The sequence below is a fragment of the Triplophysa rosa genome, linkage group LG17 (assembly GCF_024868665.1).
Source record: "Triplophysa rosa linkage group LG17, Trosa_1v2, whole genome shotgun sequence".
Lineage (NCBI taxonomy): Eukaryota > Metazoa > Chordata > Actinopteri > Cypriniformes > Nemacheilidae > Triplophysa > Triplophysa rosa.
Window position 1 is genome coordinate 4,908,287 of NC_079906.1, and position 63,927 is coordinate 4,972,213.

General features: G+C 37.8%; 1 protein-coding gene across 1 annotated transcript; it reads left to right on the top strand.

The window, feature by feature from the left end:
- Positions 1 to 32,488: 32,488 nt before the first annotated feature.
- On the top strand, positions 32,489 to 57,467 carry nr6a1a (nuclear receptor subfamily 6, group A, member 1a). Its single transcript, XM_057355770.1, has 9 exons — positions 32,489 to 32,727; positions 44,089 to 44,319; positions 46,997 to 47,052; positions 47,925 to 48,091; positions 48,273 to 48,482; positions 49,169 to 49,423; positions 51,939 to 52,060; positions 53,427 to 53,579; positions 54,120 to 57,467. Exons 1-9 carry the CDS (start codon positions 32,712 to 32,714, stop codon positions 54,254 to 54,256), a joined length of 1,347 nt encoding a protein of 448 aa, XP_057211753.1. The 5' UTR covers positions 32,489 to 32,711; the 3' UTR covers positions 54,257 to 57,467.
- Positions 57,468 to 63,927: the final 6,460 nt, after the last annotated feature.

Here is a 63,927-nt window from a genome sequence, read left to right on the forward strand (position 1 = left end):
AACCACATAACATGAAGAATGAAGGAGTATCAATGCACATTTCCCGCCATCAACTAACTTTAAACTCGTTTTTCTCCAAATTACGTTCCTGAAAATCATAGCGCTCAGCCGATTTCATATAGCCATAACTTTTGTTACATACAAGGTATGAGCAAAATAAAAACGGATTTGTAAAGGGCTTGAACCCAAACGTAATCAAAAACGTAATATGTAAATTTTCACTGTGCGTTGGGTTTTCCCAGATCGCATCACATTTATTTACTTGATGGCAAATATGGCTAGACAATACATGTGTGACCGCAACTAGCACTCCATCAGAGCGCAATGCAGCTTGCAACATTGTTACTCTGCAACGAAACCTTCTGTTAGCAAAAAAAGTAAATGATTGCTGCAAATCAATGGTATTATTCGGAACGCAGTTGTGTTTAAGGGCACTTATTGAGCTTGAAAATCCAGGGCAGAACAACAGGATCTATTAACATGCAATAGTATGCCGTCTCCCCTGCAAACATGGATTTAGCACACACGTTCCCAAATTGATGCATTTTTACTGCTTTCTCCTTCAATCCAATTCCTTGGTGATTCATTACTGACTCCAGAAAAGGAGGCCAATGAACAAAATGGCGGCCGTTTCCTCGTTCTGCATCTCTTTGAAGTGTTAATGAGCGGCTGCTGTGTGATTTAAGTCGAGATGGTTATCTGAGGCAGCATACATTTGTCTCGCGTTATGCGTGACAGCACGGCCACGGTGTTCGACCCGAGTCTGGCTCCATCTTTCTCTCCCTCTTCTTGTGGCGCCTAAATTATTTATCTGGTTTGGGGAAGCCCAAGTCGCTGAACAGGAAGAGAGTATTTTTAGGCTGAAGTCGGGGGTGTGGAGGTCTGTGAGAGAAAGAGACTTCCTCCCGGGACGCTCTCCTACTCCGTTTCCTTCTTTTTCTCTCCATCTCCCTTCTCGCTTTCTTGCGTGAGAAAGATCTGAGTAAGGATGAGGGAGTGTGTTACTGGGTTACCCAGTTCTGTCACTTAGCGTGGGGATGCTTCTGCCTCAAGAACTTCTAAAACGGTGTGTCATCATGGAACAAGGACTTTGGGAGGACATTTTGTTTACGATTGCACTTTCGGTCTTTCGCTGTTAGGATGCATTTGGAATAGTTCACTTAGAATGAAAGTTTTGATATATTTACTCACCCCCATGTTGTTCCAAACCTGTGTGCTGCTGTTGTTTCTGCGCAGCACAAATGGAGAAATTTTAAAGAATGTATTGCAAATGATAGCTTAGAAGAAGAGAAATATACTTACAGAAGGTTATTTACACTGTAAAATGTGTAATTTTACTGTTTTATTTTACAGAATTTTCACACGTTTTTGAAATGCTTTAGAAAATTGACAAATTGCAAAACTAGACTCAAAGTTAACAAGTTTGGTGTAAAATAAATGAAAACATGCAATTTTACTTCACAAATAATGTTATTAAACGCTTTTTTCTGATGTCCCAGCTACTGGAATATTACAGTTTTTAATGTATTTTACAGCGTACACAGCATTTTAAAATCATTCTCCATCCTCCATTGGCTCTTCAAACTTGCGTGCCACATTTGGTTATGAAACACACAAGAATCAGTGTGGGGATCAGTGACTTAAAACCTTTAGACCATATTTTAAATGATACTGACTTCTGTCTGTGCGTCATACAAATATATTGTATGGTTTCAGAAGACGAGAAATACAGTGGCTAAAAGTGAATTACATTCATTTTTATAGTACTTTGTATTCATTTCTGAACTTGGACGGCAGCTTGCACTTGTCGTTGAGTGTGGATATTGTTGAATGGAAAATATAACTTCATGCATGTCGTGCGGGTGAAAATAATGACAAAATTCTTGTTTTCAGAATCAGAATCAGAATCAGAATCAGAAGAGCTTTATTGCCAAGTGTGCTTGCACACACAAGGAATTTTCTTTGGTGTTGGAAGCTTCTAGTACAGACATTCAACACAATGACAATACAATATAATACGATTTACAGTCTAAAAGATTCTAAATTGTGCATATATAAAATAAAGACTATTTTACAGAAAATGGGGGATAATAACATATAAGAGACATTGTACAGGGTTTTTTTGGGGTCACATTTTCCTTTAAAAGCCAACGAAAGCAATAGGGGCCATGGGTTCTTTTCTTTTTGCTTGGTCACTTTTTCGAAGGCATGTTAAAGAACAATAAGCGGTTATTATAGACCAGCTGTTGTGACAGTAGAAGGGCAATTCCAGTATTATGGATGTGACATTTTCAGTCAAAACTTGAAATATAAATTCACAGAGAATGTTTTTTTTATTACCAATATTGAATCATGTTTACATTCTTCTAAACCCCCGATGATAGTGTCCATACATGAGAAAAACATCAGTCTGTACACAAGTTTTCTATTTTAAAAAAGAATAAAATTAATGCGTTATGGATGTGACAAAAAAGGACGCGAGTTTCTGAGAGACAACATACTTTTAGGATTTCTGTGAATTAAAATATATGAAACAGAAGCAATAATACCAAACAAATGAAGAATGGATGTTATTTTATTATCATGTGTCCATTATGGATGTGACAATTCTGTTATGGAGGTGACAATGCACTTACATGACTATGAAAAACTATGCTTTCAAGAGAACTTCAAGAGAAACCTTACATAGGTATTTTAAACCACCAAATATAACTGACCTATCGGTATGGTGAAAACCGGTAAAAACTTCCATTTGCATGGAATTGCCCATAAGCTCTTGTTTACTGTCAAACGTATGTTTACAAAACCTGCAAAAGAAAATATTGTATGTGTATGTGTATGTTGGCTTGAAATAGGTTTTAATAAGAAGTTGAAATAATTCCAGTTTAAATTGATAGTTTTCCAGTTGGTGCTCATTCTGTTCTGTGTTCGTATGCCAACCATGCAAATACGTGAACGCTAGCTAGCTCTGTTTCCCAATTCCCTCAGAGGTACACTCACACTGTACAAAAACATTGACAGCCAGTCTGTTTTTTACTTTTTAAACCTTACATCTAACATTGTAAACTATGACCCAGTTTCTTTCCGAATGTGTTGATCATTTTTGGTAGCTGAAAAACACTACTGCTTTATCAGAACGACAGTATTTTGTTGCAATAGATTCATTATGATTGCTAAAGCTGTAATTGCCTAGCGCTGATGTGTGTCTCGGCACAGGACGATAACGCAATAAGGCACTGCGAATAATGCCATCATCACTTCTAGCTTCCTTGTATCATCGAGCGAGGCAAGCACAGCACGATACGTTTAAATTGTAATTCCTCTTTTCCCAGCTATCCATCATTCCCACTCCTATCTCATCTTTTCTTTCCAATTAGCATAAAATTCACAGATTAAAAAAAGAGGCTGTGCAAACAAGCACAGAATGGGTTGTGAGAACAACGCTGTTGCGTTCCGAATATATACGGGACGGTGAGCGGCCATCCCTTTATTTGATGTAATATTCCATGACATATTGAGAGTAATTTTTTGCCTACAGACCTAAACAGCTGTGGCCTAATTCCGTTTTAGCTTTTTTTCTCCCTTCACTCAACGTTTTGCCTTGTAAGGCTGAGTTATTCCTGGCATATGAGGTTCGACAGTGTGCTGTGTTGTCATAGGCTATGACCACCCAGCGGACGGGACAGTAGCCTTGGGGTTAATATATGGAAGGGGGTCAAGCTGTGCCCACAGGCTGGGCTCTGATGACAGTGAGGGGAAGAGGAAATGAAGGGGGGGGGTGTGTGGTGATCCAACTGTGTTTACATATCCTCTCTCTCCCGTGCCGCCCCGGCATGCTAATCGGCGTGCCAAGTTAAATGAGCATTCGCTCATAAAATCTGTGTGTGTGTTTGTATTTCTCTGGGGAACAAATAATGGGGTCAGCATCAGGGTCATGTCACGCGCGGCTAATGAGCGTTGTAGAGATTCTGCAAGTCCCATTTATATGTACGTCATCCGATTAAGTGTTGTGTTTGTTTTTCATTTCTCACAGAGCGCACGCAAGGGATTATTTATTAAATGCTAAAATATACAAACGTCGACAGTAGCTTGTATTACCATCGCTCATGTGAACAGGGGCAACTCACGACCAGTATCATGTTTTAATGTTGTTTCTACAGGCCTAAATGGGGATGGCTCACAATTGTCAATTACTTTATTTAAATCTCACCTAATTTATTTATTAACCCTCTTTGGATATGTTATATGACTTCTTTCTTCAGCTGAACACAACGATTTTTATAAAAAATATATCCAGTCGCTTTATATCATACCTGCAAACTCGCCGCCTATCGGCGAAATTCTTCGTTTTGAATCCAAATATGCCATTCTTGTGAATCGTATAGATCCGAAGAGTTTTTACCCAGAGTGGGGGGGGGTTCTTGGTGATTTATAAAATGTACTGTAAGTCCTCGGTGCCATATTTTTGAACATTCAATACACAGATGCAGGCAACATCATAGCATCAGGTGTGGATGCGGCAGGAAAAGGGTGTTCTAAACGTCATTTTTGCACCCGTAAAAAATAATTGCTGAAAGGGATGAATGCAAAGTGTTGTCTCGGATAAAGAGAAATTGGCGTTGATATTTATTATTCAGTTCGCCCGTGTGATTGAAACAGCTATATTATGAGTAGTGCTGTCAATCGCTTAAAAAAATGAATCTGATTAATCACACATTTTTTCTGTGATTAATCACGATTAATCGCACATAACATTAATGTTTTTAAATATACTTTTACATTCTAATAATTTCACATTTAATCTCCAAATTAATGTAGAAACAAGATTTCTTAAACAACATAATTTAATGAATGAAAGGCAACATTCTGATATTAGTACTGCAACTGATGTCTCCATTAAATTATTATTTCTTTAACAATTATAACCATTAATTATAGCCATTTAACATTTAAGAACAGAATAACTGCGTGCTCTCATGTCTAACAGGTAGGAAATACAAAAATTGAATTAAGTTCTCAAACACTTTACAGTCTTTAATGCTAAATTCTAAATTAAATACAGAATACGGTATATGCACACGGGACGATGACGTACTTCCGCTAAAATCTCAGCCAGCTAGGTCACTTCCGCTCTCATAGCACTAAGGGGATTTTCACCAAGTGATAACGATGTGTTTAGTAAGAAAACGTTCAAATTTCGGCAAACCGACAGCACTACGGGTGAGCATTGTTAAGTGCCTCATGCCTCTAGTAAGTGCAAAAGTTCACTTTGCTTTTTTTCGTATTTGTTGATGTAGCTTTAAACGGATAGCCTGAAGTGCTTCTCCTTTTTGGTTGTCGATGTATGGCAAAGTGTTTGAATAATTAGACTCACGTTATTGATCGTAATCCTGTGTGCATCCTGAAGCGAAATGTCATTGTTCCCTATGGCACCGGATGTAACAGAGCTGGCAGAGATTTTAGCCGAAGGACATCATCGCTTTGTGTGTATATACCCCATTAAAGCTACAAAACACATTGAAGTCCTCGTTTCTTTTGTTCTTTGATATTAGGCTACCTCTTTCCACGGTGTTCACATTATTTTTCCAAACCCCCTCATGTTCTTATATGGGACTCAACATGTTGAAGGTCCAAAAAGTACATCCATAAGTAATCCAAATGATTCCAATGAGTTATATTAAGAAAATGCTTAATATTTTCAGCTAATCATGCTTTGTTTACACACACCTACTGTTTTTCTTCAAAAGATTTTTATTATACTTGGGTGAGTAAATTATGAGGGAATTATTCAATTAAAGTGTCAAATCTATATGCAGGCACATTAGAGGAATAGTGTACTCTAAAAATGTTAATTCTGTTATTATTTACATGTTGTTTACTCATGTTATTCTGAACCCTTGTTTTCCATGCAATTGTTGTGAATGAGGAATAAAGCAAAAGCACCATAATGGTATCAAAAAACTGTCCATCCAAGGGATGAGTATAAATAACCGCTTAAATTGAAAAATCATATTTTGTATGGAATATTTTAGTGGGTTTTTTTTATAAGTGACTTATCTGTACACCAATTGTTTTTATTCATGTGCCCTCATAATCTTTAATCAAAAACGTTAACCGTCTCCCCCCTCAAAACGACCTCTCTTCACTTCTGGTCACGAAGAATTACCATTAGTAAAAATAGTAAAAATTTTAGTAAAAATTTTGTAAAAATTTTGATTGATTTATACTATTAATTGGTTTAATAAAATAGTTAAGATAAGCTATTGCTGCTCAAGTGTTCCAGTACATTTGTTAAATTAAGCGTGTTATGCTGGCTGCTCTTGCTAGGGGTCAGTAGTAAAACTCAGGGGGATAAAGAGAGCTGGAGAAGAAGATTAGAGTCCATTTGTTGTTGTTCTTTGCTCCTTTTTGTAGTTGCATCTTTATCAGGAGATAATCGCCGCATAGAGCAGATGCTTGAATGAAGCGTGTTTGGCACTATACACCGTTTCATCGGACGCGCGTGCACCTCTGACCCCTAGTTAACTTTCGGTTTGTGCTTGGCTAGTGTCTAATAATATAACTATTCCTATTTAATTTAATTTATGTTAATATTAATTTTGTATTATTATTTTACTGTATAATAATTGTATTAAATAAACGGTTTGTTGAATTTTGTTGCATGTTCATTTTATGAAATGTACTGGGTCCTGTAGTTTAGACGCATTTAAACAAACCGTATATGGTACATTGACAACTAGCAGTTGAGCTTGGTATCGGAGTCTAAATTTAAAACATTGGAGACAAGTTTAGCCAAGTAACGATTCTTCTCAGTTTCTTTTGACCGTTATCAGAAATAATCTACAGGCACTCTATTGTTTGTGAATGTGTGCCGGAAGTTAAGTTGGGGTTACAAAAGTGCTCATGCGCAGTAACGTTTGTTTATGTTGTTACTATGAAACAGTCTATATAAAAATATTGGAGGATATAACACCGAAATATCCTCACCATAAATGTCCCTGAGCGTGTGCTGTGCCACCCCGTTGTGTTGGTGCGCTGCTCATTTTAAACTGTAGAAATTGTTGTTGTTTATGCTGTTGTTTTGGATGTAAAACATACTATGTAAAAATAATAAAAAAATAAAAATTAACATTCCTATGCTCAACCCTTGTTTTCATGCAACTGTTGTGAATGGGCACTGAAGCAAAAGCACCATAATGGCATCATAAAAGCCGTTTATACAGCTAGTTTGTTCCATTCCTTCAGAAGCCAAATGATACCTTGGTGTGAAAAACAAACCAAACTTTCTATCATTTTTCACTCATCTTCCCTTCTACCAAGCTTGTCATTTGAGAACCGCTGCGACTGGATCGAGTCAGCAAATTGATACTTTTACAGTGCTTTTGTGTCGTTTCTGAAGCTTGAAAGCTGCAGTCCCCATTCATTGTGAGATACACGTGTGAATGGGTTCAGTCTAATTGTACAGGTCTTACTTAAGACTTATTAGTCAACTTCTCATTCAGGCCACCCACCGAGTGACTGATCTTGGCTGAATCATGTGTCAGTTTCAATACAAAGATGCGTAAGTGTTTTGTTCATGTTTACAGATCCAGTCAGATCTGGTTGTCTGGTATCACTCATTTGCCAAGAGAGCGGATACTGTTCCGTTTCATTTTTATTGCTTTTGAAGATTGTGCATACCTGTTCGAAACAAATACCTGTGTGGAGAGCCGCATACCAGGGCTGTCACATAGAACAGGTCACAACACGTCTGGTGAAGTCCGCCGAGCACGTCATCGGTGTACCGACCGAGCACACGCAGTACAGTACCTGAATATAAGATAGGGATGCAATTGGTAAACAGATGTCAGCCTTTGTTAGTTAGTTGAGTCATTCTGTTGTGCACCAGTCCCTGTGGGTTTGAGCACAACCCAAACATTGGAGACATGCAGAATGTTGTTTGTTTTTTAACAATTGAGGTAATCATTTCGAAAGGAGAGGCTGCTTCTGGTGAGCCTAAAAGAGCCAGGTGTGACTCTCGACTTGACACACATTTCTCGGTCCAGACTGGCAGGAATCTGCCTGGAAAGGTGCATGTGAGCTGTATGATTAACACCGTGGTTTTAAGTTGAAGACATTGAGAATAAAGGTTCGGCCACATTCCTTGCGGTGTACGTGCTACAGGGAGGAATGAGAGATTAAACATGCCAGACTTACACTGAGTGCGTCAGCATGGCTGCCGTTCAACACCCCAGTGATTATCACTTGACACAAAACTCCTGAAAATCCCTCGAATACAAATCTGCGCTGCCTCATTTTTACCTCTTTGGAGTGCAGTGAGCTTGAGCAAAGTTTATTTTTTTAAAGAGCTTTTTTTTAAAGAGCTTTAGTCTCTTGACTCATGAATAGGGTTGGGATTCATGAGAAATGTAACAATTTTAAACAAAATACTGAGAGCATAACTATTTCTGGCCATGCATTTTTTACGTATTCTAAAAAGAGTCTGGGCAATATCTACCACTAATACAAATAAAGGTGCCAAACGATATCATAAAAGAAACACTTTTGACTGTACCTTTAAAGTGGCCATAACTCAACAGTTTCTGCATATCTCATGTTAATCTTGAGTACTTACAGAATAGTATCGCACCCTTCAAATATCCGTACACGTCATATTTTTTTGGAAATAATCATACAGCTATATCTGTCTTTTATAAATGTGATCAAACTACATTTATAAAAGACAGATATAGCTGTAGGATTATTTCCGAAAAAATATGATGCGTACGGGAGAGCAGAACTAAAGCACGTGCGCACCCATTGCCAACAAAACACAGACATATGACTCAGTTTCACTTACTGCGTGTGTCCGGCATCGTTTAGCGCTAGGACCGCTCCATCTATCAGTTTCAAACGATCTCCAAATCCAGCGCTATATCCACCGTTTATGTAACATCCATCACTAAAATGCCGTGAACATACAAACACACCTCAACTTCTCTCACTATCGCAAGAGTAACGAGCTGCAGCTGCAGGCCCACAGCGCAGCCAATCTTTACGCAGCGCAGCCAATCTTGATGGTAAGCGGGTCTTGCTATCGCTCCTCGGTTGACGCGTGGGTGGGCTATTTCATTCACCTTGCCGTGGGCGTGCATTTCCGGGAGAATTGCCCAGTGGTTTTGTGTCTACAGTGTAAGTCAATGGGGACAAATGTTGTTTGGTTACCAACGTTCTTCAAAAAACATCATGATGGTGAGTAAATGATGAAAGAATTTTCATTTTTTGGTGAATCACTTTAAAGTCCTGGTACAGAGAATTCTGAGAATTTTTTCTTAACACATTATAGATGTTAGAAATGTATTGCTGGAAAACATTACATAGACACAGAAGTATGTAGTACTGAATTGTGGAGTTAAACCGTTAAACAGTTTTTCACCCATTCTCTGTTCAGGATTTTTTGGGCGGGGCTAAAATGGAGGATCGATGACGCAATGGAGCGTCCAAGCATGGATGGCCCCTCCCCTATCACTAGAGCGCCTAGCATCAGGCGTCTGCTCAATAATGAGCTCAGGGGTTGTAAGCTCTCAATCACATGCATTCAGGCTCTCTCACTCTGCCCAACTAAACAAATCTCACGGTAAATAACAACCAAACGGTAACGCAGACGCTAATGGATGGATGGGAATAATGCCAATGGAAGGAGGATCACTGCGCGTGAATGATGTTTAATTAACAAAGTTTGTTTTCACCCGCAGACAACGGGGGAGCGCTCTGGGTTCGGGCTAATACGGGGCCTGGAGCCCTCTCCCCGAGCAGGGGAGAGTAGGCCCTACTCCGAGTTTGGAAGAAACTGACGGGCTCTGAGCCCTCTCCCCAGACATCACGCCAAATACGCATACCATTTAACCTGCACTATTATCTGCATAGGCGAACTCGTGAATTATATATTAATGAATATAGCGCGCATTGACTCGCGCGTGTTTGAATTAAAATCCTCCCATAAAAATCTTCACTACTGGGGACTCAGGTTGAGTGACGCGAGTGAGGGTGGCTTCAGTGCCCCAGCGTTTTGAGAGCAGAGAGTCCTGCTTATTTTTCCAAAATTCTGATAACTTATTTGTGACCCTGGACAACAAAACCAGTCTTATGGGTCAATTTTTCGAAATTGAGATTTTTACATAATCTGAAATCTGAATAAATAAACTTTCTATAGATATATGAGTTGTTAAAATAGGACAATATCTGGCTGAGATACAACCGTTTAAAACTCAGGAATCTGAGAGTGCAAAAAAATCAAAATACTGAGAAAATTGCCTTTGAAGTTGTTAATCAGCGGCACTGTGGCAGACCATCCACTCACAAAAATAAAGTTTTTATATATTTAAGGTAGGAAATTTACAAAATATCTTCATGGAACATGATCTTTACTTAATATCCTAATGATTTTTGGCATAAAAGAAAAATCGATAATTTTGACACACACAATGTATTTTTGTCTTTTACAAAAAATGTTCCCGTGCTACATAAGATCCAGGGTCACATTTTATTTACTTCAATGTTTTTTCTCCATTCAAATTTGGCTGGGTGGTTAATAACACACTTTTCTGTTGTGTGACAAACTCGGAACACATATTTCAATGTCACTTTACTCGGACTTTAACATCCGTAGAAGGTGTACAGATGATTCTTTGTAGTGGAAAAGGTTCCAAAGACCATAAAAGATAAATAAATCGTACCTTTGACTGAATGGTTCTTTATAGAACCAAAAATGGTTCTTCCATGTCAGGGTTTCCCAAACGGGGGTGCACGAACCCGTGGTGCTTCTCGAGGAAACTGTAGGGGGTTTGTGAGTTGGTACACTTTGGGGCAGTTTCCCGGACACTGATTATATTAAGCCAGGACTAGGCCTTAGTTAAATTAGAATATTTAAGTAGTTTTCACAAACATGACTTACCAAAAACACTGTCACTGATGTTGACGATGATGATGATGAAGTTATGTCAGTGCAAGCTGTTTTCAGTTTAGACGGCTCTAATGCTGTTCACGGCAAGCGTGAACTAAGCGATTTGTGTGAGTAAATTACTTAGTCGATGCAAAGACGCGAATAGACGCAAACTCGCGACGGGTGACTAAGTGATATGTCAATCGCGTCTTCCGTGCAAATTGAATTGAGAAGTTTGCGCAAAGAGCTCATTGACACGTACTGTTTGACACATCCGGAGGCGTGGAGACACTCCCCGTCGCGTGATGTTTTTTGCATCAGTCGAAAATACCGAACCAACCCTGCGAGTAATAAAGAGCGAGGAACGTGATGCTTCGCATTTGGTGTGAACACAGCATAACATTTATTTTAGACTAGGACTAGTCTCAAACCCTGTGGGGCGGTTTCCCGTACAAGGATTATCTTAAATCAGGACTAGGCCTTAGTTAAATTAGGATATTTAAATCAATTTAAAAAACTTATTTTACAAACAACATTACAGGCTTGCATCTTGAGACAAAACAATCGCACTCATATATTTTAAGTTATGTCAGTGCAAGTTGTTTTCGACCAAGACACCTCTAACATTTAAATTAGTCTAGGACTAGGCTTAAGCCCTGTCCGGGAAACCGCTACTGTATAAGAAATCACCCCTTTATGTCTTGAAGTTAAATTGCAAAGAAATGTTACAGGTTTAAACTTAGTTATGTAAAGTACTACTGATGAAGTGTCAAAACAAAAAGAAATGTTTTCAGTTAAACATGCAGATGTGCCAATAAGTTATTGAAATATTGACTTCGAGTGTACTTCAAGTAAATACCCTTTGTAGAGCCTTTGTTCCAACATGGTTCCAAAAGGTTTTTCGTGGTGGACAAGGGTCCTGTAGACTAAAAAGATTAAAAGAAATGGCCCTTTTAAGAACCTTTGACTGAATGGTTCTTTTGGGAACCAAACATGGCATCTTTAACACATCACCAGTTTTTGTGTCATTTTGATTTGAATTACTGAAAATAATGGTTTAGTGAACGATGACAATTCAGTATCCAACTGATTCATTGAGCAAGTAAACTGTTTTATGTGTAAGTTTGTATGTCATTCATTTGTGAGTCATTTTGACTGATTCATTGAAAAGAACCTCGGGAATCATTTATGCATGACTCGGATTACTCTGTATGTTTGTTGTTTTGTGTCTACAATGCAATGTAAAAATACTTTTTGAATATTGTTTTGCTTTTTTCAGCATATTAATGTGTTTTATCTACATTGGCAGAAAAATGTTGAAGAACCAAATAACATAACTTAATGTCATGATTCAGTTTCTTGTATTTTTTTATGCACGTTCTGAAAAGAACGAGAACTGGTTCTCGATTCCAAACGTTACTCATTAAAATTTATATTGAATGCATCATTTTCCGTAATTGTCGCCTCCATTGTCTACTGTTGTTCATGTTAAAAGCATCCGATCTGAGGTCAGCCGTAAAGTAACACGCCTAACAGACAGCTCAATGACCAGGCCTTTTATGATTACAGGACGTCCCAGTGCTAATAACAGGCTCTGTCTCTTTTCAGTTCCTGCAGCCGAGGAACACAAACAAGTTAGAAACAAACTTACACTCCACCCTAAGCCTGTAGAGGCGCCCGGCCTGTCATTTAAGAGCCCAGATCACAGAGACTGGAGCAGGGGTCTCGCACCACAGCCCGGACCCCTCCTGTCAATGAGCTTTGAGAGGAAAGAGAGATTAAATAAAGAACTGGTGTGGAGAGATTCTCATGACTTCACAATTTGTTAAAGAAGGAAGGTCCTGGTACTGAATCCCTAGGTCACCTATTGTGTCATCGTCTTGGACCACTAGCAGCTAGAAGGTGAATATAATACACAAGTATGGACAATAACCGTGATATAAAAAACCACGGTTATCGATACTGTGTTAATTCTACACATATCGTAATATCGCCAAGTATTTTGAACCCATGTCAAATTTTGCCTTAATAGTCATGCTTACAAACTTTCTCTCCACCTCTCTACACTTGTATGAGTGTGATTCATTGACCAATTAACAGATAAAACACAAAATAAACTAAATTAAAGATGAATTTCACTAATGACATAATGTAAAACTAACATAAAAAAAACATTTAGATAAATATTGTGATAATATTGTTCTTGTGAATTCGTTTGACCACAATAATGGTGTGGTGAAAATCTGATATTGTGACAATTATAATAAGTTTTGTATGTTCACTGTTCAGCTAAAGAAAAAATGTCATATACATTTGGGATGGCATGAGGATGAGTAAACCCTGTGACCATTTTTATTTTTGGTGTTTTTGTCATTTTGATGTGACATCTCCAAGATGCTTGAAACAACCTGGAAACTTCAGTACTGTAAAAAGCGATTTTGAGTGTTTAAAGGGATAGTTCACCCACAGATAAAAAGTCTGCCATAATTTATTCACTCTCGTGTCATTCAGAATCTGTATATGACTCTTTCTTCTGTGAAACACAAAAGATGTTTTGTGAAATGTCTCTGTGGTTTTGTGTCCATACAATGAAAGTCAATGGGGGTCAATGTTGTTTGGTTACCATCATTCTTCAAAATATCTTCTTCTAGTTTTATGGTAGGTTGTTATAGGCATCTTGGAAATGTTGCTTCAGTGTTGTCGTATAGATGAAGGCCGTCCCTTCTGTCCCTTCATACTGACTCAGTGATGGTGAGATTAGATCAACCACCCACAACACTCTAATATTATGCTTGCATATTTGAAATATTTTTCATCTTTAAAACTAAATATGAATAATATCTTGTAATCTACATTCTACAGAATAAATGTCCTCATTTTAACCAGATTTGAATTATTGTAATTTACATTAATGTATTTGGCAGAGGCCTTTATAAAGTAGCTTACAGTGCAACTGGTTTGGAAACAAACCTATAGAGGTGTTTATACCATACTATATGTTGTGATACAGGAATGTGAGTCAGATTTTTTTAAACATACCTGATGGTGTATTGTCAGGGCAAAATAATTCAACAAATACACTGAACCAGGCAAAGGTCAAGACCTACTCCATTTGAGCTGCTGATGTCGTGCTTCAGTATTAAACATCATAGAGAGGCTTAAGGATGAATGGGGGTTCCAAAGAGTTACAATTATACGCCTACATCACCAGCATCTCTTCCACGTTATCTTGTGTGCGACGCTGTGGCCTTTAGTGGGATGATGTTAGCTTCAGTGGACTCATCATGAATAAAATAATGTTGGTATTTTAGCTGCGTCGAGTGCAGAGAGGGAACTGGAGCAGGAGAATCGCGACGAGGTTCACGGCTGTTTCTTCCGCAGGCGCAGAGCGTGAAACGCACTAATGTGATCTGACAGTTTTGGAGCAAGTAGAGGCGCGCTGGACGGAAAAAGGAGGAGAGAAATAGAGGGAAATTGTGCAGAAAAGAGTGGGGGAGGAGGAGTCCAGGAGAAATGGGGGTCGACGGGGAGTGGATGAGTGCTCGAATTGAGGTCATGAATGTAAAAAAGCTTGATCTTTTGCGACCTCTGCGAGTTACTGGCTTTTTCTTTCAATTATGAACTATTTGTTTATGGATTGACGACGTTTCGCTGTAAAAATAAAAGAGCGTGTCCGGACGGTACCGTGTTATAATATTGTTTGTGAGATCTTTTGCCGTATTCACTCGATGGATCAGAGGTTTTTGTTCTTTGTCGAAATGTCAATTGTGTCGTCGAACCATGAAAGAAAAGGTTCAACATCATCTGACATTTTAAACTTATTTTAAACTGAGGATCTTAAAAAATATTCTAAATCGATCAAGAAATGGGCCAAATTTCACGCTTAAATATTTAAGGAATAGTTCGTCCAAAAATGAAAAAGCTGTGATTGTTTAGTCATCCACATACCCAACGATCAACGCAATATCTAGCGTCGCTAGACACGCCCCATCCGGTCGCCAACGGTTGCTACTGCTCATGTCGCCGGAAGTCGCCAGTTCTCCATTGAAATGAATGGGATCCTGTCGCTTTGTCACTTGTCATGTGAATGAGGGGTCAGTCATGCGTGTCTTCTCTATACACGCGCGAGCTGCGCGGATATTATGTCACGTGCGTTTTCTCCATACAGACGCGAGTTGCGCAGTTTAAAAAGTCAGACGTTGGAATCACAATGCCGGCTCAACATCGTAATGTCTTTCAGCCATCGGCGATGGATGATGGCATCGTCTATCAGCCCAACCCTAATGCCAACATTTCTTTGTGAACATTTTTTAGATTCATCTTATTAAAATCAAATATGTATCAATGAAACTTTCATGAAGTAAAATCACCTCAAGTCTTCCTTCCGCTGGAAAAATAGTCCCTAATCGACTGTAAACAGCAATAGAATGTTCCATTGGGTGATGCGCAATGATACCCAGAATTGTTAGGTCACAGCTGTTCTTAATAGTGAATAAACAGCTATTGACCATCCAGAACAAAACGTTATTTTAACTGACTATAATAACTCATAATGGACTTATTATGGTCTTACCATAGCACAAACTGCCAATTTTCCAATAGAATCACGTCAGTATTAATCTTTCTTTGTGTTCATATGATGCTTATACTAACTACTATTAGTGACAGAGGCGGTTGCTAAATATTTGATTCACTCTTAATTATTCATCAGATTTGTCATGATCACATTTGTCATGTTATGTTAACGTAGTGCTTTACGGTGTTGAGTCAGACATTTGCCTTCTTTGGGAATCAGAGCAGTTCAGACGCATCCCAAAATCCCGCAGGCTTGGCAGCTTCAAAGCATATCTGCTGCCCCGAGCCAGGAAAGAGTAGCACCTGCAGATCTGAAACCTCACATTACACTGCATTTATATCATAACGTTTATATTGGATTGAGTCAGGTGCCACGTTAGACTGAGCAGAAGTTTGTATAAAAAAGAGCCACATGAGATAGATTTTCGGAACATTTTGGAACGTTTAAAGCTAGATTCTCATCCTAGTGAGCCGTCATTGTCTTATTGAGTGACATATTTTACCCCAGGCTACTCCAGTGTCCTGGAGGGGGGGTTATAGTAGGGTACTGAAGCGCCATTGAAAATTTGCTGAAAATTAAAAATTAAAACTGGAATTCTGGAATTGAAACGATTAATCATGATTAATCGCATCCAGAATAAAAGTTTGTGATAACATAATATATGTCTGTGTACTGTGCATATTCATTTTGTATTCATAAACACATACAGTAATATATTGAAGAAAAATATAAAAATGAATAAATGTTTATATATAATTTAAATTGCCCAAATATATATATATATATATATATATATACCGTATATAAATATAAAAGCGAATGCATTGCCATACATGTATAAAGCCTAAATATTTACATGTATGGGAATATTTATGTGTTTAGAAATACAAATTGAATATGCACAGTACACAGACATATATTATGTAAACACAAACTTTTATTCTGGTAGCGATTAATCACGATTAATCATTTAAGGGTTTTAGAGTTTTGAGAAATGTAAACAAAAAGGGTGTAAAGTTAAGATAAAATTGCAACAAAAAGTAATAACCTTTGCCCGTATTTATCAAGCTTCTGAGAATTACTCATAAGAACACTGCTAAGAATTGACTTAAGAGTAAAAAAATTCTTGGCTCAAAGCTGCGCCTAAAAGTTGGTTATAAAGCAGCTCAGTCGTAATTTAAGTGAAGTGTAGGACTAAATCTTAAGTGTCAGGCTGATTTACGACACTTTGCTGTGCCGCAAACGGGATTTTGGATGACGACATTGGCAATCACCAATCACTGAATAGATTTCCTTATTTAAGAATATTCTGATACATACACGTTGAATGGTGAAATTGCTTAAAGGAGTTTATATTCAACACACATATGACAATAAAGACTTTTCAAGAGAATACATTATGATATAGATAGACATTGGAAATGAAAGATAAACACGTTTCCACCATTTCTCAATTACCCATTTTAAACCGGTGCTGAAATTTGTTTTATTTGCTTTAGTCGAGTAGTTTCGCTTTAAATACAATGTTATTTTTGGTATAAATGTTTTCTTGCGTGTGAAATCACACATACCATTGAGAACAAAATACAGCATAACGAGAACGCGCAAAATTAAAGGGGTCATATAGCGGAAGTACATGTTTTTCTGTGCTTTGGTGTGTTATAAGTTGGCCATGCATGTATTAGACATGTAAAATTGCAAAAATGAAAGTGTGGGAACAAAATTCAATTCAATTCAGTTTTATTTATATAGCGCTTTTCACAATGTGCCTTGTTCCAAAGCAGCTTTACAGGAACAAATAAGAAAAACACAGAAAGGTAAAACACAGCACAGTGCATGGTGTTTATAGACCAAGCAAGATCATTATAATAAATAATATCTAATGAATAAATAAATAAATAAATGCAGTCTCCCGGTGAGCAAGCCAACACTGCAATGCTCTGCTGTGGCGAGGAACCCAAACTCCAATGATGAATAATGGAGAAAAGAAAAAAAAAACCTCGGGAGAAACCAGGCTCAGCCGGGAGGGCCAGATCTCCTCTGACGTGTCATAGCTGCACTCAGTGACCCCGACCAAAGCCACCGAGCAACGTCCACGAAGAACAGGGAGAGCCCACGAGCCGCGACCCAGGAAGCCCCACCCGCCGAAACCGTGCAGGTCCAACCCGGTCCCATTCCGCGATCAACAACAGACAACAGAGGAACAACCAGGGAAAAGTAGTAATGGCATAATTAACTTTATTCCTCTGTTGTCCGACATCGACCACAAAACAAGACCAATCAGACCAGACCCACACAGTCCCAACAAATGAAACGCCCCGAACCACAACCAACAAGCCCCCCCACTCCCCACAACACCCACCCAGCTACCTCCAATCAAAGTCACTGAGTGCAGCCATAACTTCAAACTGCTGTCGTGTGATGTAAGTTTAGCATTAAATACCAAGTATTGTAAATTTAGCATTTATGTGACAGGTAGTCCGTCTTTGCTCTCGGCTGGGGATGGAATTGTCTGAGCTGGGCCGGCCAGATGGTCGCCTTTTTCTTGGGTGGTGATGGAATTGCCTTGGATGGAGCTGGATGGTCAGTCAGTCCGCAGGCTCTCGCAGGAGGATGGCACGGGATTTTCAGATGTAGCTGGCGTAATCTCTAGTTGTGGATGGGCATATGACGTTCATCTGGGCCTGGCGGAATCTCTCCCTACCTCGGGATGGGCATCCCGAGGCGAGGGCAGAAACAGAAAGAGAATAATTAGCGTAGCTGCTGTTCATTAGCTATGTATTAGTGAATGCTTGGCTGAAAAGATGTGTCTTTAATCTAGATTTAAATTGGGAGAGTGTGTCTGACCCTCGAATAGTATCGGGGAGGCTATTCCAGAGTTTAGGTGCTACGTATGAGAAAGCTCTACCCCCTTTGGTGGATTTAGTTATTCTAGGTGTTATCAAAAGTCTGGAGTTTTGAGATCTTAGAGAGCGTGATGGGTTGTAGTGTGGTAGAAGCTCTGTTATGTAGGTAGGGGCTAAACCGTTTAAGGCTTTATAAGTAATTAAAAGAACTTTAAAGTCAATACGATACTTAATGGGTAACCAGTGAAGGGTTGATAACATTGGGGTTATGTGATCGTATTTTCTGGACCTGGTTAGAACTCTGGCAGCTGCATTCTGAACTAACTGTAGTTTGTTTATTGATGCTGCAGGACAACCACTAAGCAGTGCATTACAGTAGTCAAGTCTTGAGGTCACAAATGCATGAATAAGCTTCTCTGCATCAGCCACACATAAAATATTTCGCAATTTGGCAACATTTCTAAGGTGGAAGAAGGCTGTTTTTGTGACATTTGAGATGTGATTTTTAAATGACAGGTTGCTGTCTAATATAACGCCAAGGTCTTTAACTGTATTTGTTGGAGTAACAGTGCAGCCTTCAATTTGCAGGTCATAATCCGAAATATTCTGCTCACGTGTCTTTGGTCCGATAAGTAATATTTCTGTTTTATTAGAATTTAAAAGAAGGAAATTACAAGTCATCCAATGCTTTATATCGTCGATGCACTCTGCCAATTTGGATAGTTGGAAGGAATCATCTGGTCTTGATGAGATATATAGCTGAGTATCATCTGCATAACAGTGGAAGCTAATTCCATGTTTTCTAATAATGTTTCCAAGGGGCAGCATGTATATGGAGAATAGCAAGGGTCCTAAAACCGATCCCTGAGGTAATCCATAATTTACTTGCGTTAGATTTGATGATTCCCCATTTAAATGGACAAATTGATGTCGGTCTGATAAGTAAGATCTGAACCATTGTAGTGCCTGTCCCTGAATACCGGTATAATTGTGTAAGCGATCTAGAAGTATTTTATGGTCTACAGTATCGAACGCAGCACTAAGGTCGAGCAGGACTAGGAGTGAGATGTTACCTTTATCTGATGCTATGAGCAGGTCGTTTGTAATTTTAACGAGTGCAGTTTCAGTACTATGATGCGGTCTAAAACCTGACTGGAATTTTTCGTGTATGTCATTATTTTGTAAGAAAGAGCACAACTGAGTGGACACTACTTTTTCTAGTATTTTAGACAGGAAAGGGAGATTTGAAATCGGTCTACAGTTTCCTAGTTCATTGGGGTCTAAGTTTGGTTTCTTGATAAGAGGCTTAATGACGGCCAGTTTAAAGGCTCCTGGGACATGGCCTAGATTAATTGACGAGTTGATAATGTTATAAATGGGCTCAATTGCAACGGGTAATAACTCTTTTAATAATTTAGTTGGTATGGAACAAAAGAGGCATTCTATCTAAAAGCGAATGCTCAACCAGACTTGCCTGAAACGCCTCGTGTAACCACACCCCGGCGAATCTACGTAACTTCGTAACATGATTTGACTAAGACCGCCCAAATCTACACGTAGTTAAGGTGGGCGTAATTGTAAATCTCATTGTATCGCCTGTCAGTACAATTGCTTTGGAACCTGATGTTCCGAATATGGTAAGAGGCGTTACATTTCCGTTACACACTTCCAGTATTCGACCAATCACTACGCACTAGTGAACTGGCCAATCACCTCGCTTTTCAGAGCGATGAGCTTTGTAAAAAATCTGTGCGTTTCAGAGAGGCGGGGCAAAGAGGAGATACAAACATGCACGGAATGTGGAAAATACAACGTTTTTTAAACATTAAATGGTGTATACACATTGCGTTACATCTAAAACAAACAATAATATTCGTTTTAGCCGTGCAATATGACCCCTTTAATACAAATTCATTGCAATAGAGCATAACAAGATGATTCATAGCAATACAGCATAATGAGAACGCGCAGCAGTACTGATGACCCATAGAGCATAACTCGAATGCGTGCAGCTTTAATGACATGTACGGACTGCGTGCCTTTTATCTTGCGCACAAAGATGTTTGTTAAATGTATAAATTTGATTATGAAAAATGATGTGTAGATGTTGTTTCATTAATAAATGCCTTTCGCAAATTCATACAAAAGTGCCACCCCCAATTACGCCTATGCAGGGGAGTACTGAATTTATGACAAGCCCCTAGTGGCAACTCCTAAGCACGTGCGAGACCTCTCCAGCTGTCTTAAATAATTGGGAGAGTAAGAGTGATTCTTAGCTTTAAGAAATTTGATAACTTGCTTTTATATTTAAGTTTGGAAGTAGGAGTAAATTTCATGAATTCTCAGCACTTAAGACTAAAATGGCACTTTGAGAAGCTTGATAAACAGAAGAATTCATAACTATCGTTCGGGAATTCATAACTATCATGAATCGCACAAAGACATATAATTATTAGAAAAAAGCAATACTGAAGCCCCACCCCTGAACCTAGCGTCTCTGTCTCTAAAGCAAAACATACTAAAACGTACGAATAAGATTGTACGAATTCATACGAATTTGCCTCCTCGTAAAATAGTTACGAATTCGCGTGAGAGTTTTGATTTGTTGTGAAGTAAATATGACCGATCATGTTTAACATTATGTTAAAAATATGACCGATCATTGTCATGTTAACAATGTTTTATATAAAAACATATTTTTAAAAGATATTCTTTCTAACATGCTTAAATCAAGCTGGGAGAACATGCATCATCAAATTTCGCTTGAATCTATGGAGTCCACAACAGCTCTCCACAAGTGCACATGAAAGCAAAAAGGTACATACTAAATACCCCTGGAATGCACAAATTCACATTCACTGAAATTATTCTGCTGATGAAACTAGTTTTAATGAATAAACCTGTATGGAAAAAAGTGGTCTTTGACTTTTGTGTCCCCCGTGCATACACACAACCCATACCAGTCAGAAAAATCTGTAAATATAGCAGCGTGTTGTGTATTTGAATAAACGCATGCTTCAGAAATCCTGATTTGAAGGTCATTTCTAGGGGTCAGGGTGGAGAGGTTAACCATGCACCACCTTGGTCAACTCCATCTGTCCGAGAATCAACCCCATGAACCGTTTTTCTACTTCGAACCCTTTCTCCCACCAACACCCTCTGTCCACTACAAACTAACCTGATGGAGATGCACAGATAATATACTGTTAACATACTAAAAAACACTACAGTATTTATGGTTTCGGTAATTAAGATTTATGTCTTGTGATGCATCATGTTTACGGTGAATCATGATTTTGGTGGCACTGAGTTTAATTCTCTTATTTCTTTGACATGAATCACCTGATTTCTCAACAACTCATTGCTGATTAATAGTTTACTTTCAAGCCCAACCCACATCTGAACTAAAAGTGCTGAACGTATTTCCCTCAGGCATATAAACCTTTAGAGAAGCTTGTACAGCATGCAGGAGTGCTTGGGCAGGAGATCTGGCAACACCGTGTAGTGTGGTGCTGACCTCTGCTGGTCAAAATACCAAAGTACTAACAAAACAACCTCGGTTTCTTTTTTTGGAGACTGGGAGGAACAGGTAGTATATTCCTGATACTACACATAGGGTAAATGTTGGCAAAATAAAAACGTCATTTTTTTCGAAAATGTGATCCAAATGGCTACATCTGAATCATCCTACACGTTTAACATGTACATGCTGATCTTTTTTATTTTATGTTGTGTTTATTTTGATTAAAGGAGTACAATGAAAAGGTATTATTGGTTCACGCGTGAAGAGTTTATTTATAAAAACAGATAACTCTGTTTTTATTGTGCATTACATGTAATATAAATCAAATTGCGGTTGGGTTGGGTTGATTTGATAATAACTAAAAAATACAACTAACCAACCCAATAAAGCACAATACTAAACATGATTTCTGAACATTTTTAAAACGGGTTATCTGTTTTTGCAAATAAACTCTTCATAGAGTACTTTATGCAATCAAAACTGTCTTTACAGTATAAAGACAAGATCAGTTTTGTAATAATGTTTTGAATGTAAAGTACAGTCTAGAAGAAACAAATGAATAAAATCAAATAAATACAATTTTGTATGTTGTATGATGATCATATGTAATAGAACAATATACACACAGACATATAAAATAAATCTTATTACTGAACTCGAATCAATATTTCATGTCCATATATTTCTTTTTTGGTTTGTAGCTAACTAGCCATGTGACAACGTTGTCAACCTCTTCAGGATGAATCAATCCTGATAACATTCAGCATGTTTTCATGACATGATTTCGATTAAAACGATTAATATCGTGGCTCAAATTCTTTATATTCTTTCATTTCAAAGGCCCAGGAAATTTCATTTATAATTCTTAACTAGGAAGGTCCCAAAAAAATGAAAATATCTTTTTTATTATAAAGTACAATAAATATAGTTTGTGTGTATTTTTATGACCTCATATTAATAGAAAGAGTACATGAAATAGTTTGCTTTTTAAATGTTTAGAAGACTAACTAAAGTTAAAAGGTGATCAAATTGTGTATGTATACAAATATATGAAAAAATAAACACATATTTCCTTCGTCAACCTGTATATTGATGTATGTATAATGTATAAATGCAGAATGTGGAAAAAGAGCTTGTTCTCAAAAGACCAAAAGGAAAATCTCTTTGTTCCCCACATTGCTAGAGATTACTACCAAACCAGTCAATGTATTAAAGGTCATATCTGTAAAAGATTCTTATCATAAATCCCCGCAGCCATTCGTGTAGTTATTAGTTATCAGTTTTATTAGCATCTTATATCTCTCCTCTAGAGAAAACGATAGCATCAGGAGTGGCCGTTAACACTCTGATCGATCAGTAACCGAAGCCTTGAGAAGAGAAAAGCGAGGTTCGGTCATAATGTAATCTGCTGCATCCCAAATCCAATCTAGTTTAGAGTGGCCGTGACCCCACATAACTCAAGTGACTCATTCATCATGTGCTTATGAAATAATTAGCAGTATTTGAAAAGAGAGACACTAATGATTTTTTTTGGTTTGGGGTTTGCGCGTGTGTTCTCCTGGTTTGTATCGAGTGTATGTTTAGAGTTAAATGCCATTCTAGCAGACTTTTTGTATTTCTTGTATGAGATTTCTTGTTTTTTTAACACTTTTTTTAAAATAGCAAGGACATGTTGAGGATTTTGGTACATACACAAATATAACACATTTAACACTTACCAGATAATGTGCCCACTCTGACTTCATCACCACGTATCATGTGTGTCATTTTTGCTAACTTGTGATTTACCAGCCAGACCAATTATACGATCATTTTAAAATGTTCAATTCCATGCAAATGTCAACCTTACTGTAAAAAATCTAGTTTTTACCAAAGACTAATACTTAGTAACTTCATTTTAGCTGACGAAATGTTACAACCGGATCTCACAGGAAATTATAACTTTTACACGAGGATGTAAATCGTACAAAACTGTACGATTATTAGAAAAAAGCAATACTGAAGCCCCTCCCCTAACCCCACCCTTAAACCTACTGTAGCATCACTGGCGCTAAAGCAAATCGACTCACCACAAAATAATCGGGCCGATGATTTTAACGGCTCTACAGATTATTTTATCCGATTTTTCTGTTGTGTGATGTATGTTAAGAGTGAATGAACCTGATCGGAAGAACATCGGAGCTGCCCAGATCGCGAATCATAAATATTCAACATTCAATCCTGATGTGTGGGGGAAACCCAGAGGACAAACGCACAAGAACGCTGTCGATTGTCACGTGTAACGAAACGATACCCAATCAGAAGGCCAGCTGACAGAAGCGCAACAACCGTAGTCATGACTTCAACCAAACCCTTTTCTTTAATCTGTCCATTTGCTTTCAAAAGCATTACAAACACTATGATCACAATTATGACTAGGGTTGGGAATCGTTTGAATTTGATCCATTTCGATTCCAATTGCGATTCTGCTTATCGATTTCGATTCTTATTAAGATGTCAACCTGTATGGTCATTTAGCCTGCTTATTGACTTGTTTGCAAAAAATATATATATTTATGAGCACCGTTTTGTGTATATATACACATTTTTCTGATTTATTACAATTTGTGTTGCCTAGTTAAACTACATCTTGGTTAAACTGTGCTAACTATAACGAAACCATGGTTCATTTTGTGGTTCCTGTGCTTTTTAATACAAATACTATAGTTAAACTATGCAAAAATATTGTTCATTTTAGGGGTGTAACGATACACTCAGCTCACGATACGACACAAATCTCGATATTTTGAACAAAATTCAAAAATGAAACTGAAATTCAAATAACATTTATTTTCAAAATAGTAACAATTTCAGTGACTTATTTTGTTGCACATACAACTTAATGAAGAATTTAAACATTTTAAGGCTTAACTGAAATTTGAATTAAGATCAGTGTCAATTTTGACAGCAAATTTTGATTTAGTTTTAGTCATAGTCTTTTGACTAAAATGCAATTTAGTTTTAGTCATCCCAATTTATCATAGTTTTAGTCTATTTTTAGTTGACGAAATTGTTGAAATTGCGCTTTTGTCAGCATACAAGCTGGCAGAAACTTCAGCATACTTCATCCAACTTTGACCTCAGGGTCAAACCAGCTGATTATGCCATTCATCCGGCGCGTGCTAAGTAGAAGGGTCAGAAAGGATATGGCAAGGTCAAGGGTGACATATGGTCTCTTCTCATTGGCTAATCTCCTGTTCATCAAGTTTGATCACCTATTAAAAATGACAAGCCAAGGTCAAACCCTCGTACAGCTCCAAAGAGAAGATCCATCGGGGCTAAAGCTTAATGCGTACAAACCCCCATTCTAACCCCCATTCTCTTGTCAACTTTGCGTCTCACAAGGTTAATATTTTAATAAGATTAATTACTCTAACCAGTCTAATTAAATTAAAACCCATGAGAGAAAAGAGAGCTCTGTCTTTTAACACTTGACTGAGTGATAATATTGGGGTTTTATTACAGTCTGAGGCGGAAAATGTTTTTGCAGTGTGGCTCGTATGAAATATAAACAATTCGGTTTCATTTTATACACCCCATACATCACATACAAGAAGATGCGTCAAGGTCATATTGCTGAAACACAACGCTTTGCTTTGATTGGTTCTGTTACAAACACAATCAACGTTAACTCATAAATTGTATTGATTGCTTAATTCCACAGTGATTCCCACAGGTTTTCAAATCCCACTAATGCTTTTGGGATCAGTGCATTACAGCTGGGCATGTGTGGAGGCATATTAGGAAATAGGGATTATTTGTAGCCTTCATTAGATGTCAACCCTCTTCTGGTGCTGTATTATTTACTTTCCAACCAACAGAAACAACAACCATTATTTTCTAACTGTACTAAACAATTGGATTTAGTCATCAAATTAGGGGTTGGCAGTATACTGGAATTTACAGTAACTGTGTGATTCTCACGAAACATGAATTTCTTAAAAACACTCGCATCAACGTTCCTTTTTATTCATTAAAAACAAGGTATGACATGTTTAAAAGCATTCATTTCCAAACCTTTACTGACTGAACAGTTTTTTCAAAAAAGGCCTTAAAATTCTCATTACCGTAATTTAAAACTGTGAAGTCATGATGCCTAAGCAAGTTTTTATTGATCATACATAATAAGACATTGATGAGGTGTATTTTAATAGAAAATTATATATGTAACATTTTTTAAATGCGGAAAACTGCCTGTTGTGGTAATGATAATGAAAACAGGTGAACAGTCCTTTACAGATGTTACGGATGATGAGAATTTCAGTCATGGACACTTTTTTCCACTATTTCTTCCTCTTTATTATGAATATTCTGTCAAGGCTTTTTAAATGTTTTGTCATTTTAGTAGAACGTTAGAATGTTTTAAATTACAACATATAATGCACTCAAAAAAGAACATGTTACGGTAGTGACAATTTCAGCAGAAAGCAATAGAATACGTACATAAATAATGTTAAAACTATGCTTTGTTCAAGGTAGAGAACACAATTATGTTTATTATGATCTCTACGTGATCAAAATAAATACTACACACACATGATAATACTGTAAATAATTCAGCACCCGTATCAAATTGACACTCCAGCATAGTAAATAGTGGTTATGCAAACATTTAACATTTACCTTAAGAGCCACACTGGTTGCAAACACTCTTTCTGCATATTTATACCCATTTTTTGAGGATGATTCATTGCCTAAAAATGGGAAACAGAATAAACAAAACGAAAGCTTAAGGTTATTTGGATGTTAAAGGTTCTTCCTTATGGATGCAATACACAAACCAGAAATGGTTCTTCTATGACATTGTCAAGCACCTTTTTTAAGAGTGTATTGTGAAGTATTGTGGCCACATTGATCATGTAATGCAAATCTAATATTATTATAAAAAAGGCAATTCAGTAATGTAAGGCTGCTGCTGCTCTTAGAAAGGGATACACAGATACAGGAAAACTTTCATGTGCATGATCTTTATTTTCTTTAAAGCATGGCTTGAAATCCTTTCTATAGTGCTAAATGTAAATTCAGTGCAATTGAATTACAGAACCCTTCAATACACACGCTAACATGAAGCTGATGCCCGTTTCACACCGCACACGTAAGCAGCGCGTAGGGAAAGCGTTATTTTAAATACATCAATGAGCAAAATATCTTCCAGAACGTCATCAAAAAGCTTATTTTATGTAGATTGTATAACTTTGTTTTATCCACCTGTTTCATGCTCTTTTAGATCCACGTACAAGTTATAAATAAAAATCCATTGTCCTTTAAAGGATACTTGTGATGTGATCGCTTTCTCTCACACACGTGCAATATAAGCATATAACATGATGTCTAGTTTTAGGTTATGATGACAGTGGGGTACTCTGACAACGTAATACGATAATTTTTCCCTCATTCATATTATGCAATATAAGTATAACATTTAAGATATACTTGTATTAAAAATCCTTTAAATGTGTGTTGTGGTTTTGGCCAAAAAACTCTGTTTTCTGAGTCATGGCGACTGTTAAAAACACATTAGACACCACTTACATGCTTTGAAGGTGAAAGTGTTACCCTTTCCTGTCAATCCATCTCCATTTTGACCGTAAAGAGTGCACTGTCTCTTTAATTGAGCGTGAGCAGTGCAGCAAAAATAGACTCTTCGCCGAAATGATCGCCGCTTCTGCTGCGTAAGCACGCGCTGTTTACACGAATGCTCTCATCTGTTAACATGGGCGCCAGAAAAATTACGCACTGCCTACACGTTTTTAAACCAAATAGATGGTTTTGGTTTTAAAAGGAAAAAACAATAACTTCTCAGTCCGGCTGCATGTGCTGTATGTTCGGCTGCAAACAATTGCTTAAATATCAGTAGCACATTATTGACTATAGGGTTTTATTGTATCATTTTATCTTATTGACTGTCATTATCAAGTCTGAATTTATGTTTTATTTTTTCACGCTCTTAAAGGCATGTTAAGTTAAAGGCAATTGAAATGACCTTAAATTACAATGTATTATTTTTTGGACACTTAATAATTCGCATAATCTCTGGTTTGTAAATAAGAAAGTTCACTATTATCTCTCCCAGTCTGGCTTTGTTTCAGCAAGCATTGATTGTTGAACAGTGTGCTTAGTTTGCAAAGTTTTGGTTCAATTAAATTCAGTTTAGCTTCAGTACCACATGCTGGGAAAAACTGTATGCCAAGGCTTAAAGCTCAGCGTGGTTTCCCTAATACTGTTATGTTGTAGCATTTACATCTGGGAAAGGTCTTTAAACATCTTTTGTGGCCATTTTATGCAGTTCTATTTCAAACTCAAGCTAGTTTGCTAGTAGCTGTTATATTACACTTTGTATGGATTGCTTTTGCCTGGGAACCTTGTAAAGTTCATTTTATCTTCCCTTGATGGGGAAATTGTTGATTTTAAAGTCTGCCGTTGGTGTTTTTGAGAAATGTTTTTACGTTGTAATTCCCTAACAGTGTGTCTTTTAGGTCAGTTTGTGTGTGAGCATATGGTGAAGACCCTGACGGGGAGGTATTACTGCATGGTAATCTGGGAAATGACACACTGCCTGTGGAATCGCAGGGTTTTGTGTTGTGAAAACATTTGTTGTGCTGTAATATTACTTCCTTTATTCTTCCCTTCACACGATACATGTTTTTGTTATTAATGCCAACAGCAGAATGCCTGTTTTTACCACATTGTTCCTATCTACACAAACTTTTTAATGGCTTCCACAAAAAAACAAAAGTTTCTGTTACTGCTGTAAATTCATAAGATCGGATATTCTTCAATCAGAGTCATTTTCTTTTCTTTTTTGGTTGCCCAGTGTTGGCTAGCGCTAAGAAAACTAAGTGGGTCATTCTTACGAAACCACAGAAAAAAAAATCCTAATGAACATAATTGTGTACTATACCTTTCATAAAGCATAATTTTAACATGGGAATTATTGAAATATGAATTATTTATATACTTTATTGCCGTGACCCGTCCTGATTTGTTTGAGTGAATTATATGTTGTAATTTAATGTAAATTTAAAGAGTAAAATTGAAGTATTCAGAAAAAACAATTGGATGTTATTCTAGATGTTCTCGAATGACAAAAAATGACAAAAAAAATCATTGAGAGAAAAAAATTAAGAAATAGTGGAAAAAAGAAGTGTCCATGACTGAAATTCTCATCTTCCGTAACATTTTTAAAAGACTGCTTAAACGCACACAAATATATTTACATTAAGTTTGATTTTATGTGAAGAAACACATCTGCCAGTACCTTTCAAATGGCTAACAGGGTAACAGATTACTTCTTATTTTTCTAGTTAAAAGCTTAAAGTGATAGTTCGCCCCAAAATTACAATTCTGTCATCATTTGCTCACCCTCATGTCATTTCATACCTGTATAAATTACTTTGTTCTGATGAACACACAGAAAGATATTTGGAAGAATGTTAGCAATTTTCAATTCTGTGACATTATTGACTGTAATCATTGGAAAAAATTAAATGGTAGGTGCTCCAGAACAGTTTGTGTTCCTAAATTCTTCAAAATATCTTGCTTTGTGTTCTTACTATGGTGGTGGATGATGTCACCGAACTGAAAATTGCTAACATTCTTACAAATATCTTTATCTGTGTTTAACAGAACAAATACATTTATACAGGTTTGAAACAACCTGAGGGTGAGTAAATGATGAGTGACCTATCCCTTTAATATTCTCTTATAACGCTGCTTTTTTCATTCTCATTACCGATACACTGCATCAAAAAATCATTTTTAATGATTTAAGATGAATAAAAACTTGCTTAGGCATCATGGCTTCGCTTTTTTTAGCAAAACATGCGATTGGATTGACAGTTTTAAATGGTTGCGGTAATGAGAATTTTTAAGGCCTTCTCTTGTAAAAATGTTTCAAAATTGTGTTAAACTGTCGGTAAAAGTTTTGAAATAATGCTTTTAATCGTGCCATAGGTCACGTTTGAGGTCAGTCCCCGTGTCAATATTGAATGTTTGGGTGTAGCTAATATTTTTAAAACATGTTTGGATTTGGTGTAGAGGAGAAGCCATTTAGAGACAAAAGTCACAACTGTGTCATTGTGATGTGTGTCAGTGGATCTCCAGCGCGCCTGAAGACAATTAAATGCATTTAGCTTATGTGTCAGCAGTACCCCGAGGGTCAAACCCAGCCGTGCCGTGACAGCTGCAGCAGAAACTTGAACCTCCTCCGACTTCATGCTCCACTACTCCCACCCACCCGTCCTCACCTCTACATGACAAAGTCCAGCACAACCCTTCTTCTCCTCCCGCTAACCCCCTTCCTCATTCTACTGTTGCATTTGAATGTGAAAAGCCTCTTATGTGTGGCTCAGGGAGGGGCGTCATTAGCGTTAGCTGATGGCTAATGCTGTCGTTCGGGCTTGAACCGGATTTGCTTTGGATGCGGGTCTGTGTTCCTTTAAGAGTGTAGGACGTGTGCTCCAAATCAAAATAAATAACAAGAAAGAGAAAATCTGTTTCGGACACGTGTGTCTTCTAGAAAAGGTGACTATGGAGGTGGGTTTTAAAAAGGAGGTTGAAGGGACAGTTCAACGAAAAACAAAAATTCTATCATCATTTATTCACCCTCATGTTGTTCAAGACCTGTATATGTCATCTCTTTCTTCTGTGGAACACAAAAGAAGATATTGTGAGAAATGTCTTTGTGGTTTTGTGTGGAAGAAAATGGTTTTTTTTTCAAATGTGTTTTGGTTACCAACATTCTTCAAAATATTTTCTTTTGTGTTCTGCAGAAGAAAGATACACGTTTTTACACATTTATGATTGTGGGTGTACTTGTATCTCTTTAAGAATGACAAAGAAGTTCTTTTATATCTGTAATTCAAATGAATCAAATTATTTTTACACCATTAATGTAAAACGTATATAACACAAAGTGCTTTACATAATATTCTGTGTTCACGCACAATTGGTAGAGCATTGCGTTGGCAACACAAGGATTGTGGGTTTGATACCCGAAAAAAAAATCATTTCAAATCAGCATTTCTAGATGTCTTATATTTTAATACAATCAAACCTCAGGAATGACAAAGTCATGCAACAGCAATGTGAAAGACTGACAGCATGACAAGGCACATGAAAACTGTGATTAAAAATCCAGGTCATCACATAAAAAAATACATTTTGAACTTTTCCTAAATACACAAACTTTTACTACAGTAATAATGGCTTCCACCAAAGTTTCTGTTACTACTGCAAATTCATAAGATCGGATATTCTTCAATCAGAGTCATTTTCTTTTCTTTTTTGGTTGACCAGTGTTGGCTAGCACTTAGAAAACTAAGTGGGTCATTCTCACGAAACCACTGAAAAAAAATCATAATGAACATAATTGTGTCTCATTAAGCATCATTTTAACATAGGAATGAATTATTTATGTATTTTATTGCTTTTTTTGCTTGAATTCTCATTTCCGTAACGCGTCCTGATTTGTTTGAGTGAATTATATGTTGTAATTTAATGTAAATTTAAAGAGCAAAATTCAAATATTCCGAAAAAAACTATTGGATGTTCTTCTAGATGTTCTCGAATGACAGAAAACGACCAAAAAAAATCATTAACAGAATATTAATGTATAACAGAAATGAACAAATAGTGGAAAAAAGAAGTGTCCACGACTGAAATTCTCATCTTCCGTAACATTTTTGAAAGACTGCTTAAACACACACAAAGACGTTTACATTAAGTTTGATTTTATGTGAAGAAACACATCTGCCAGTACCTTTCAAACACACCGTTTTTTTCTACGCGTGTAGAAATATCACTGTTGTATTGCTTAAAATATGAACTTGTTTTCTTTGCAGTATGCGAGGCCTGAAAAAATACAGAGCATCTTTTCTGTTATTTTGACCTGTTTGTCTTTCTCTTATTTTCTGCAAAGAAATGCTGATAGGATCGTTTTTAGGAAAAAAATCTTGATTCTGCTTGTCAAAGAATAAAACAAAAATGATCATTTTACTATGAAATAGTCTCTTCATTTTTTCTGCGGCTGTACATTCTTACCTTAACATATTGTAGCAGTACTACGGATTAGTGGTGATATCATGGCAACGCTGTAATATACTACGATAATGTCATGGTAATATTATTTTTGACTACTGATACATTGATATTGATGCTACTTTTTAAATAAAAAAATATTTTTGAGGGAAAACTGTTGTATGACATACTGTATACTTGTGCGTGTGCGGTACATGAATCTGGTGAATCTGTTTGGTATAATGGTCCTAATGCTGTTTCTTATGATTTTTGTTTACTAACATTGAATTAGGTATGCGGTTGTAGAAATGTAGAATACCGTTTCAACCATCATCCTTTTTCTCATTGTCACAAGCTTTGGTTAGCTGCAGTTACCTCTCTAACTTGACTCAAACAAAACAGCTCGATTTAATCTGCGTTCACTTTTGCTGACTTCGAAACAAGCCAACAAGAGAAAGGTAGAGCGAGTAAGAGAGTCGGAGGGAGTGGGCTGCATGGCATTGTTCAGCAGGCGGGGAAAACGGGGCTATCAATTCCACTCAGATAACCCCCGCATTGCCATTGGCCCTCCGGCCACACTGTGACCCCTGGGGCCTGAACTCGGTGGTCATGTGACCAGGCTGAAACTGACCAGCAGGGCTGAGCCTGAGAGGAGGATCAGTGAGAGTCAGAACAGAGGGCAGCAAGCTGTGAGAAAGGAGCTGGAGAAGAGACAGCCATGAGGCCTGGGATGTTCCTCAGAAGGATACGTGTATGAATGGATGACAGGGAGACCGGGCGAGACATGAGATGGATTCGTGGGAAGGTAAGAGAAGGACAAAGGGATGGACGGGATGCTTTAACTAGCTCGTCTGAGATCACGTTACTGTTGAGGTGTGTTTGTAAGCAAGGCTGTTTAAATGAGAGAGAATGTTAACCAGTTAAAAACGCCCCTTTAAAAGGGCTCATTGTGTAAGTCAATTGTGAAATTTGTCATATCCCTAAACTCATATTGCCTGAAGATCCTGCTTTAGTTTCTGTTTGTGCACTTTAACGGTATATCTGCTAATGGCTAACAGCTATAACAGTTCTTTACTGTAAAGAATATTTAGTTACTTTATCAGACAGGGAAATGTTGAGAATGTGTTGTGTAGCGTCATACATATTTTATTCAGCTTGAAAAAGATACAAAAATGTAGTATTTTCAATGCAATTTTTAAGCTTCATCCTTTTCATGGACTAATGGACTAGATTTTTGTGCTCGCAACTATACGGTAGATGGAGATCACTAATACGTTTTTATGTTTGTTTATTTGTTTATTCAATTAAGCCTTTTTGTAAATAACGTTCGGTTTGGGCAATTATTCGATTTGGAGAATCCAAGCACATACAATTGAATGTTTATTCTTTTGGTTATTTCCTGCACGTTCGGGCTAACCGTTGATGGTATGTAGTATATTTATCACACAGCCAACAGATTTCCACACTGTATGCTGTTTGGTTGTGTATCATACGCTGTACATCCCTAGTGTGACTGATCAAACCAATGTCATTTTTAAATTGTTTGTGTGTTTAGTGCGTTTATGGTTGTGGCACAGTGTGGTATGCGGGCTGCGGCCCATCTGGAAAAGGTTTTCAGTGTTGACCAGGCAGCTGTCTTCATGCGATGGCGGGCGGGGGTCAGCGAAGCTCTTCGCTCATCTGGTTCAACCCCCGATACACACACATACACACACAACCCCCACGGCCCCTGCGTGGGTTTATCACTGTAGCCCAAACTTCACCCCTCAGTGCTCTAGATTGTATCAGTTTGGCCCAGCAATCTCAGTTTGCTCTGTAATGATGATAGACCTTGAGAATAGCCGATCAATTTGATTTTACTCAGTGAAGAACCACGCTTTGATAAAAGCATAAACAGTGACTGTTTAAGATTGGTTGGCCTTGGACCTTGACACTTTAGCATCTCCTTAACAAAACTGGAATTTTACTAATCAATATCTTCCTCACAAAATGGCACCCAGCTCATTCAGTAGTCATTCACGCGCATTGTTTCTGTAACGAAAAGAATGAAATCGGCCGTCGATCAAACGCAGACGTGCTGGCTACTGAATAAATGTGGTATTAGCTTTCTGTCTGCGTTAGTTTTAAGATTATAGACGACCAATTACCTTCCTCAAAAGGTGGTGTGAAAATGCGCTCGCATAATGACAGAAGGTGCGAACGGTTCTTACTTATTTGTCAGATCTTTCAGTCTCGGCCTCATTTGCTTATTTTAGTCGCTGTCATAGATGTACTTTCATTCGCCTCTCGATAAGTTTGTGCCATTCTGGAAAACTTCAAATGCTCCGAGTAGTTTGAATAGTTTTGAACGCTCAAAGGACCATTTTAGAATAAACGAATGCTTGATTTCTCACATAATTGTGTGCTTGTATGGTATTGGTTTTGAACAGTTCAGCTAAAAAAATCTTAAAACTCTTTTTTTATAGTCCAATGTGCACATACATTTATATATAGAGATGTGAATAAAGACTACTGAATTTCTGCCAGGCCGAAAAGTCATTTTTATTACATCAGCCAATGAAATATTAGCTTAATTCCAGAACACAATGCCATTGGATGATAAAAATTTACAATAATTTCAAAATATTGTACATTTGTCAGCATTAACTTCTACACTGTAAAAAAATAATTACAGAATTTTACAGTTTTTTGATGAAATTTCATGTGTTTTTGAAAGGCAGTTAAATGTTAAATTACAGAAATAAACCGTTGTTTGCTGTAAATGATTTTGTAGTGGTCTCAGTTGGATGTAAAATAACAAAACATGTACATTTGTTAGCATTAACTTCTACACTGTGAAAATGTAATTTTACAGAACTTTACCGTTTTTTAACGAAATTTTCATGTGTTTTTGAAAGGCAGGTAAATGTTAAATTACAGATATAAACAGTTGTTTACTGTAAATAATTTTGTAGTGGTCTCAGTTGGGTGTAAAATAACAAGAAAAACATGTAGATTTGTCAGCATTAACGTCTACACTGTAAAAATGTAATTTTACAGAACTTTACCGTTTTTTAACGAAATTTTCATGTGTTTTTGAAAGGCAGATAAATGTTAAATTACAGAAATAAACAGAATATTTACTGTGTAAATAATTGTATAGTGGTCTCAGTTGGGTGTAAAATAACAAGAAAAACATGTAATTTTGCTTTACAAAATGTTTTACCTTACGATTTTTTTCTGGCGCTCTGCTGCTGTAATATTACTGTTTTTAAGGTTGTTTTTTTACAGTGATAATATACCACGTATACATTTATAAATGTATCATTGTCCACAAAAAGTTATGAAATTTGCTTTTGTGATTTGAGTTTATAATTTGCATGTTTACATCACAGTGGCTTTGTAAATGTATTTGAATGTAACTCGATTGAAAAACCCCACAGTATTATGTTGAAGAGAGAATATGTTCAAGGGTGGTATGTGAACGGTGTGTGTGTGTGTGTGTTGGGGGGAGGTCTGAAAGCACTGTACATAATAACTTTACCTCCTCCTAATCCTATTCGACTGCCGCCCATCTCTGTTCTTATTGTTTCCGATAGAGGAGGGCCATCGTCTCAAGTCTTCACTCATCCTCCTGTCTCTCTCTCCTCATACCTTCTGTCTGTTCTTCCTCTTTCCTTTCTCTCCGCTCTGCTTAGTTTTTCCACGCGTCTTTCCCTAAGCTTCATTCGTCACTCATTTATGCAGGAAGTCACCTCTGTGGCGGAGGAGGGTGGGCTGGGGGGTTGTGACGGTGTTTTTGTGTGTGTGTGTGTGTGTGTGTGTGTGTGTGTGTGTGTGTGTGTGTGTGTGTGTGTGTGTGTGTGTTTGTGCGTGTGCGTGTGCGCGTGCGCGTGCGCAAACACAAAGGGGGAGGGGACTCTAAGCTATGTGAAGATCAATAACAGCAGAGAAGGTCATTAGAAAAGGTTCAGCAATTCCGGAGCTAAATTTAGTCTCAACTAAAACAAGAAGTAGCCTTACTGCCAACCCATAAATTAGCCTTTATCCATAACTACACCGCGGAAACAAACATCCTTAATACTGTGCTGAGGTCAGCTTGGAGACTGAAGTTAAAACTTAAGATCATATGAAATTGATTTATCTATTTGTATTTATTTATTTATTTTTAATGGATATTTTATCCATATTCTCAAATAAGGAACATCCTGTAGCTGTTTTTCTAGTATGACATATTCCTCTTGCTCCTCTGCTTAAATGCAAAAAATAATTTTCAATAAAAAAATCACTTGAAATGAAAAAAGTACCCATAAGGCCTTGGTCTTCTGCTGAAGGTGCTGGAAAAAATGAGTCAACAGATCAAAGGGTCTGCATGTTTGTTTCTCCATTCATGTGGTAGAATAGAGTGAATGAATTCTGCATTTCTTGCAACCACTTGAGACTTGTGATGAATGATTCGCACAATCGAGGTTATGACTCTGTATTCATTTGTAATTCGTTATTTTGACATAAAGGAGAAACTTAGGATCTGGTGAGCTCAGAAAAACAGCTGCCCTGGTGATGAGAGATCAATAGGGCTTGGTGTCTTGTGTAATGTTTGCAAATATTTCGGCTTTTGATGCGCTTTATCTGCTGATGGCCTTTATTGATTTTGTTAAGCTAACTATAGACGCTACTGAGAGGCCAACAATGCAGAAGATGTTGAAACTCGCCGATGTGGATGAACGCATCAATATTCTGCTACAACTAAGATCGCCGCCCCTGCCGGTTCCAATTTTCATTTTTGCTTCATCAAGTTTTCAGATAATTGACCCACTTGGGGTTATGGGTTTTTCTTTCCGTGGCACGTCCAATAACATCTATGGTAATTACATTTTTTAATGCTCCAACCAACTGGTTGTGAAATGCTTTAAGTGGTTCTCAAACTTTTTCATTGTAAGGCCCCCTTTGTGTAGGGTGCATCGCTTTGCGGGCCCCCAAACAAAGACTTATTAACTTAAATGTAGAATTTTAATTAAACCAAAAACATATTCAGTTTTACAATGCTGGAACATCAGTTCTTTTGGTTGCTGGACTTATTTTTCTGATGTTTGATTGCATACAATTTATGATGAATTTAAATAATTCATAAAATGCCACAAAATCTGTGGCCCCCTGGAACCATCTTGGGTCCCCCCACCCCCGGGGGCCAGTGCCCCCAGTTTCGAGAACCACTGCTTTAAGATGCATTTACAACACAAAGCTTTTGTTAGCTGCAGGTCCAGGATTCATTTATTCTTAGCTAATGGAAAGGTTTACATTAAGAGTCTCAGTCTAATTAGCAAATGCTAATTCTTGGCCTCTTGTGATGGATATAAGATGAATACAGTTCCTTCTTTTATGGTTTGAGGAGAGCTGAGTTAGCCATGACTCTGAAAGTGTAAAGTGTGGAACTGAAAGCATTAACATAACACTGTCCGGGCTACAGAGGGTGGTCAGCACAGACGAGAGGGATCAGAATAAGATTTTGGAGACTTGAGCTCAATCAGGACTTCTGATTTAACCAGCATCTTCATGATCTGCTGAAAGTTTCATTTGTGCTTTTTGCAATTTTAAACTTTATCTCTATCTACCGAACGTAAATATGCTCTTGATTTACTGATAGATGACACATTTGATGGGTTAATCACATCTAAACAGTGACAGGCATGCATACAGGTTAAAAGCTAATGGATGTAGAGAAAGAAAAGATAAATCCAGTGGATTACAGGAATGCACTAAGAGCGGAAAGGAAACAGCAAAGCCCCCCCTGACCCGCTCAGCTGGGGCTGATTGTAATGGAAACGAAAGACAAAGACCTCAGTAGACCTCTGTGTTACTCTCCCCGAGCCCATCCTCCGCTCCCTACCCACCATCATCTGCTCGGCATCCCATCCTCCGCCGCTTAGCTACACACACCTGCCCGGGCACATGGCGTCTCTCCTATCGAACAGAATTTGTGTATGATTTATTGAGAATTTCTTGTTCAGTGTTGATGAAAGTACTCATTTGGAATAGTAATGTATTTGGGTTTTAATGTACTCTATTAGATCATCTTCATTGTAAGAAGCTGAATAAGCGAGCGCTTTGTGTGATGTTTGACATTTTGTTACTGTACTTCGAGTGTGCTTTCAGTTTAAATGGTCATAAAAAGCTAAGTATGGGGTTTTGGCGTCCGAGATGGAAACATTTGGTCAGCATGTTATCAGTGGCTTTACTGTTTAAGACCTCTGCATCTTCTGCCTGTGGTAAAGTCTGGAATGAAAGCAGGCCTGACCTCAGGGTAACAATGCAGGTTTTAATAGGTCCAGTGGGGGGTCTCGGCACTGTGTGTGGAAGGCGGGGGAATCTTGCCCCGAGACTCGAATCGAGGCTAGAACCAGATTTGTATTTCAGGACACAAGATGACTTTTGAGTTTAATACAGTAAAAGTTAATGTACTGTAAAGAGAATCTACTATTAAGAATAATACAAAATGTACCAACTCTCTGGCCACATTACATTAATGAGAATTTGGAGGGATAAATGTGCTTAGTGTCATAAAATGATGTTCTAATTCAGAATATAATACTGTAAGAAAAACTATCATTAATGATTAAAAGCTTTTTCGTTTGACCCGAAATGTGACCCGCTTTTGTAAGATTAACCCGAGACGATCGGCTGCAAATAAAATCACGTAAAGACACGTAAATGACTGTTCCACAAGTATGGGGGCAGATGGTCCCGGTAATTTTTCGGGAATGCTCACGTGAGCGACGGGGCGGAAGGGTGTGAAGTGACGCTGCGGGATCAAGTGTGTGAAGGTGTGAGAGAACTCCAGGTTTATAGGGTGGCCATGCACTTGAAAGAGAGGGCGACAAATTTAACTAATCAAGAAGGCCGGGGTGTGAATAAGGAAGCAAACTTTGCAAGCGCTGTTTTCTCATTTAAGGAAGTCAGTCATTTCACATACACTGGTCAATAATTTATGGTTTCGGATGCGCCCTGCATAACACAACATCTGCCAGGAATTCAAAGCAAATGGTTTGAAGAAACAAGGAGGGCGTTACAGTACTGTATGTGTTGGGCTTCTCTCCGTTTTAGTTCTGCACCCAATGTGAGAATATGTCACTTCAGTCTTAGCTGCTTTATTCGGAAGTGAATTTATTTTGCTTGAAGATTTTTAGAAAGCACCAAGAGACATGTGGTATACTGCATTTATCCTTCTATTAAAGGACAGTGTTTGGGATGATGTTGCATTTTTATATTACACGTGAGCAGTTTGTGATTTGGTAATGCTTCTGTTGTCATTATAGTAAATGGTAATCTGCATCTTTGAAAATCGACCCGTATACGGCTTATCTGAGCGACTCCTGCGGTACATTTGGTAAAGCTCCCGGTATTGTTAAAGTTCACCGCTGGTATTTCAATGCCAATGTGATTCATATGGTAATACAGCAAAGCTTTTAGAAGTCGTCTGTTCTCATTTAAAGGATCAGTGAGAGCCCGGCCGCATATTCCCTCCCAGCGTTTCTGACAAATGAAGAAGTCAAGAGACCTGCTGAGAAGATTTCAAGGGAAATACTATGATAGTTCATATTTATGTCACTATAAACAGATTGAAAGATAAAGTTTTTGACCAAAGACAGTGTAACCAATTACGTGAACATGTTTAACATAAGACCTTCAAAACTGCACTGCATAAACTTCATGGTCAAATAAAAGTAAATTGAAATTATTGCAATATTTATAATATTAAAGGAATAGTTCACCATTAAAATGACATTTCTGTCATTATTTACACGCCCTCTTGTCATTTTAAGCCTGTATGACTGACTTTCTTCTGCAGAACACAAAAGAAGATATTTTGAAGAATGTTGGTAACAGAAAACCATTGACTTGCATTGTTTTTTTGTCGTACAATAGAAGTCTATTGTACGGAGCCCGTCTGGTCACCTCTCGGAGAAAAAAAAACAAGACCCGCAAATCCGTGGCCACAGTTTTGTAATTCGTTCCCTCAGTTTACAAAACCGTGCTCTCGGATTAATAAACTGTACCCACGAGTTTACAATCCGTGCTCTCGGTTTTGTAAACCGTCCCCTCAGTTTTTGAAATCTGTACCCACGAATTCATAATCTGTGCCCACGCTTTCGCAATCCGTGCGCACGGTTTTGCAAACTGTAGCCTACTCGCGGAATTGAAGCCTCTGTCTGTCAACAGAACAAGCTCCTTCCTACAGGAACATTAACCAATATTGTATACTGTTTTATATATAAATTGTCCTAATGTATTTACACACGAGTGCGTGGCGCATATAAAGCATGCGTTCATTGCCGCGTTTCACTGGCATAACGTTGGTTTGACATTAAACTTTCGTGAATTTAGGGACCATCTCTAAAGTACACATTAAAATACCTTTTTCCAACTTCAATGGCATTTAAAGGGAATGACTTATACCCACAAGACTAACTGTACAGTGTTCATGTGTGTGTCAGATATAATGCACACCTTTTAGATTATTTATATTTATTATAATAAACTGTTAAATCAAATGCAAATATTCTTATGTGTTTCACTGCTGTATGGGCTCATACATAAATATACACATTTTAAAGCTCAATAGCATTTAAAGGGAATGACTTCCCTGACTAACTGTAAAGTGTTCATGTGTGTGTGAGATAGAATGCACACCTTTTAGATTATTGATATGTATTAAAATAAACCGTCAAATCACATGCAAACATTCCTATGTGTATAATGGTCTCATACACAAATATACCATTATTTAAAGCTCAATAGCAATACGTATAGGAATATGTACATATGATTTGATGGTTTATTTTAATACTCAATAATTTAAAAGTTGTGCATAATAGCTGACACACACATGAACACTGTACAGTTAGTTTTGTGGCTATAAATCATTCCCTTTAAATGCTTTTGAAGTTGGAAAAAGGTATTTTAATGTGTACTTTAGAGATGGTCCCTAAATTCACGAAAGTTTAATGTCAAACCAACTTTATGCCAGTGAAACGCGGCAATGAACGCATGCTTTATATGCGCCACCCGCTCGTGTGTAAACACATTAGGACAATTTATATATAAAACAGTATACAATATTGGTTAATGTTCCTGTAGGAAGGAGCTTGTTCTGTTGACAGACAGAGGGTAATTCCGCGAGTAGGCTACAGTTTGCAAAACCGTGCGCACGGATTGCGAAAGCGTGGGCACAGATTATGAATTCGTGGGTACAGATTTCAAAAACTGAGGGGACGGTTTACAAAACCGAGAGTTACTCAAATTTCCCCAGCTTGTTTATTCAATCAGTCGAGAAGTTTGTAAACAAACCTTGCCCTGCAAAAGTCACGTCAGAACATGAACCTTTCATCTCCCTTTGCAACTAAACATTGTAAAGGAATACGTGAATGAATGCCCTACACTTAACTCTCCTCTAACTGTATCTGTGCACTGTTGACCCCTTCTCAGTTGGAAAGCCCCGAGAAAACATTGAAGCATCAGCGCTTTAAAAGCTCCAGAGGCGAAAGAAAAGCCAGCATTTGCACTGTAATCATACTGTCCTATAGAGAAGTAAAAGGCATGTCAGATGGTATGAATGGCCTGTTCTTGACTCCGCTTCAATGACGGGCCCGTGGAACACCCTCTCATATTGAGAAAGAAAAGGCGCTGGGCCATGACCCAGTTTTTATGACTTGAACTCTGCGTTAATGGTCCAAAGGCCCGGCAGTTGACCTCACCACATTCTCTGTCAGCAGCAGTTTTCTTTTCCTTTCTTTCCTCATTCCCTCACAATACAGAAATGATATAGACTGTGTTTACACATTTTTGATCTATTTGTTTTTTATTTACATTTTCTCCATTAACTCGATCCCCTCTGCACATCATAAAAGATCTGAGATATTGGTTGGATTGAAAGTGGTTCAAGCAAACATTTTAATGAATCCATTGAAAAATCACATCAAAAGAATGAATATTTTGTTACGTACAGCTATTCTTTTACAACATCTATTAAACCGCATAGGTTCTAGGGATGCCAGATATACCAAAATGATCGTAATACTGCAAATGTGCGTATGGTAGTATACATATCACAGTTTGCAATAACTGAATCATTTTAATTCTTCAAAAAGTTACATATAGTGAAAGTTTTAGGTCGATGCAGATCATTGAAATCATTTCTTATGTTAAAATGACATTGATCGAATTGTTTCGTACTGTGAAATATGTGAAACATGTATTGGTTCCAAAAGTTATTTATTATAGTAAAATACATTAATTGTCATTTAAAATAAAAATGTCATACTGTATACAGCATTTTGCATTATTTATGAAGTGATCTAATATCACATTTTTATTCAACATTGTTCAATCCTAACGATAATTGAACGAAATTTTGCTGTTTCTGATTCATGCTCACAGTTAATGTCCGGGTAAAGAGAATTATGAGAATTGTTTCTAAACACATTATGGATGTTAGAAATGTATTGCTGAAACACATTACAAAGACTCAGAAGGATGTAGTACTGAATTGTGTTGTTAAACTGTTAAACAGTTTTTCACCAATTCTCTGTTCAGGATTTTTTGGGCGGGGCTAAAACGGGGGATCGATGACGCAACGGAGCATCCGAGCATGCATGCATTTGGCTGGGTGGTTAATAACACACTTTTCTGTTGTGTGACAAACTCAGAACACATATTTCAATGTCACTTTACTCGGACTTTAATGTGTCTCGCAATACTTTATAAAACAATTGCAATTAGATTCATTAAAAAATACTTGGAAAGTACTTCTGATCCTGATTCCTCTCCGTGACTGTTTAGGCTCGTTCACTTGTCTCTATGGGGTTTACTTAGCCTTCTAAAGCAACAGTATGTTGGCTTTATTGGTTCATTAAGCAGCCGATGGGGACGAGGCTGACCTCAGTGTTAGGTGATATCATAATTCTGACAGCGGGCGAGCGGGACAGAGGGAAGGTAGTGGAGGAAGGGAGAGAGGGTTAGTGTTTCCGTTGCTCTTGGTTTGAACCCTTTCTTGGTTAAGTCAGCCGTGACGCCACAGCAGCGGTGAGCAAGCACATTCCTCTCACGGACATACCATTCACCGTTACCATGGCACCCACCCATCTGGTCAAGGCTTGTTTTTGGGCTGGGGGAGGAAGTGTGTGTGTTATAGTGTTTGTTTGTCTTAGTCGTGGCAATTTGGTCAAGCTCTGTTTATAAACTACATAAAGGCATTTTGCAATGCATTAAACGTCCATAATGTATTTACATACATGCATGGAAACATAATGGACCTGATTCTAAACATTAGATATAAAAGTGGAATATTATTGCTTGTTTTTTCCTAACCACATGGAAAATTTGGTAACATTTAGGTAAGATCAGCACAATAAAAAAAGCAAAGTTATTAAATTGTGATTGAAGATTATGATAACAAGACTTTCTTTTTTAAATTGTGCAAAATCAGTACAGGAAAAAACAACTTATTTTGATTTTATAGTTTTGGTTCTCTGTAATGTACAGTGCTTAGTTACCACATTTATTTGACCACCTGTCATAATAAGGAGAAAACACAATTGTTTTAGGAACCTTTATTCCATTTTATTTATTTATTAGGCAAAAAACAACTAAACCGTCTTTCTTTGCACATAATAACCAATATTTTATATTTATTTATATTTTCTATGGCCTCCTTTGGCCTTGCATTCTTGCTGGCTTTGGGCCGGTTTTACGAAACTATTCCTAAGACAAAATCTAAGATTGTTCTGAAGATAAATAGCAGGAAGCTCATTCGAATGTCAAATATTTTCTTAAGAACATCATATAAAATAAAAGAATAAAATGGATAAAAAAAGAATAAAATTACATGTGCTTTGTAAATTAATCTTGAGAAAAAAAATACAAGAACTGTCTTAAGATTTTTGGGGGGGATACAAAACATTCCTAACTTTATTCTTAAATTAAGAAGAATTTTCTTCTTAAGACTGTTTTGTGAATCCACCCCATTGTTTTTAAGTACTTTTCCACAATCTTTGTTGTTATTGACTGTATTTAGGAGAAAAGAGAAAAGAGACAGCTGGATGTCCACAACAAAACATGCACATAGCCTAATACATATACACACATTACCACACTAATTCCTTTGTGTGTTTTTTTGGTTTGTTTGTGCCAGATGACCAGGCTGAGCAGCGCTCTTGTCTCATTTGTGGAGACCGCGCCACAGGACTGCACTATGGCATTATTTCCTGCGAGGGCTGCAAGGGCTTCTTCAAGCGCAGCATCTGCAACAAGCGCGTCTACCGCTGCAGTCGCGACAAGAACTGCGAGATGTCGCGCAAACAACGCAACCGCTGCCAGTACTGCAGGCTTCTCAAGTGCCTGCAGATGGGAATGAACCGCAAAGGTGAGATACTTGTAACCAGCATTTTAATTCTAGCATCTGGATGGACTCCTCTAACTCGCTTATCCATGGACAAGTGGTCAACTCAAGACGATTTCATCTAAACGGTTTAACCAGCAAAACTGCCCTGGGTACATTTTGCCTGTGAATAGAATGACTTGACACTCACCAAACTAGCCCTAACCAGCGTAAACCAGTTTGGACGTGGATCATGATAGATGAGATGATGTTATGTTAATACTTCAGTTTTGCGATGTACTTTAATGTTGGTGGTTTTGTCAAAGAAAAGCAGCTATATTACATGACGCACAGCCAAACTAAAGCATCACAACCTGTATAGATTTCTTAATAGTGCCTTTATTTCACGAATATCTTAAATACGTAGTAAGTAGGAGCTTTAAGGAATGGTTGCTTTTTGTTACGATGCTTTTTTTGTTAAGATGCTTTTTTACAACAATACATCACAATACTCATTCATTGCATTGTAGTGGGTTAAAAAGCACTTAAGAGTAATACAATATTAATGACAATGGGCTTTGAGCACAGCTGGTGGAAAATACTTGACAAGAATCACTTCTGCCCTCTAGTGGCCATTCAAGTCATGCACAAGTGCAAGTGTTTGAAGCAGAGCTTTGAATTGAGTTTCAGGAATATGGCTTTAACAAAAGACTACATAGAAGCACAAGTATTATGTATGGTGTCATCTTGCAATATTATTAGTTTATTATATTTACTAGGGCTGTCAAACGATTAATCGTGATTAATCGCATCCAGAATAAAAGTTTGTGTTTACATAATATATGCTGGTGTTCTGTGCATATTAATTTTGTATTTATAAACACATACACATAAATGCATATATTTAAGAAAAATATAAAATATAACTATTAATGAACTTTTATTTACCATTTCAATTATTGGTAAATATAAATTAATACATTTAAAATTTATAGACAAGTATGTGTATGTTTTGTCTTTATAAATACAAAATTAATATGCACAGTACACAGATATATATTATGTAAACACAAACCTTTATTCTGGATGCGATTAATCGTTTGACAGCCCTAATATTTACTAAGATTCTCATTAGATTGGATGTCAGTGGTTATGTTTAGCTCTCGTGCATTGGTTTCTCTGTTATATACCACCTACAAACCACTGTTTTTAAGCTACTATATATATTTATTTTAATTTAGGAAGTGATTGCAGAAGCATCATTTTTAAAGATGTGATCAATGTAACATTGAAATTTCCCCCCAAAATGCAAATTATGTCATCATCTATTCGCCCGCTTGTCATTTTAAACCTGTATGACTTGCTTTCTTAGGCAGAACACAAAAGGAGATATTTTGAAGAAACCCAACATCGGTGGCACCCATTGACTTTTATTGGTTTTGCGTCCATACAATAGAAGTCAATGGGTACCGCCATTGTTCAGTTACCAACATTCTTCAAAATATCTGCTTTTGTTATCTGTGAAAGAAAGCAAGAAAGTCATGCCGATTGAGTAAATGATGACAGAATTTTTCTTTTTGGGTGAACTATCCCTTTAAGTTTAAATTTGAGGTATACCATGTAGGGTTGATTTTGCAATACACAAATTATAATGTAAGTAACACCACAAATAACTCTATATTTTGATTAGATAAATCTTGTTTGACCCAATAAGAATGGACGGTCATAACCTCTAATGAATTACATAGTGGAATTATGGTTTCAAAAGCATCAGAACCATTTTTAAAACCTTGATTTGAAAAAAGAAAAAAACATGATTACATGGTTGCAGTGTTACCTACAATCAAAAAACATATCCTTTAATCAGCCAGAGATGGCTGTGACTCGCTGAGAAACAACAAAGTGATGTTCATATCACAATAGCTCTAAGACAATACAAGTCATGTGTTTAAAGTAATGTTCTGTTAAACAGGCAATATTATTATAGGTTAAGTTTGCAGATTTTTCCCAGAGCACAACCACACCATGTGTCGGAGCACTGCCCACGAGGCTATCAGCTCCTACATATTTGGCAGTTTTGTATGTCCATCTATAGTTGCCATCATCTGAAGTCTTTGTGAGTGTTGGCATCATCTGAAGTCTTCACAAGTGATGCTGTATCCAATCTGGAGCTGCCGTCATCTTAAAGTGTAAACACTGACAGATTGAAACAGGAAAGCAAAAGGAGAAAGATTAGCACTGCTGCTGTTCATAATATTATTTTAAGCAAAAGATGATCATTTTCACTTTTTACTATTTCATTTATGAAGAACAAGGTTACAAGATGTGTTATGGGAATGCTTAACTAAATCTGAAAAAGCTCTGGCTCCTTTAATGGACTCTGATATCCTGGATACTACCAATAGTCCAGAGCTTGTGACTTTACTTATCTTATTACATCTTCATTTGAAATGGACTGGGTTATTGAACCTTGGGGAAATAGCTATTATGTATTGTGTCATGTCATGCTGCTTACGTAAAAATATCATGTAAAGAATGTTAGAAAGTAAAAAAGTATTTTTCTTCTAAACTACAATGTTTAGGTAGTTAACATCCAAAGCTCCTTTATGTCAAATCTACAAACCTGTGTTTTAATATCTATTCCAATGTTGAAAAGTGATTTCTTCAAGGTAAAATTCTTTTTAAATTGACATACAGTTCACTGTTTGATTTTGTCTTTCAGCAATCAGAGAGGATGGCATGCCAGGAGGAAGAAATAAAAGCATCGGTCCCGTACAGGTACCCATAATTCCTCTCTCATTCACTTTACAAACCACCGCTCCTGTGTCAATAACTCCGTCCCTGCCCTACATTTCAATGAGAGTTTCTTGTCTTTTATTTTTCTTGTGACTGTTTTGTATTCAAGCCGACGTAGTGTGAGCGTCCGTGCCCTCTCCAGGCGTGAATGAAGCGAGATAGAGCTGATTAGTTTTGGTGCCAATGAAGACGAGTTGAATTGAGTTCCTGGATAAATAGCCGTACGTGTTGATAGAACGACCTGTGGCCTCAGCATAATTTAAAGATGTTAATTTCATTAGCAGAGTCGCTGTTTTCAAGGCCAGCGTGGCAGTATTAGAAGAATGTACTGTATTTCATTCTCATATCAGAGAATATTTCGCCTCGCGTTCCGTGAAATCCCCCAATGTTTAAAACGTGGCCTTTGATAAGGTTTGCGTGCAGCACGTACTTTGCGTTTTTTCTCTTTTTGCCATGCGATTATTAGCTTTTAAGCTTCATTTACTTCACAGATACACAATAATAGTACAGTGAAGCCTCCATATTTATTTATTATTCACTGTGTTTTTATTCGAAAGGAAAAAGCAGGCAGCTTTCTAACTCAATATTGGGCTCTCGTGTGCACCTGATCCCAGAGGCCGCGGTCGTATTGATTCGCACTAATTGCCTTTGGAAAACACAAAAGCTGGTCGCATCACACAATAAAACACTTTTAGGGCTGTTAAAGATGGCTTGAACTCATCAATTGCATTAAAAGGGGATTTGAAGTGCGTGGCCTTGACTCAAATGCTGGTTCGTCTCGTTTTGGCGGTCACTAGTCTTCAAAATGTAGATATTGCAAAAAAAAGAATCTCCACCTTTCATTCTCTCTATAGATTTCCGATGAAGAGATTGAAAGGATTATGTCGGGACAGGAGTTTAAGGATGAAGCCAACATGCCAGAACACACTTGGGGGAACAACGGAGACAGTGACCACAGTTCCCCTGGCAACGGCGTCTCCGATGGCAACCAGCCGTCGCCTGTATCCACACTTTCATCCAAGTGAGTCCTTTCTCATAGCAATGTAACCGGGAATAGTCACCTGGAATAATAGAATTTCAGGATGAAGTACATCAGTGATGGCTGCTTCCTTGACTAATTATTGTACACATTTTTTCCAATATATCTGTCATATATATCTGTTATGACGTCATGTTGAAATGTTCTCTCTCTCACTCAACAGCCGTTCTGTGGAGCTAAACGGCTACACCGCTGCTCTGAGAGAGCAGTACATTGGTAACGCTATGGCCCAGCACTATCAGTTCTTGCCTCATATGTTTGGATACCCTGCACAGCCGCGGAGTCTGTACCCACAGAGCCATACCCTCATCAGCCAGCTGGTGGCAGCAGAGGAACTGGCCCCGCTTGGCACCCCCATGCTCATCGAGGACGGGTAAAGAACACTTCATTGGGTCGAACAGACCCTCAGTCATTCAGAATCAATGATGGCCATTAGACGTTTGTTTTTTATAAACTGATATGAAGTCATCTTTCAAGGTCTTGTTGTGTTCTGCTTGTGAGCTTTTCATTGTCGGTGTGTAATGTTCTGAATAGATTGTGAAAGGTATTTCTAATGTCTTAAAGGGACAGTTCACCCAAAAACGAAAATTCTGTCATCATTTATTCACCCTTTTGTCATTTCAAACCTATATGACACTCTTTCTTTTGCAGAACACAAAAGAAGATATTTCCAAGAATGTTGTAAACTGGCCCCCATTGACTTGCATTGGTTTCGTGGTCATACAATAGAAGTGAACGGGGGCAAGTGCTGTTCGGCTACCAACATTTTTCAAAATCTTTTTTTTTGTGTTCTGCGTAAGAAAGAAAGTCATACAGGTTTGAAATGGCAAGAGGGTGAGTCGTTGATTTTTGGTCGAACTATCACTTTAAGGCCTAAAACAGGATGTAGGAACAAATGGGAAATGAATGTAGGGGAATGTATAATAATGTAGATATTTCATAACATCTGTAAGAATTATGGCTTCTGTAAGCTTTGTTTGGTGGGGCATTTCTATTTTGTCTAAAAAAAGAAAATTCTCGCTATACAAATGATCTCACTTAACGCTGTCTTTCACGTAGATATCGGGTCACTCAGGTGGAGCTCTTCGCCCTGTTGTGCCGACTGGCGGATGAACTTCTGTTCAGACAGATCTCTTGGATAAAAAAGCTTCCGTTCTTCTGCGAGCTGTCCATCGAGGACTACACGAGGCTCCTGAGCGCCACCTGGCAGGAGCTCATCCTGCTGGCCTGTCTGACCGTCTACAGCGCACAGGTTCTGGGAGACCTCACCAATGTGACCGACAAATACACACCGTCAGACGACGAGCTGCAGAGGTGAGCTACAACTGTGTGCTTTGTGGGTTGTGTTTTATTCGGTTAAATTGTGGTTCAAAAGTGGTTCGGACTAAGCCAGTCCTTTAGTTTGTCCTGCATTTTTATAGTGACACTACCACTCAGATAGCTGGACAGGTCACTGGAACTAGCTTTGGGAAAACCTGTTCATTTTAGCGTTTGAATGGATTGTTTCAGTGATTCGGTTCAAAAACGTTGACCAATATGTTTGCGTCATCAACGGCAGTCCTATAAGCCTCTATGAGGTGGTTTATGCATCATTTCATGACATAAAATACATTTTTTGTGTTTAATATAAAATATGTAATGGAAGAGCGTTTGGGCGATCTATTTGAAAAACAGATTCTTTTTATTAAGTTTGCAGTTCTGCATGGTGAATGCTGTTTATCCCTTTATTTTGTATTAGGTTATATAGGATACATGTTAACGTTACCTACCTGTTTTATGTGTAAGTTCTCCTTATCAGTTCTTATCACTAAATCACGTCAGGTTGAATAATAAACTCTGATTCGGTCACAAATTAAGCATCACTAATAATAATCCACATAATGTGTTGGTTCTGGAATCTAGAGTGCTTTGTAGTCCTCCAAGTGTCCAAAGATGCATGGGATGCCAGGACCCAAAAATATGTTTTTTCTGCTTTTTCATTATAAATACAGCTGCCGGAAAAAAATTGCTTACAGTTTTTCTAAATTTACTATTTATAGGTATGTCCAAAATGAAAATTATTGTTTCCATATGCATTTATTTGCAGAAAATGAAAACTGGAGAAACAGGTCATAATAACAGAAAAGATGCTCTGTATTTTTTCAGACCTCAAATGCTGCAAAGAAAACAAGTTCATATTCACTTTTAAGCAATAAAACAGTAATATTTGTACATGTATTTAGGAAAAGTTCAAACATTTATTTTTTATGTGATAACCTCGATTTCTATTCGTTTTCATGTGTCTTGTCATGCTGTCAGTCTTTCACATTGCTGTTGGATGACTTTAGGTCACTCTTGAGGTTTGATTTTGTTGAAATCCAACAGACACTGGACTAGAATGGCCACAATACATCTAGACATGCAGATTAAATAAAAAAATGAAATGGTCTCTTTTTTTCCCGCGGCTGTATATTTGCGAGTGCCGGAGCTTAAGAAGTGTGTGTGGTGTGTGTAAATGACCTCTGAACCGTCTCCTCTTGATCTCCTGGATAAATTTACTGCTACATGCTGGGTACAATCGCAGGGCATCAGGTCTAAAGTAGTGAAACATTCCCGTTTAGCAGACACGAACACACGAAAGGTCACCACCTTCCTTTAGGGAGGGAGATCAAAAAGACTGCTGTAATTAAAAGAGAGAGACAGATATATTAGAGAGGCTGTTTATTATGTGTACTTGCATTGAGTATGTGATTGTGCTCGACTTGATGCGGTGACTTTTTGAGGTAATTTAACTCCACGATACTTCTCATATTCTTTGCCTTATCTATACAACATTATCACAATTCATTTGATCTCCCACTGACCCATTTTCTTATCATCTTATTACTACGGCACATAAATTAGAAAGATTCTGTAACACAGTTCAAAGTAGGGAAGGAAGGAGGCGGGAACCGGCGAACATTCAAAAACTTTAATCAAAATAAACAAACAATAACACGGAATTGTGTGCCGGCCACACAAACATAAATAAAACTTAACACATGTACGGGCCCGGTCCTCTTTCCCGTAGTCCTGTCGCTCGTCCTCTTATGCTCCCGATCTCCTCCGTGAGAGATGCGGGACCGGTGAGCGCACAGCTGATTCCCACTATCACTCACGCCACCGGCCCCGCCTCGTTGCCTCACGGCTCTCGTCCCGCCTTCCTTGTTACATACCCCCATCGCCCCTCACAGGCCAGGGGATACCACCGAGACTGTGCTTACACCCATTAAAGCCACCTCACGGTCGACTGCCGGTTTTCTGCCAATTTATGCTACCCTGTCAAATTTTGTTACCTCCATACAAAACCGGACTAACCCCTCCCCCAACCCAACACTTACACCTAAGTTACCCCTCCCCCAACCCAATCACAACACGAGGGTAGCAATGGGTAGCGTAAATTGATAGAACACCGGCCACAAGAACATAAATACAAACTTAACACATGTCCGGGCCCGGTCCTCTCTCTTCCGTAGTCCTGTCGCTTGTCCTCTTATGCTCCCGATCTCCTCCGTGAGACATGCGGGACCGGTGTGCGCACAGCTGATTCCCACTATCACTCACGCCACCGGCCCCGCCTCGTTGCCTCACGGCTCTCGTCCCGCCTTCCTCGTTACAGATGCTATAAAGAATTTTTCAGGAATAAAATGTCCACTTCAGTGTGTATTTGTTGTTGAGCTGTGGTGTTCAAACGGGAAATATGGGTTCGAATCCACTCCAACACAACCACTCCCTTGCCGTTACTTAACTGTGAGGTCGTTCGTTTCTTTATGAAATCTATAGTTGACTGATGAATCGTGTGTTCGTGTAGTTTCAGTGAGGATGGGATGGAGGTGATGGAGAAGCTGATCTATCTGTTTCGTAAGTTCCATCAGCTGAAGGTCAGCAATGAGGAGTACGCCTGCATGAAGGCCATCAATTTCCTCAACCAAGGTAAAACAGCAGTCAGCCACTTCAGTCATTGTATTATTAACTTAACAACGCTCTTCCCAGCTCTGCTGGTTATTGATTTAGCTTTTATGTCCTCATGATCTTTAGATCTTTAGGCTTTATTCATTGCATTATTGAACACGATGTTCTCCGTTGATGAACTATAATATAAAAGTGCCATAATTTACCTATAATAGAACAATAAAATAATAAGAGAATTTTACGAAAAGAAAAGTATTTCACATTTCTTCATATATTTCTGTAAGGCATCTCACAGTAAATCAACTTCTGTAATAGCCACAGTATAGATTATATCAGGGGTTTGAAAACTGAGGTCCAGGGACCCCCAGGGGCCTCCAGAATGTTCCAAGGGGTTTGAAAGTTTTAAGAGACTAAAGTTGTACATTTCCATTTAAGATTATTACAGTTTAATTTTCTATATAAATAATATGTTGTCTTTATAATATCACACTTACTATTTGTCTAACAGTTTAAATGCTTCTTTACACAAAAAAAGTGGATATGTATTTTAGAAAAGGGGGTCCTTTGCAAAAGATTCATTATATGTGAAAAAAAATGTGTGTGGGGTCCTTGGCGTGAAAAAGTTTGAAAACCCCCGGATTATAGAGAATGTGAAGCTGACGTCACGCCCTATGTTGCATGTCGCAGTGGCGCCGCCATCTTGGGAGGATAATACTCCACTGCTATTATTGTTTTGATTTGTACCGTTACTTGTTTTGTTTGATATATGGAGAAATCGAAAGTGAGAGAACCATGGGCTTTTCTTGAACGACTCTGCGTAATGCTGTAGCGAGGAAGGCGGGACGAGAGCCGTGGGGCAGGAAGGCGGGGCCGGTGGCGTGAGTGATAATGAGTATCAGCTGTACGCGCACCGGTCCCGCATGCCTCACGGCTCTCGTCCCGCCTTCCTCGCTACAAATGCTATTGCAGTTTTTAACACAGCAAGACCGACCTACCATAGTTATAATTTCCTAATCAAGCAAGAAAAACAAAACACTGCATTGAATGCACTAGCAGCCATCCTCCCAAGATGGCGCAACATTCAACGCGGCGTGACGTCTATTAACAAGCTCTATATAACCACCCTTTACAGATTACAGACAATACAAACTAATGAAAAAATTTCAACAAATTTGCACTGATGCAGTATGACAGTGAGACAAAACAAAATATATAGCTTGCCAGACAATTTACTAAAAACACTGAAAGCAAAAATACTCTATTTAGTGAGGGGAATGCATATTGAATGAGACCGGCTATGGATGAATGCTACCGGCTATGGATGTCGGTCTACGCTACGACTGTGATTTTCTTTTTTTTTGTAACGTATTTCTTTCTCCTCTTCTAGATATCCGCGGCCTGACTAACGTGACTCAATTGGAGCAGCTGAACAAGCGTTACTGGTACGTTTGTCAGGACTACACCGAGTACAAGTACCCTCACCAGCCCAAACGCTTTCCTGAGATCATGATGTGCCTGCCGGAAATCCGCTGTATCGCAGGTTAGTGTTATTATTGTTGGTTATTACACGGCTCGTTGAAATGCTTGATTCTGATTGGCCAGTTGCGACATTTGCAGGTTCGTTATTCCCAGATAACAACCGCTCAAAACTAATAACACACTGCAACCCAGATGCAGCAAATCAATCTTTCAATAACATATATGACATTATATTTACAAGTGTTTAAACCAAATTGCCTATTCGTGACATTTGAACATCGTTTCTTGGCTTAAAACCGAAAGTAAATGGCTTTTCCTTGCGGAAGGTCTGCATTCGGTAAAAATGAGTTAATAAAATACTTCAAATTCACGTACAGTTTTTTTCTCATGTGGCAAGTAGCCGTGTAATAAGCAGGATAATGTACAAGCAGCCGGGTGTTATCGCGAAATAAGCCCCTTCTGTGTGATTTCCGACCCTCCGCTTATTTCTACAATAACAACCGGCTGCCTGTACATTATCCCTTACTTATTTACGTTGTCCTGATTTTAAAAGCGATAATTTAACGGTCAAGGTCTCACCCCCTCTCCCCTCATATTTCAGGAAAGTTGGTCAATATTCCTCTGGAGCAGCTCCCTCTGTTGTTCAAGGCGGTATTGCACTCCTTTAAGTCAAGTTTGAACAACTACAGGACAGGCTCCTCCCCCTGCGTGACAAAGGGTACCGCCCCTTCCAATTAACGCCCCTCAACACGCCCTCCCCACCTATTGCACGGGGGCGGGGTGTTATTCGGGGTGGGACTCCGGGTACCCCACTCCTCTCGTGAATGTGACAAGATACTATTTTATGCATTTGGTTTAGTGTAGTTTTGTTTTTATGCCTCTCTATTTATTACCAGACAGAGCTGAATGTATGTCGATCCACACTGTGCACATGCTTGTTTTTCAAATGAAAATGCACAAAAAGCGCAGTGGATTTCACACTTCAGTCCAACTGCGATATGTGACGGTGTCACCACTGATCAGATTAGATCTACTGCTAGGTTTTATTTTGGACCTTTGTTCACTTTTTGGGGATGCCGATAGGGACAGAACTTGTTTTATTGAAAAACTACCTCAGGAAGAAAGTGTTTCACGTACTGTTTTTAGTGTGCAATGCTCCATGCTGATCAGTTGTGCGTGTTGCACAGCAGTCGTGAAACATGTGGCCCTGTGGTTTTATCTTCCTTTATAATGCTGTGATAGAGAGCGTGATTGTTTACACAGAAGAGAGATGTACGGTTTCACAATCATAGGCTGGGGATGAAATGAGGATTTTACTTGACTACAGAATATGTCTGTTAATGTTTTATTGATTTTCTTTTTGACCAAAGTGTTATGCAAGTTTGGGTGGAAGTGAGTTTATATACAGTCTCAATTTCATTTAGGTAAATTAATTCCAGCGCTAAAATGACTTTCAGCTGCACGCTCCAGACGGTTTGCACTCAGTCTGACAATGAGGTGTGGTTTGTTTTATTAGAATTGACCATTTCACGGGTATTCGCCCTCATTACTAGTATTATCACAGTAATAAGGAAGCTATACCGATATTTATCTGTTGAAAGAGCAGTCATGTCCTTCAAAACATGCATGCTGGGTACGTTTTCCAAAGCGAATCCTCACCCGCCCTTTCACATGAAATCAAGATCGTAATTTATTCGTTAAAACTCGGTGTGTTGAATTTTTAGCAAGCAGCATAGGTCGGGTTTGCTGCTGGTTCCTTCCCTCACGTTTTAAACAGGGTAAAGTTACCGTTTTTATCGTTCGCTCACAGAAGACAAAGTGCTGACGTACTTGTAGCTTTAGTAGTGTGTAGTTTTCCGGACATCGTAGGTCCTTTTAGAAGCTTTTTTGTTTGTTTTGATTTTTAATCCAAACGGGGAGGGGGGGAGTGTTGTTTCAAATGGTACGTTATTTCGTTTGGTTTGAGGTTTACCGTAAACGCGAGAAAAGTAAGAGACATGAATGAGATGCTAATTTAGCTAGTCCAGCTACGACAAGCTATCCGACGTCTTGGAGATTTGGATACGTTTCGGTTCTTTTCTTTCGTTCTTACCAAGGCATCAGTGGATGTGCTCGCTGTAACTCTCATCATTTCAGACATTCCAGACATGTTTAGATATGCGTCGAGTATTGTTTACATATTTGCACCTGACAATGACTCAAGGGGTCCATACCAAAGATGTGTGGCCAGACAAGTGCAGCTAAAGCTGGGCGGAAACACTTGGCTCTGCCTTTTTCGTTTTGATTTTCTTGTCGAGTTTGTGCATTTTTAAATGAAATTTTCCCGCTCTGGCCGTGCGCTGCTTTGCGTGTCCTTAATCCTAAACGCTGCTCGACACGCAGTTCATGGTTTCATCCAGCCCGCAACGCGTTTGTTTGTATTCCGTTGTTGTTTCGCTTTACGTGTTGTTTACTCATAGATATCGTGAATGTTTTCTTTTCTCGTGGGGGTTTGTTTTGGAGGGCGAGCAAGCTAAATGTTGACTCTTCTAATAGACTAAACTCCCGATACGGCAGGTAAAACTCCAAAACACGCTGAACTAAAGCGCGATAGTACAGTAAGTGTTTTACACAACATTGCCTACGTAAGAACAGAGTTGTAGGTGTCTGGAACAACCTCAGATTTTCGCAAACGAAGCTGCTGAAACACCGGGTTTTATTCTTTTATTATATTAAACGTTATAATAAAAAAATACACTCCTCGAATCTCAGCTAACGGGCGTAATGGTTGTAAAGGATGCCGGCTAAAGAAGCAGATTTGCAGGAATATCGGCCTGGTTCTCTGTAAGGAATTGCAGGGATTTTCAGATCCATATCAATTTATTCCTAAAGACCTAATATCTGACCCTGTTTTGTGTTTTTCCATCATCGTTTGACTGTACATCCTCATTTGCTCCTTTTTATACATTTACATTGAAACTACCTCTTGTGTGCGTCATCATGTTGCGTGCTTTCATCAGGATAAAGTATTAATCGTTATTTATCGGTTTCATAGCACCAGTGACCCCGTTTCTTTGTGTGTGTCATATTCCATTTTATAACCTTCACAGATTGAGCTAAAAACATAGTTTCCACCTTTTCATGTCCGGTCGTTGGCTCGCAAAATAAAGATGCTTTCTCGTTCATTTATGTGGTAAACCGGGTGCGTGCGTTCGGTGACGTCAAACACACATCAAATGCTTGCGTTTCCTTCATTCTTCAATGAAGACCGTTTCTCAGTGCAATTATAACAGTGTGACATGAACAGTATTATATTCCTAGTTGTAAACACTGTATGTAAATTGTTTTCATATGAAGAATGTATTTTATTGTGTTTTCTCAACTGTTTACGTTTTTTGTCAATTCATCCTAATTGTTTTAATGCTTTGACACTTTTTAGCCAATCAGATTTCTTTCACTTGATTGTTACGGGTATACTGATTGGTTATTGAAAGACTATCAAAGTGCTGTCGGTTTTACCTTTGGACTCCATAGACAGGGAAACTTCTTACAATCTTTATACGGTTCTCTGTGGAATTATTCTTAATCAAATGGGTGTTTTGTAAGAAGATACACTGGTGAATGTTGGGGCTTGAGCAAACCATAAGAAGCCAGATGAGAGGTTTTGAAGCATGGGTGGTATCTCAGGGAATAGACACGCTCGTGGAAACCCATCAGCACGTATCATGGATAAACATGCTAAGCGGTCTGTAGGCCTTTAATTGACCTCGGAGTGAAAGAAAATGTTAGATGATGTTTTGCCTCGGTGTGTTTTCGGGAGCGTCGTTTGAGGTGTTTTTCCTAACCCGTGTCAAAAACCTCTTGCTCTGCTTCACTTTGACTACCTGTGAAGAATGTGACCCATATGTGTTATAAAAAGCATGTTTAGAATGTTTTAGGACTTGAAACCAAATAAATGTGAATCTTATGCAACTGTGAAACTGGGTCTTGTCATTTCTAAACATTCTGTTAATTGTTCATCATCACAAAAGAAAGAAAATACAGAAATCCAGAGAAGTAGAACCAGAGATGTCTTCCATTAGGAGACCGAGCTTTGATATGACGAGTCTACAATCAAAAGTCAATATTATTAAGGATTTCAATGCGAATATTTACTGTATTATTATACAGCATCCTACTTTTGATGTATTTTAAAAATTGTCTCATTTGTTTCAATTTTTATTTCTTCAATGTTAGCAAATTTTGCTAAAATATCTGCTAAGCTGAGACATGACAACTGCGCCATATCAACTAAAATAAATATTTGAATACAATTATTATAATATAATACAATGGAAACGTATTACACTTAATATTGCAAAATATGAAATATGCCTTCATTTTTAGGTTTGTTATTATTCTTATGGAATTTTACAGCTTTATTTTGATAGTTTACAATGTAAAGATGTTTAATTGGTCTAAATTTATCAGTTATTAATATGCAGTTTGAAATTTTACGTTTTTGCTGTGGCTTTTTAATGTAAAAAAGTAGTTTTATTTAATGTCTCCTGCGAAAATAAATGCAAAATCACTCAAATGAGGGGTTTAAATTATATTTAGACTTTGATCACACATAAATTAGACCCAAAAAGATGTCATATTTTGACTGCTTGAGGTTAATAGTCTCAGGTTTAAAGATTATTTAACACTTTCTTTGTGAAAGGCGCTACTAACCAAACGGTCAGTTGTTTATCATAAAAGATGTAAAGGACTTGTACTCCTTCCCCTTAAGATTGAACTGATATCATTTTGACCTGCACTTACAAGTCAGCAAATTCTGTTCATCAATAACAGAGGTGAGCTTGACCTCAAGTCAGCAGTCGCTCAGTTTGATAGTGGCAAACACACTTTGCCATGTTTTGTCACGTAAACATAAACAGACACCCAATGGCACAGGTTCTCATCAATCCAGTCCTAAACACTAAATGTGTTGCTCAGAGAGTCCATCATTGCAGGATGAATAATATTTATGCACTGATAGTACCGCTTCACTGAACTCAGGCCTCTGTAGGTTGTGTAAATACACATGTGACAGAAAGAATGAATGAATGTAAGTCTCACTGCCTGACTCGGCTGGTTTTTATGGTTGCATGCGTATCTTTTAAAAGAATAGTGGTAAAGATAATATTAAGAATGGATTGCTCTAACACAAAGACATTTTGTGGGCACGTTGGCAAATATAGTTTATAATGTAATTCATATAATTTTGGGGGATTTCTAAAAGGTCTCCAATTTTAGGTGAGCACTTGATGGTTCAGGTCCCAGGTTCCCAACTGTTGTCAATAGCGAACGCTCTGATGGATGGCAGTGGATGGTTCACATGAAGGCAGCATTAGCGTTCAACTTTTATTCATTAGCATTCTGTACAAAATGTTGCTGCTTTTTACTGGACAGAACACATTCTGTACAACGTGAGTTTGTTTAGAAGTCATACAAGCACTGGGCATTGATATGAGTGTTTTCTAAATAAATTATTTTTCTTATCGTTTGAGTGGAGACATGACACGACAGTCATCCTGCCGCAAAGACAAAACAATCATACTGTCCCAACACATCTTCATTTATGCTGACTATGAAAACCAGGTTCACTTTCACAGTAGCTCTGACCTGTCTGGTGAATTCATGTGGTGTTTAAAGGAATAAGAAAAACTCAAAATGAAATATCTCTCAGCATTTACTCATGCCATTTCAAACTGATACAAGTTAAAAGATTTGTGTAAGGTAGCTCATTTAAATTCAGTTCAATATGATGCATCAATGTCAGGTTAAGGTGACAAGAATCAATGATGTTGACATAAAGATTATGAAAGCAAATAAAGATTCTTTCATCATTTATTTAACATCATGTTTAGTGTAAAAAAAAATTTTTTTACAGAGTTTTATTGTTTTTAACAACTTTTTCACATATTTTTGAAATGTGGTAAAAACGTCGAATTACAGAAGAAAATACACGAAAAACATGTCATTTTGCGTGATTATACTTATTTTACTGTAATTTAAAGGTGCCTCAGCTGCCCTAAAATTACCGTGATTTTTTACAGTGTATTTTTGAAATACGGTTTATAAAACGTGGTATTACAGAAAAAATTTGTTTGGTTATCAACATTCTTCGATATATCTTGTTCTTTGTTATTCAGAAGACAGAAAGTCATACAGGTTTGTAATGACATGAGGGTAAGTAAATGATGATAGCATTTTCACTTTAAATTTTAGTCCATGTCTCCCAGATGGGATACTGGCTGCTTCATTTCACTAAATAAACCTCTCTGGAGATACGGTAAAACACCTTGTGTATTCCACAGAAGAAAACTCCGATTTTGAATATCATGAGAATAACAATGAATTAATTTCTGGGTAAACTTCTCCTTTAAATATAAAGCAAAGGCTTCATAAAACAAAGCGTAATGCATCATGACTCTCGCTAGCATTGTTAAGTACATCCGTCTAACTCTTCATCTTGTAACCGTATATTGTTTCTTTAACCACACAAGGACAGTTGTTGCAGGAGCGAGGGCAAGAAAGAGCTTTTTCACCTCTGACCTCTCTGAACATGTTCTCTTCAGGTTATCATGGGGCTGGTTCTTGCCTGTCAGCATTTACATCACCGTTCTTCTCGCGGTCAGGGGTGCGGGGCATTTACTCTTCTCTCAAGGCCAATCGACAAGCTACGGCCAAACGACAGTCCCCCCTTCTCTCTTCCTAATACCCCTCCTCCTCGCTTTTTATTAAACGTGTTCTGTACATGAGCCCCTCTCATATCTGGCCTTCACTACCGCACCCCCTCCCCAAGGCTGAGGATGTGCGGCCCACTTTCAGCTCCCACTCGCATACTGAATACTGTAGCGCTGCCAGGTGTGTGTGTGCAATCGTTCACATGCAGTCATAATCAGGTTGTGTGGACAAATGTGTGGACAACAGCAGATGTGAATGGGTTTTAATTTCTGTTTTATATCTGTGTGTCTTTTAGGGGACGTTTACCGCTCAAGGTCACGCTATACAAAACAGGGAAAGCGCTTTGGCTTGCAATATATTCAGCACTCATTTCTTGATATTGTCTTAAGCAAATATCACGTCAAGCATTCCCTAAAAGAGATGAAAGATTTTTATTGCATGCATTTAAATCCTTCATTCATGTTATATTAATTAAAGTGATACTTCACCCAAAAATGAAAATTCTGTCATCATTTATTCACCCTCGAGTTGTTCCAAATCTGTATAAATTCCTTTGTTCTGATGAACACAGAGAAAGATATTTGGAAGAATGCTTGTAAGCAAACAGATCTCGACTTGATCTTGAGTAAATGATGACAGAATGAATGTAAAATGATGTAAAAAGAAGTACTAAATTGAAAATCTTTAGAATTTCATAATGCTATTTATGTTTTTAACAGATATGACAGAAAATTGGAGTTTGATAAAGGTTTGCAGGTTTCAGACAATGAGCTACCGGTCACAAGTCTCAGGCAAGACCGTTCCTCCTCTGATTTTCCCAAACTTCTAATCTCATCTGCCATGTCACAAAATCTAACTAATTTCAGTAAATCTCATTTAATTTAAATTTTTGTTTGCCTTTAATTTAATCTGAACCATTTCACAGATCAGTTGCAATGCTAATCTTTCCATTGCACATCAAACCTAAAACTGAAAAGCCTGCAAACGTGAAGCATATTTAAATTCACAAGTATATGCATACTTAAACACAAGTTAAATGTCAAAGCATTGCACAACAAAATATCAAAAACATATTTTGTTATTTAAACTTTTATAATGACAGTAATGTGCACTATTCTAAATGTTTGCCCAATGTTTGTGTGCAATATGTGTAATATGTTTTATCTTTTGAGTATCACACTGTTAATAACATCATGCTAACATCAAACTCAAATGAAATCTGTTGCGAGTTATTATTTACAGTAGTAGTCAAAAGTGATACAATATGGACAGTTTTTGCCATTTGAATGCTCCCTCAGATTTTAATAAACCATCAATATACGTGGTAGATGGAACATAATTGAGAAAAAAACAACTTGGTTAAAGTACAGTATTTATTTGACAAAATAACTTGACAAAAAAAGACAAACTGCAACAGCGTATCAGAGAATACAGGTTTTATTGTAAAACACATAAAATGCATAGAAAAGCAAAACTGATTGCAGGAAATAAATTGAACATCGACCACAATTTTATCAGTTTATTAACATTTTGTTGAGTCAACAGAAAACAGTATGCAACACGCATACAAACTTTTTAATACGTCTTTAATAATATATTTGAATAAAAGGCATGGTTGAAAAAAAATACTGTTGGCCGCCACTTTATGTACTAGAAAGCAAGAAAACTTGTTTGGTTTGGAATGGTGCTTTACAGTTTGGGATTAGGACAAAAATTTGGTAGAAAACTTTCTGGTTGCTAAACAATTGTTGTATCCTGTCCATATACTGTGATAAACTACACCTGTGATTAATCTGCTAGCACACCTGTTTGAACTTGAAGACACTAACTTCACACACCAACTAAAATTCACATTGAGACCAGCTGCTTAAAAGATATGGCAAAAAAAGCCAAGAAAAATGAACATAGTCACAAAAAAGTAACAAGGAAAGTTGTTTGCCCAGGGCACATGGTTAGTTATCAAATTCAAAAAAATGCATATTTGTAAATTTTGTCTTAGCTATCCAATATTGTTGCACTAATGCGTGTCAGGATCACTTCATGTCATTTATTCAATGAGGAGCATGTCAAAGTTAAAAAATAAGACCGGAGGGAGGTGGAATGCTTGCATACAAGGCTGCATCTGTCAGAATGCATGTCAGATTGATGAAGAGTGTGGCGTGCGTGCGTGCGTGCGCGTGTGTGTGTGTGCGCTCTCCTGGTAGATTTCGGTGGAGAATGGTGTGGCTGTCTGCTATCAGTTAGGCATTTTGGCGTGTGTCAGGGTCGAGGGGTAAGGACGTGCGTGCGTGCAGGTCTGGTTCAGGCCAGCCTGTGTGTGAACGGTGTGTGTGGTGCTTCAGATGGCAGGCGTTTGGCGTGTGTCAGGGTTGAAAGGAAGGAGATGAGAGGACAGAGAAAAAGAAGGAGAAATCGAGGAGGAGAGGACCACACCTGCAGCTTGCACACTTCAGGAGCATGTCTGTACATCTAGCCAAACACAGCCACGGAAACAATTAAGAGACCATTTCAATTTTCATTTAATCAACATTTCTAGATGTATTGTGGCCATTCCAGTCTAGTGTCTCTTGAATTTCAACAAAATCAAACCTCAAGAGTGACAAAAAGTTATCCAACAGCAATGTGAAAGACTGACAGCATGACAAGACGCATGAAAACTGTATTAAAAAATCTTTTGATCTCATCCTACATATATAATACTAGTGTTGTTGCTTAAAAGTGAACATGAACTCGTTTTATTTGCAGTATTTGAGGTCTGAAAAAATACAGAACATATTTTCTCCAGTTTTCATTTTCTGCAAATAAATACAAATAGAAACAATATTTTTATTTGAAATTTGGGAGGAATATTGTTAGTAGGTCACACAATGTCAAAGTCACAAAAACATTTTAATTATACATACCTATAAATAATATGTTCAGAAAAACAAAAAATAATCTCGAAATGGTCTTTTCATTAAATTAAAATTTTTGCTCTGGTAAAAAAGTGTCAAATGGTTTGTAACAAATCTCTTTAGAATAACAGAAAACTTTAGAATAATAGGAATAATACAAATGTAACTGTGGGAATTATGTTGTAAGTAAAAGTATAAGTAAATCTAAACCATTGTATTTTGCATCTTTAAAGTTACCATCCATTCTGGGCTCTTTTTTCTTCATTCATACTAAAAACATTTTTATCGTTTTTATTTAGTTTTTGCTTTGTAATGAAAGAAATTAATGTGTTAGCACAATTACATTTTTGTTGCAAAAATAATTTTCATTTTGTTTTTATTAGGATAGAGAAACGTATTTGTGTGTGTACTAATATTCATCACTGTATAGGGACCTAATGTGCCCACAAAGATAGTAATACCAGCACATTTTTACCGTATGGGGACCATTTTTAGGTCTCAATGAGGGAAAACAGCTTATGAATCATACAGAATGATATTTATTGAAAATGTAAGACTGCAGAAAGGTTTGTGTAATTATTAGGTTTGGGTGTAGGGGTAGTGTTAGGGGATAGAATATATCCTAAGCCTGATATAAAATCAATGGAAGTCTGTGGAATGTCCCAATAAAACATGGAAACCAGTGTGTGTGTGCGCGTGCGTGCGTGCGTGTGTGTGTGTGTGTGTGTGTGTGTGTGTGTGTGTGTGTGTGTGCTGTACCGTACCTACATGCTTGCTGTGGCCTTGACAACGTGGGGGATGAGGAGGATTTTCTGGCAGTGGATC

Excerpts from the sequence above, each read along its gene's own strand:
- nr6a1a (XM_057355770.1), top strand. Across the intron at positions 48,092-48,272 it reads GTATCCACACTTTCATCCAA|CCGTTCTGTGGAGCTAAACG; the intron begins GTGAGTCCTTTC and ends CTCACTCAACAG. Across the intron at positions 48,483-49,168 it reads CCCATGCTCATCGAGGACGG|ATATCGGGTCACTCAGGTGG; the intron begins GTAAAGAACACT and ends TCTTTCACGTAG.